At 47.3% G+C, this 64911-nt stretch overlaps 1 protein-coding gene across 1 annotated transcript; it reads left to right on the forward strand.

Moving 5' to 3' along the window:
• Nucleotides 1–2810: 2810 nt before the first annotated feature.
• Nucleotides 2811–53800, forward strand: LOC144154837 (uncharacterized). Its single transcript, XM_077685929.1, has 3 exons — nucleotides 2811–3245; nucleotides 4899–5303; nucleotides 53612–53800. Exons 1-3 carry the CDS (start codon nucleotides 2811–2813, stop codon nucleotides 53798–53800), a joined length of 1029 nt encoding a protein of 342 aa, XP_077542055.1.
• The last annotated feature ends 11111 nt before the right edge of the window (nucleotides 53801–64911 follow it).

Here is a 64911-nt window from a genome sequence, read left to right on the forward strand (position 1 = left end):
ACTCCGAGAAGCGGCCGCACCAGGGGGTCTTGCAGGCGCTAACCTGGTGATCGGTCTGGCCGCAGCGGGCACATACCCTTCGGACACCTTCGTATTCAAACTGGGCCTTGAACCATCGAATCTTCATGAAGTTAGGGATGGCCTTCGCCATCTCCACCTTCACGAGTCGCATGCCGGTCTTGATATGCTGAAGGCCCCTCCACGCCGGCTGGCTGACGTTGAGGACCTTCCCATACGGTCTCAGTGCTGCCGCAAGCTCCGCGTTACTCACAACGGGGTTCAGGCAGTACACTGTCATGTAGACGACCTGCGTGCCCATGCAGGCCACAGGACACGAAACTCCGTTCACGACAACGCCTCCTTTCTCGGCAAGCTTTCGAGCAGCAGCAGCCGTAGCCGCCACCGCGCAGAACTTGAAACCACCCTGATGCATCAGGGTGTCCAGGCCATAACGGCCTACGATTCCCTCTAGGGCATTCACCAGGTCATCCACGGGGACGTCCTTCGGGGCCGCGAAGTAGAAGACATGGGCCTTGGGCGGGGGCTGAACAGCCTCCCAAGACGCCATGATGACGTCTTCTTAGTGCTGATGTGATGGTCAGTAGGTTGAGGGCATCCAGGAGGAAGGGGCTACCCCAACGTAAAACCCAGGGCCGCACACACCAACCAACCCCCACTGCTGCTTCGCATCCTCCTCAGGGTTCCCCCCACATGAAGATGGTGAAATGGTATCTTGCCGGTGGGGCAATGAATCAAAACTACGCTTGTGGTTCCAACTACTCCTTTCGAAATCGCAGGCCGCAGGCTGCCAGTGATCATCGCCTACTTCCGCCTATTTTAAATGCAGGGGCTTCGTATCTAGACTGCTTAATCGCAATTTATTTATCTGGGTAATGTGTTTTACTACAGCTTGCCTATATCCGATAAAGCGAACCAGGAGGTGTGAGTTTTTACTTCGGTGCGACTTATTCTATTCTGTCTGGGCCCTCGCCGGCATTTCTCTGCCAATGCCACACTTTAGTAAGCGAGGCATACGGCAGTTTTCACTCGTTCTTTCCTGCTGGAACTCTGTTCCTTACCGAAATACCAAAGTCAGTTTGGAAGATGCGGAACAAGTAGGGTTAGGCGCCCTCGTGCACTACTCTGCTGCTGGAGCTGGAGTATTACTGCGGCGGTGTATTTATTGGCAGAATGAATGGGCCAAAATTAATAAGTGAGGCCATCTTTTAGCTTATAGGTACTTTAAGATACTTATACAAAGCACTTCAAGATCCTGTTTCCGGCTTTTACTTTTCCTCTACTTTGGTCTTTTGGTCTTTGGTCTCTACTTCTTCTCTACACAGTAATAAGAGTTTTCTCCACTTTCTTTCTTACTTACCATATTCTTTATCTATTTCAATGACCTACCACTTCCTCCCCTTTGCTTTCCGAGGTTTTCTTGACTGCCAACTCTTATTTCTGTGTTATTTTCAAGGAGCCCCTCATTTCCTATTCTGATTCGCTACATGCATAGCGAGGGCCTCTGCTCTGGCAGTCTTGGTGCCATAGGAAGCTTAAGAGGGTTCAACGCCGGTCGACCACTCTCGACATGTCGTAGACACTCGAGTCACGGCCCGGGGGTTACAAAGAAGGTCCCCTTCAACCCGAGTAGTCCGAATGGCGCTGCCTACCACCCCCAAGCACAGGAAACAAAAATTCCTAAACATAGATACCCCAGAAAGTGGACGGGAAAATCGCCCCACCTGTAGCGCGTGGTTATCGCACCAGACCGGCATTCTGGAGGTCGTGGGCTCGGATCCCACCTGGCGGGCATTTTTTCTCCACTTTCTTTCTTTCTTTCCAAATTCTTTATCTATTTCAATGACCTACCACTTCCTCCCTGTTGCTTTCCGAGGTTTTCTTGACTGCCAGCTCTTATTTCTGTGTTATATATATATATATATATATATCAAAGTTGCAGTCCTTATTGCCAGTGCTGTTTGGCGTTTTATTGGCAATAAGGACTGCAACTTTGATATGTGTCCTTACGGAATCCCTCGTCCCGTACGTATATATATATATATATATATATATATATATATATATATATATATATATATATAGCCGGCTCACTAAGAGGGTTCAACTTAAATTGAGAACGACTCAGCGTGCAATGGAGCGGTAAATGATAGGTGTAACATTAAGGGACAAAAAGAGAGCGGAGTGGGTCAGGGAACAAACACGTGTTAAGGACATATTAGTAGAGATTAAGAAAAAGAAATGGACGTGGGCAGGGCATGTAATGCGAAGGCGGGGATAAATTGGTCACAGTTTGCACAGGACCGAGGTAAAATGAGAATAATGGGAGAGGCCTTTGCCCTGCAGTGGGCGTAAATAGGCTGATGATGATGATGATGATATATATATATATATATATATATATATATATATATATATATATATATATATATATATATATATATATATATTGTGAGCATCCTTGGGCAATCTACCGGCACCGGTTGGCACAGTCGGTCTTGGTGGGGGATCATCGGACTGCCATCAGTGCTTCCTATTCATTTGTACATTATCATCATCATTAACGAACGTGCTCTAGCACTTCGTCCTCATCTCTCTGAATACTCATCATTATTGTGTGTGTAACCGGGCGTTCCCTGCTCGAGCCTCGGAATAAACGGTCGCCCCGAACATCGGCCTCTTCGGTGAACCTTGTCCTCTCAAGTGGTGGAGGGTGCGTTTCGGTCTCGCTTCGTACCTCTTCGGTCCCACTCCTGGAGCTGCGTTCCGGTCACCGGTTGCCTGGCCCAGCCATGCCCATGACGCGAGAATCGGCCAACACTGCCGCCAACCCGGCACCGCCGCAGTGTATCATTACGACCCGCCAGCGCGACCCGCCATCGTTCGCTGGCCTTCGTGGCGAAGATATTGAGGAGTGGCTCGATATCTACGAACGAGTCAGCGCCTTTAACAGGTGGGACGACCGCGCTAAGCTGCAGAACGTCTCGTGGTCCCTCGACAAAGCAGCCAAGACGTGGTTCTTCAACAACGAGCACCGAATCGCTGACTGGCCCGATTTCACCGGGCAGATACGCCAGAAATTTGGCTCATCCGCTGCTCGTTCTGACGCCGCGAAGAAACAGCTGGACGATCGCGTGCAACATGCCCAAGAGATGTATACGTCGTATATAGAGGACGTTCTTGCGCTGTGCCGTCGGGTCAACGGGGATATGCCAGAGGCAGATCGGGTGCGTCACATTATGAAGGGGATCGGCCAGTTTGCATTTTCAGCCCTTGCCGTGCAGAACCCAGCGACGGTAGCCGATGTGGTCGCGACGTGTCAACGATTGGACGAGCTGCAATCCATCCGCCTACACAATGACTCGCGGGCACCTGCCAATCTCGCCAATGATGAGCTACGCACGATGATTCATGCCATAATTCGTGAAGAGCTCGGTAACCAACAGTCACTATGCAGTGCCAGCAGTCGTCGCAGCGCTCCTGCACCTGGGCGTCGTGAAATAGTTCAAGAGGAGCTGGCGTCTATTTCCTGCCTTTCGGCGTACCCTCTACCGACAGCGGCAACCAACCCGTCGTATTGCGAAGTCGTAAGCCGAACGCCCTTGCCGTTGGCGCCAGTCGCTGCTCAGCCTCACCCTGGGTTTGTGGCAGCTGTTCCTGCCGTCTCCCGCCCGCAGACCTTCCAGCCGACGTGGCGACACCCCCGCCAGGACCTCCGCACTCGCCGGCCAACGTGCTACTATTGTGGAATCCCTGGGCACATCTATCGTTTCTGCAGGCGACGCCAGCAAGACGAAACACACGGCTACGATGTCAACGAACGGGATGACTTCCGTTTTGGTTCCGGTTACCGTCCACGGTCCTATACGCCTCCTATGCGACGCTCGTCGTCTCCACCTGGCCAACCAGCCTTTCATCACGATTCCCGAGAAGTGCGCCGCCGGTCTCCGTCACCGTATCACCGCACGTCGTCTCCTCTTCGCCCTGTCTCTCATGAGACTAACCAATTGGCGGGAAACTAGGCCCTGCAGTTTTTTTGGGGAAAACTGCACCAGTTTCGAAAATTGAAATTCCCCCAGGTCATCCAGCTAACATGTTATCGGTATGGGGTGAGGGGATTCGTGTACAAGCTTTGATTGATACGGGAGCAAGCATTTCGATTATCCATGCCGATTTGTGTACACGTTTACGAAAAGTGAGAACTCCCTACGTAGGGCCATCTTGCGCGGTGCTAATGAGACTGCACCTACACCTTCGGGATACTGTACAGTTAGGGTTATGATCGCCGGAGTTACCACATATTGTGTGCTGTGCTCTCTCCTTGTGCCCACAAGCTGATAGTGGGCTGGGACTTGCTCTCTTCGACGTCTGCTATCATTTCATGTCGTCAACCCGCCATCGAAATCTCGGATACAGAAGACTTCATTGTTTCCGCTTCAACGGAGTCAGTGACTTTGACAGCAGATTGTGTTATACCTGCTAGCTGCGAGCACATCTTGCCGATTTCCGCTGGAGCCATTACTGGGAGAGATGTCCTCGTGGTTCCCTCTGCTCGTTTGCTATCGCGCGGTATTACAGTCGCTGCGGGTCTTGTCCGATTTACGCAAGGTACTGCACTCATTACTGTTCAGAATACGACACCAGAACCAATTCTGCTGTTTAAGGGTTGCACGATTGGATCAGTTAATGACGAAATTGCCGCCGTTCTCCCTCCTGCCGTAACTGCACAGTGTCCACCACATTCGGTTTCTGCCTCCCCCACACCTCTTCTTGGTTCCGTCATCATCCTCGATCTCACTCCATCCCAAAAAAAGTGTCTTCTAGACGTGCTCTCTAAATACCAAGCTTCCTTCGACTCGTGCTCCCCTTCTCTTTCGCAGACTTCTACCACAGAGCACTGCATCGAAACTGATGGCCCCGACATAGTTCGCCGTCGTCCATACAGTGTCTCACCATCAGAAAGAAAAATAATTGACGACAATGTGGCCGACATGCTCAAGCGCAAAATCATACGCCCCTCGGCAAGCCCGTGGTCTTCACCTGTCGTCTTGGTGGAGAAGAAGGATGGCTCAGTGCGCTTCTGCGTTGATTACAGGGCGCTAAATAAGATCACTCTGAAGGATGTGTACCCGATGCCTCGCATTGACGATGCTCTGGACTGCCTTCAAGGCGCTGAGTATTTTTCCAGTGTGGACCTACGGTCCGGTTACTGGCAAATTCCGCTGCGTGAGTCGAACAAAGAGAAGACGGCATTCGCTACGCCTGGCGGCCTCTACGAGTTCAACGTGATGCCGTTCGGGCTGTGCAATGCTCCGGCCACGTTTGAACGGATAATGGATACAGTTCTCCGTGGCCTAAAATGAAAAACGTGCTTCTGCTACCTTGACGATATTGTCATCTTCTCGTCCACGTTCTCCGAGCACCTCAAGCGTCTGGAAGAAGTATTAGTGTGCCTTCCCGCGCTGGGCTTCAGCTTAATGCAAAGAAATGCTGCTTTGCGAGTAAGACTATTAGGTTATTGGGCCACGTGGTCAGCAAAGAGGGCATAGAACCTGATCCTGGCAAGATCGCCGCTGTAGTCGATTTCCCTCGTCCGTTCCACTTAAAAGATCTACGGAGCTTCCTCGGCTTGGCTTCTTACTTCCGTCGCTTCGTGCGTAACTTTGCGGCCATTGCTTCTCCTTTACACAAGCTTTTAAAGTCTGACACGCCCTACGACTGGTCGAGCGAATGTGAAGCAGCCGTTCAAGCACATAAAGGAGCCATGAAGACAAAATACAAGTTGGGTTTATTAGAAAGACTGCTTAGTCCCGATAACAATGATACCAATATCATCGCAATCTTCGAACGAATAACGGAGATATTAAAGAAAATGTGTGAAGCAGTCGCGACCCCCTAGCCAATTTCCCGCAACTTTTCTATGACGTGACGGAACCTTGTTTGTGCGATTGGCGGCCGCCTAACTGACCTGTCGCGACGACACATGACTGGACGTCTGTAATGGGGCCTCTAGTTTCATTTGACCGCATCACTTGAATGCTAACGTGCAGTTAACGCACTGAAAATTATGTTTTATTGTTGGCTCGTATGACGTCATTCTTGCTCATAACACGTCACTGTGGCGCAAAATTTGAAAGTTCTTAAATACTTCTTGTTTTTTGTTCGTTAAAAGAACATCTTTTGTGGCTGTAATGGAGCTGAGTGAGATACTGAATCCTAGTTCTTTCAAATTAAACGAAGTTCTATTTTCCCTTCATGGCTCCTTTAAGGACGCGCTCACATCTCGACCTGTTCTGCGCCACTTCGACGAAAAGAGCCCCACAATACTCCACACGGACGCCAACGGTCATGGCCTTGGCGCTGTCTTGCAGCGGGACGCCCAGAATCAGGAAAGAGTAGTTGCCTATGCCAGTCGTTCCCCGACAAGTGCTGAACAAAACTATACCATCACAGAGCAAGAGTGTCTGGGAGTAGTGTGGGCTGTTCAAAAATTCCGCCCATACCTTTATGGCCGCCACTTCACCATCGTAACTGACCACCACGCTCTGTGTTGGTTGTCTTCCCTCAAGAACTTGTCCGGACGCCTAGGCCGCTGGGTTCTCCGCCTTCAGCAGTATGATTTCGTCGTCACACATAACTCCGGCCGGAAACATCTCGATGCCGACGTCCTGTCTCGATGCCCTCTGACCACCATTCCGTCACCTGCTGTGGAGGTCCCGAAAACCGTACTCCAAGTAGCACCCGTTACGTCTCCTTGCCGGCCGCGTACAACCTCCCAACAGTCGTGCTCGCCGTCAACTCGCCAAGTTCCAGCTCCTGCATGGCACGCTTCACCGTCGCAACCACCACCCTACCGGCCACAAATGGGTCCCTGTCGTACCCCGTTCCCTTCGCACATCGATATTAGAAGCTTGCCCCGACGATGCCACGGCTGGGCACCTTGGATTTGCGAAGACTTATGACAGGGTCCGCAGCCGCTACTTCTGGCCTGGGATCTCAACAACTGTCGCAAAATACGTTTCCTCGTGTGCATCTTGCCAGCGTCGCTAACGTTCGACGGCTCCCCCTGCTGGGTTGCTTCAGCCCTTACCTTTTCCCTTCGCGCCTTTCCAGACGGTCGGAATCGACTTGTATGGACCTTTGCCCATCACGCAGTCCGGTCACCGGTGGATAGTGACGGCGGTCGATCACTTGACAAGATATGCTGAAACTGAACCTGTACGCTCCGGGACAGCCGCAGAAGTGGCCGAATTCATTCTACATCACATCATTTTGCGCCATGGTGCACCACGCATACTTCTTAGCGACCGCGGGCGAACCTTCCTGGCGACCATTGTGGAGGAGCTCCTGCGTGCCTCCAACATCGTGCACAAGACTACTTCTGGCTACCATCCCCAGACAAACGGCTTAGCCGAACGTTTCCACCGAACTCTTTCTGACATGATCTCTATGTATATAAGCCCCGACCATCCCAACTGGGACATTATCCTCCCCTTCGTCACCTTTGTTATAACACTACACGTCAGCGTACTACTGGCTACTCTCCGTTCTTTCTCGTCTTCGGCCGCTCACCTTCCTATACCTTAGAGTCAACTTTCTTCTCCGCCCCTGTTTCCTCTGACGCACCAACCCATGAGCAGTACATTTCACGGCTCGCATATTGCCGAGAACAAGCACGCTTGCACAAGGAAGCTAATCAGCAAGTCAGGAAGACAAGATACAACTCGACACATTCCTCCGTTCGTTTTCACTCTGGTGATGAAGTGCTCCTATGGACCCCCGAACGGAAGCCTGGCCTTTGTGAGAAGTTCCTTCAGCGTTTCCTCGGCCCTTACGTCGTCCTCGAAGAGACTTCTGCAGTTAATTACCGCATAGTACCGATAGGCCCTGTAACAGACCGTCGTCGCCGCGGCGTCGAAATAGTCCATGTATCTCGCCTCAAGCCCTTCAGACGCCGGGCTCCAGAATGACTCGCGGCCAGGCGGCCGACTGCGCAAGAAGGGGGGGGGGGTTAAGGGGGGGGGGGGTGTGAGCATCCTTGGGCAATCCACCGGCACCGGTTGGCACAGTCGGTCTTGGTGGGGGATCATCGGACTGCCATCAGTGCTTCCTGTTCATCTGTACATTATCATCATCATTAGCGAACGTGCTCTATCACTTCGTCCTCATTTCTGTGAATACTCATCATCATGGTGTGTGTAATCGGGCGTTCCCTGCTCGAGCCTCGGAATAAACGGTCGCCCCGAACATCGGCCTCTCCTGTGAACCTTGTCCTCTCAATATATATATGTGTGTGTGTGTTTTCTTTTCCAAATTTTGTTTAGGGCATTCGCGTAACCATTCTTTACCCCTAATTGCTGCTCATATTTGGAAATAGTTCGAAATGAGCGCAAGAAAAAAAATTACGCATTTGCCTAAAATCCGGTCATTAGTCGTTACCGTTGTTTCACAGACAAGTTACATCGCATTTTACTCTAGTTATCAAAATCTCTCTGTTTATTTAGGCTATTCGAAAGCCTATGACAAGGTGTGTCACAAACTGGTGGTCTACAAGCCGAGCCAACTAAAACTTGACGACGACGCCATCCTGAATTGGTTTATTGTGATCATGGAGTAATCATGGCACTTTAATCAGCCAGCTTTGTTATTAACAATATGTCGGAACTGCCGCAAGTTCAAGCTCGACTTGAACGAGCCCTTAACGTTATTGAATGACTTAAAAGGAATACTAGACAAGGACGCAGACGGGTAGGGACACCCATGTAACTTTCCTTTTATGCGAAATATACAAACGTATACGTGAGCACACCGTAGCACCCTCTCCCACAACTATTACACTCGCTCCGTCTGGGAAGTCTTCCGAAGGACGTCTTATGAGCGGGACAAGAAATTCGCAGCAGAGCTGAAAGAGGTAGACCTGGTAAGGCTGTCGCTGCTTCGGCAACTCCTTGGTGCGCGCCGGAAGCTGCCCCGAGAAAGGTGCATTTCAGAGAAAGTAGACATCCTTGGAGAATGGGAAGTGATGTTTCGTGTACCCAGCGGGAAAGTGGCCCCGGCGCGTTGCCATCGTTCCTGCGGTAGCGACGTGTTCCTGGTTGTGTAAACGACAGCCGAGTTGGCTTTCGAAAGCCCGCCAGGCTCTCCCATCCGTTTTCCAACCGAGGCGAAAAGCTTTCTTAGTAAGATTGTAATAGCATGGCTCAAAACCCCTCGAATATCTAAATGCAAAAATTACGGAAAAACATTAGAAAGAAGCCATTTTGCGCGCTCATGGCTTGTGTAAAGTAACACTGAAAGTAGGGCGAGTGGGCAAATCATCGTGGGAAGCAACACAGCACGCTAAAGACCACGTGCGGTGTCAAAGACACAGGTGCTTTTGCGCTTTTTAAAATGTGTCTTTTACCGGATACCGCTGTCTTGCAAAAGAGTGCACGTGGGGCAGACGGGGCGCTGCCTAAACATCAGGCTAGGAGAGCACCCAGAAACACACACAAAAAAAAATCACACGCATGCAGATTTTCCTGCACATTGTTCAAAGTGAGGATGCGAGCCCCTTTTGGGCGGTACCAAGGTGGTCTTCGAACCCCTCTGTAATACTCGTGGGCCATGAGGGTATGTGAATAAATAAATAAAATAAATAGTAACTCCTGGTGGCGGGCTTGCTGGATGAACATGGTTGGTTGGATTGCGTTGGTGTTATAGCCAGCGCAATTGAACTAACGATTTTCCAGCATAGAAATGGGATAGTTGGGTAGATAATTGAAGCCTCCTCCATTACCCTTCATAAAGATGACTGCGTAAGCCAGACCCCGATTATTCCCCATGAGAAGAAGATAAGATAGTCAACCCTATTCTTACGTGACTTGCCAGCCTTTTTGCACACGACTTTGCTTCTCATTTCTCTCCTCTTTTGCGCATTATTATACGCAGCGTCGCATCAATATTTTATTGCACATCTGCACATGTGCGCACTTGCGTGTATTCCTTACGTTTCCTAATATACTTGCGTATATTCCTTACGTTTCCTAATAAACCCTAGGTGTGAGTGAGCGCTGTGTTGTACGCGCCACTTTCTGCCGTCCCGTTCTTTTGCGCACTGTGTTGTTTTTTTAGAAAGTAGTGACAACCCTTTGTGGTGAGAGCACCTTACAATGTTTGAAACTTTCACAAATTCCGTAGCAACGGCTGTGTGTCTTGCAATGTGACATTCTAAATGACTGAATTACACTGTCAGCAATCAAAACGAAAATTTTCAAACTTTCATTGATTGATTGATTGATTGATTGATTGATTGATTGATTGATTGATTGATTGATTGATTGATTGATTGATTGATTGATTGGGGGGTAAACGTGTACGCTACACAGACGATAATTCACGCCGTAGCGGAGGGCGCCCGCTTAATTTTGACCACATCTTGACGTGCTCCAAAGCCTCGTACACGCGGGCGTTTTGAAAACTTTTGATGTCCTAAGGTGTATACATGGTAGATGGGAGGACGGCGGGCGGGAGCTGCTCGTACGCCACTGGACCCCACAGCCCTTGATTCATTTGGTTCGGCGCACCAGCACTATTGCACATGAGTACAATGCGTGCAAGGAGCATATTAAGTAAACGGAACAGACCGGAAGAAAAAAAACCGACTCCATTATTTGGGAGAAGAAGGAGGAAAAAACAAGAACAAGAAAACAAGTTGCACTGACAATACAAAACACGGCATAGCAGAAAAATGAGGAATACGCATGCCAAGAACGTCCTCTTCAACTTAGGAAACGAAACGTTACAAGAAATCAAAGAATATAACTACCCCATACAGCTGGTTAGTGCTGACTCAAACCCCGAAAGAGAAATCCGTCACAAAATAGGTATGAGCTGGAGAGCACTCGGCCAACATTTCCGAATAATGAAACGTACGCTACCTCTGTCACTTAAACAAAATTCTATAAGCAGTGCACACTGGCGGCGATGACATAGGGAGCTGAAACTTGGCGCCTTACTAAACAACTGGAAAGAAAACTTAGGTGGGCTCAGCGAGCCACGGAACGAATAATGTTAGGAATAACACTCAGGGATAGGAAACGAGGAACCTGGATTAGGAGCAAACTCGAGTGGAATATATCATAGTTCAAAATAAAGAAAAAGTAGTGGACTTGGGCTGGTCATGTAGTGAGGCAAACCGACAACAGGCTGACAATTAGCGTAACAGAGTGGATACCAAGAGATGGGTCTGGAAGAAGGGGAAGGCCAATAACCCGATGGAGGGATGAAATAAAGAAATTGTGGACTCGACCAGTGCAGGACAGAAGCAGTTGGACAGAGAGAGAAAGAGAGAGAGAGAGAGAGAGAGAGAGAGAGAGAGAGAGAGAGAGAGAGAGAGAGAGAGAGAGAGAGAGAGAGAGAGAGAAGCTCTTTAGTAAAGAAGGAAATGCAGAGAGGTTTGCCAACATGCGTACGTCGACATGCTACTCTGCAGGAAGGGGAATGGGGAAAAGAGAGATGAGTAGTAAGAAGAGAGGTAGTAGAGAAAAGGAGAAAAAAAGAGATAGCGTGATATTCGATCAGTCATTCATTCATAAGGTCAGTCTTCGCTACATGTGATGTAGCGAAGACTGTCCGCATAAGGGGGGGCTATATAGTCTCAGCGAAGCCAATATCGTGAAGAGAGCTAAATAAGACATCCAGGATTTTCCGCTAAGATGATGGAGAATGCCATGGTCCAAGTAGCAGGCTCAGCGTAATTGGTCCAGGGTGAAGACATGTCATGTTCTGCTGCAACCGGCTCCTTACGTCTGTGTAGGCGGAACACTGTAGGACGACATGGAGGCATCATTTTTTGTAAAGAAAATTTTCCTTTTGTTTTTCATTTCTAGGGCCCTGCGTGCAGCCTCATCTGCTCTCTGATTTCCTAGGAAACCACAGTGTCCAAGAAGCCACTGAAGAGTTCTGCGATGGCCAGCAGCGTAAGCGAGATGGTGAAGGTATTTTACTTCGCGCAGTATGTGGTCGTGGATGCTCAAGCAGCTAGAACGTCGCAGGCTTTCTAGGGCGGCCTTCGAGTCTGTGAATATGGTCCATTGTGTCGGTGGCTGACGAAGTATATAACCGGATGGCTTCTTTGATTCCATAACGTTCAGCTAGCGTGGACGAAGTCGCTCGCTGAAGCCCGCATGACAGTGATTTGTTAGCTGACGGAATAAAACTCCTGAAGAACTGCACTCAGATGTAGTCGATTCATCAGTAAAAATATGGGTGATTGCGGAGTACTGCAGTGTACCTGACTAGGCTGCTACTGCTGCTGATGATGGTGATATTTCTGAATAGTCGCTTGTTTTTATTATTGAGTCGACGCAGTTTCTGAGAGAACCACGGAGAGATATTACGTGTTTTGATGATCATGAGTGGTGTATGTTGATCAATTAGATTAGAAGAGTATTTATAAAAAGGTACATCCAGTTATCTTGAAGTTAACGTGACAAATGGCTCTCCAAAACTCTTCAGTCAAACCTGATCATTCAATGATATTTTCGTCAAAGTTGGCTCGGTTATTACACCTTATACGCTTTTCAGTGATTGGATTTTTTTAGCAAACCAGTTAAGTCTGCAGTAATTATGTCATAATCAGAAAGCCCATCGATATGGGCTATATCAGCAAACAGATCAGGACTTGGAGTTAAAAGTACATCAATAGTGTTCGCGCATGTGTTCGAACGACGTGTTGGTTTATCGATAAGCTGCAAAATCAAAAATCGAGTCAAGAATGAAGAAATTCCTGTGCCTGAGTATCTGTAGATAAAACAGGCGATGTAGAACATTGAATGTTTGAACAGTTGAAGTTGCGGATCATTATAAGAACCAAATTGTGAAAGTGTGCGTATATTCTAGCAACACCGCGAATAAATTTATTTTCGAACGTCGCATTCATGTCTAGGGACGATAAAACACCAACAATAAGATCATTACAACTAAGCCTCAATGAAATGAAAACACCTTGGGAAATGAGTTGACAAGGAAGGTTAGTGGAATGAATTCTTTACACATTGAAATGAGCATCTTTTCTGACTGACTGATATTCGTCAGAATTACAAGAATATTATTATCCGGGACACTAACGTTGAACCATGTTTTCGTAATGTCCGATGATGGAGAACATGCCTCGATTTGTGAAGATAGCTGAAACCTTTTACAGGGAACACTTCTGATATTAGATTGGTAGATATTAGTACATATTAGTGTAGATACAGGCTACGCAGAACATGGCCGCAGCAATCCTCCTTTTGAGCATTCCTTCAAACCTCTTCGTGACACACCCACACCGGCGGCAAGGCGCCGTCACGGCATCTCTCAAAACAACAGAGAGAGGGTGGTGTGGTGGCGCTTAAGCGTGTACACATGAAAACCTTCACGTGGGCTGGGGAGAGGAGGACGAGCGGAGAGTGACTTCGAAAGTGAAGTCAGTGCTTCAGCGCAACACGTGATAAGGTCCAGTGTAGCGAGAGAGTAGTCTGTAGAGAGTCCTACGGGAGTCCACAGCAAGACCAATGTACCAGGCTGGAACTGGGTGTCGGTATGGCGGTGTTCGTAAAGAGATTTCAGGTAGGCTTTGGAGATCGAACGATCTGACGAGCGAGATCCGTCAGGGTGACGGCGTCGCTGGTGTGCTCGCTAAATGAAGCGGTGGTAGTCCAGATCGGTGTATCCAAGCGTAAAGCAGGCTCTCTTCCAAATAGCATGCACAAAGGAAAGTAACCGGCAGCTTCATGGCGGGAAAAATTGAAGGCGGTGAAAATAAACGGCATGGCAGCATCCCAACCTCGGTATTTGGTGGAAACGTGCGTAGAAATCCTGTTGACCAAGGTGCGGCTTAATCGATCTCTAAGGCCAGTTCGTTTTTGGGTGGTATGGTGTAATCAATTTGCATTCACTGGAGCAGGAACGAAGAACGTCGGCAACAATATTAGACAAGAAATTCCGTCCCCGATCGACCGAGAGCTGGCGAGGTGGCCCATGACGTATAATGACATCATAAAGAAGGAAGTCGGCGACGTCAGTTGCGCAGCCTATGGGAGGGCCGGCATAGTGTCGCATCGTGTTGGTCAACCTGGGGCAACGAAAATGCGCTTTAAACCAGTCGTGAATGAAGGAAAAGGTCCCAGGAAATCCAGACTCGCGCGGAAAAATGGTTAATGGGGAAAAATTTCACCATCTTCCCGTGGGGGGAACCCTGAGGAGGACGCGAAGCAGCAAGGAAGTGAGTAGTGTGACTAGATTTGGTGTGTTAGAGTAAGGAGACGCGTGGGTAGGGTGAGGAGGAGAATGGAGGAGAGACGCGCATGCGCAGTGGGGTAGCACGTAGCGCGTGCGCACACCTGGTTTATACGGCTGTAAGGAGGAGAATGGAAGAGAGACGCGCATGCCCATTGGAGGTGTGGACGGCGCAACAAAGGAGGGAACAGGCTGGACCATAAGCATTCTACGGGAACATGGTGTAATTTTGTTGGAAGGGGGTGTTAGAGTGGAGAGCATTAAAGAGAGAGAGAGAGAGAGACGGTGTACGTGGTATGTCTTGATTTAGGCATTATCATGATCATGTTCAACGTAGGTGACGTCGAGCTGTGGTTGGCGTTCCGCTCTGATTATGACCGGCTTATGGTCTGTGAAATATAAAGACAAGGGCTGTTGTATTGGATGAACCCTAAAGTTGCTGAAGATGAGGTCGATGCACGTTCTCCGGATGGTTGTTTGCTGCTTGTAGTCACGGCCCGCCGATACTCGCCGACGCACGCCGCCGCCGACGACGATGAAACGTCGAAGGCGCGTGAAGCGTGCTCGTATCGTGCCGGCCCAGGAAGACACCGGCAACACTGTCGCTCCAGGACCCATTATAGGACCCACGAAGCCAAGGACGGTGCAGTTTTCTTGAAGGAGAAACAACTTTATTGGAGCGAACTTGTGCTCCCCTAACAACCCAAAAGAATACAGAGGCGGCGAAGCAGCGGTCAACAAAGTGACGTGCGTCGGCGAACTCGCAGAATCGAATAGCTCGGCCTCTGGTCTGCAGGCTTTTTATCTTTCGGCGCGCGTGGTTCTCGAACCCCCGATTCGCATCGAGAACATTGTAGATCCAAGAAGATTATTCCGGGCTGTTCACGTTAGATCGGAATGCTCTCCCTATCAGAACAGATAACACATGCGGCACAGAAAGAAAGAATGAAACACGCGCTTCCCTTGGCACAGAGATAACACAGGCCGGCGCAGCCGGTCGGAAAAAGCAAAACACAAATAAACAAACCCATTGCATGGTTTGCTGCAATATTGTAAGACACCACCGGGCGTTCAGCAAGCCCCGCATACGCAGTGCGGGTGTGGACGGCGCAACATCAACAACAAGGGAGGGACATAGCCCCGACCATTAGATGCTTCGCATCTAAAATAAAGCGGATGCAGCACAGCGGGCGATTGACTTGGAACTGTTTGTCGTTGGCACTGGTCACACGCTAGTGCGTACCGTTCAGTTGAGTTCAGTTCAGTAAATCTTTATTGAGGTTGGGGAAGGGAGTAAAGGGAGAAACTTGGGTGGAGTCCTCTTTCCAGGGCCCCAAAAGCTTGTGCCCCGGCCCAGGCCCTGTCGATCAGCTGGCGCTGGTCTTCCAAGGCCTGGCTGGCCAGAGTCGCCTCCCACGTTTCTAGTGAATGAAGTGTATTGTTTTCGGTTTGCCATATAACTGAGCAGTTTCATATGGCGTGGAAAAGGGTGTTTTTTTTTTCATTACATTGAAAACAGTTCTCACTAAATCTGTCTCCGAACATAAGTGCCAGCCTTGATTTATGTGGGAATGTGTTAGTTTGTATTCTTCTCGGTGTTTGTGCATCGTGGGTGTTTAGTGCCATGTGAGGAGCGGGTAGCGTTCTCCTTTCAAGTCTTTTTCTTTAAAGACGCTCTCCGTAGGATTCGTATGGTGGAAGGGCGTGGGATAGTCCTCGTCGCTGCTGTTCGCCTGTTCGTAAGACTTCTCGCAAGTGAGTCAGCGCTCTCGTTTCCTTCCAAGCCTTCGTGCACTGGACACCATGCAATGTTGTGTACACGGTTCAGCTCCCTTGGGATGATGTGTTTAGAGCCAATGGCTATTAATCCGGCAGTGATGTTTTTGATGGCTCTCTTGGAGTCCGTGATGATGTTGAAGCTCCTGTCATTTGCCTCTCCCCATCTGATAGCCATCAGAACAGCACTCATTTCGGCTTCATCAGTGTCTTGTTTTCAAAGGGTGGCGTGGTATATGGGGGAGCCTTTGAAGTAGACAACTGCTGCAATGGAAGAGCCGTGCGGTTAGTCTACACTTGCATCAGTGTAGACAATGTTTACATGATTTCCGAACTTTCTTCTTAGAAAATTTGTTCTTGCTAATCTCCTTTCCTTGTTGAAGGTTTTGTCCATGTGTTTGGGTATAGGTAGGGTTTTTATTCCCTTCCTTTGGTCTGGTGATTGTTCTGTCGTTCTATTCAAGAATTCTTTTTCTGCCGGAGAGCCAATGTTGGATAGGATTGCTCGGGCTGTGGGAGTTTTGAGTAGTCGTTCTTTTTGGTTAGCGAGCACTGCATCCCTTATTTCTTCGAATGTGTTGCACACTCCGAGATCGTACAGCTTTTGATTAGCTGTGTAGATGGGGAGGCCGAGTGCTGTTTTATAGGCTGTTCTAATTGTCGCATTGATCTTATTGAGGTGGTTACTCTTTAGAATGTGGAAGGGTAGGCTGTAAGCTACTCTGCTAATTATTAGGGCTTGGGTAATCCGCAGCGTGTCCTCTTCTCTCATTCCGTTTCGGGTTCTGGTGATTCTTCTTATAATCTTGGCTAACTGTTGGGTTGTTTCGTCCGCTCCGTTGTTGGGTTGGGTTACCATGCCCAAGATTCTTATCTGGCTTCTCTCAGGGATTGGCTTCGAGTCGATGCAGAGTAACGTTTGCTTTTCCTTCCCTGAGTGGAATATTCTGATAGCTCTGATTTTTCAGGGGCGCATTGCAACCCGTTGTTGGCTGCAAGTTCTGTGATTTCATTGATTGCGTTTTGCAGAGTTTGGATTTTTTTATTTCTGTGGCCTTTATTTGTCCATAGGGTGATATCGTCCGCGTAAATTGCAGCCCCGAGTTGGTCGTATTCTGTGATTCTTTTTGTTATTTCTATGATAGTGATGTTAAAGAGAAGCGGTGAGATGATAGATCCCTGTGGTGTGCCTTTGTTGGGCATGTCAAAGAGATCTGACTTTGTGTCTTCAATGCAAATGGTAGCCGTTCTGTCGGACAGGAATGCTTTCACGTAGCGGAATGTTCCATCCGCGCATTCTAGCCTCTCTAGAGCTGTGAATATGGCGCCGTGTTTTACGTTATCGAAAGCTCCTTTGAGGTCTAGTGCCAGGATAAATTGTTCCCCTTCTTCCTTCTTTTTGAAGATATCGTGCTGGAGTTGGTACCGCTCAATGGAGTAATACATCATCATCATCATCATCCTATCTACGCCTACTGCAGGGCAAACGCCTCTCCCATTGTTCTCATATTATCCCGGTCCTGTGCAAACTCAATGTGCGCATCGCACCAACGTGGCCAAACAGTGGATGATGCTGAAGTTTCCTGATTTGTGCCTTGATCAGGTGCTTGTGTGCGCAGCATTTCCTCCGCCTCAGGAAACGATCGCGGCATCGCCGAACGCACGACGGCACGCGCTACTCTGGCGTTATCTCGCAGCGCGTCGCCACCGCCGAGAATATCTCTCTCGGCTACGGCACACCGCCCTCGCCCTCACACTTTCGCCATACTTTCTTCCTCCGCTTTCTTGCTCGCTCAACCTCACGTGTCGTTAGGAAGTAGTCGCCGTCAGGAACAGGTAGTGAAGTAGAAAGTTGGACATTAGTAGCAGGTCGCGGGGAGAGTCGAATTGACACCTCGACAACTGTCGCACAGTAAAAAACATACACACCAACTTCTTCCAAAGTCCCTCTGGTCGATGGCAGTTTTGCAGGATATTAACGCTTCCTACACAGCAAAATAGACGTGCCGGTCTTTACTGTCGCCGCCTTGGGAGCGAAAACGGGACGTACAACACCCTGTCGCAACTCTCAGTCAGGCGCCGTGGTGAAGGGAGCTGGAAGGATGGGCGAGCATGGCCATAATTCAATTTCGGCAGCGCAGACATGCTTGCTCAACAGGGATCAATACTCTGCTCTTGATGGGCGGCCACATAATCAGGAAATGACGGCCGACGTTCCCCGTGGGCGCCGTTAGCATTGACAAGGCGGGTGCAACGACCTTGCTGACATGCCATAGGCGAAACTTTTGACCCCGCCGTTACTCGTACAGCATTCCAGCATTACGTCAAAAAATCCGATGGTAAAAGACAGTGTTGTGATCGGTGGTGTGCTTGCCGCCTTTTATTTCTCTAACATGGTGTATCGCTAAGTTGAGGACGATCAATGATGGTGATAATTTTGTGGTTCTAAATACTAGACTTCATTTTTTCGTGTCTGAAATAAATAGTTTTTCAGAACGATAGCCTCCGGCTATTCTAAACTAAAGTTTGAATCAACACCATTTATTTCAGGTAGCAGGTCGTTATCCACTTCGAGCATCGTACAAACTACAATAACCAACCGTATTCTTTGGTAGGGGAGAGTATTCGTACCGTCTGCGTAGCACGCTAACTCCACGCGTTATGATCGGTGTCGCGAATGAAAGAAAAGGGGAATGGAATGATACTCCTTACAGGAACATAAAAAACTTATTGCACAGTTTACTGCTCCAGCCTGCACAACGGTGCAAGCCTGACGTCACAGCAGAGCTGTGTTCTCACTACGCTAATCTCGGTGAGCGCCATGTAATTCACTGAGAACAATCTACTATCTGTTTATACATGGCGCTGGGCAGCAGAAGACCAACTCAAATGCAAAAAGTATACAAGTGATTTATTTGTACAGTGCCCAGTTCGGTATTCCCATACTTCATCGCCCGACGCTGCAAAGTGTCGCCGAGTGCTTCCTCGTGTTGAAGACCTGCACTACTTCTTGTCCTTCTGGACGATGGCGTTCTCGCCTGGCAGCGCGCCGCGCTTTCTGATAAGCCGCCTCTTCTTCGGGCGTCCGTACCTTCCTTGGGCGCCCCATACCCTCTGTGCCCTGCTCAGAGTCGGAGAGCGCACTGCCGCCACCGTTGCGGCGGTTCCAAGTTTTATGAGCGCAGGTGGTCTCCCCTAGAATCGCGGAGCGAGTAACGTCATGAGCAGACGACAGAAGTTTTCTTCGCGGCGCTGTTTGGTTGATTGCTTGCGATTATATGCTCTTCATTGAAATGCTCAAGTTTCTACTTTACACTATTGTGTAACGGGCGCATTAGCCCTCCTTACGCCCGATTCCTGGCCAATCCCCCACGTACTACGTGCCGCCGAGCACTCTCACGAGACGCACGGTCAGGTGCGCTCGGCCGCTTGTGGGTATTTTTCTGTTCATTGATGGCGTAATGAAGAGATTAAACAGCTGTTGAAACTCTTGTGATAGAACAAGTTGCAGGGAGCAACGAATTACCGTAAGAGTTTAGGCAAGTTCGTGCATGGTCAGCGCTTGTGTTAGTAGCCACTCTCTTTCGTCCTTCGTTTAATTGTTCGTGCTGTAAGCATTAATTCAAAGGAGAAACGAAAGAAGGTAAATGGGGAATCAGGCCACGATTAGCTTTGGCAGAGGAGTCGTACGTCTTAATAAATGACTCAGTGGTATCCAGTCTCGCGCCTTGAACCACTCCATACAGGTTTGGTTTTGTTCTGTTTTAAATTCATGATAGTTGCTTAGTCGTAAAAAACCATGGGAGCGGGCGGTTTAGTTAGACACTTCTTTCGGACAATGAAAGGGGGGGACAACCCCTTTTTATGAACCAGTCTTTCTTCAAAGCCCACGACAGAATCGAAACCCTGGTATAATTAACAGAATGTGGTGAAAGAAACCTGATACAGGGCAGAAATATCAGACATCCGACTTCCGAAAAATCAAAAAAGACAATTTATACCGACATGTTGGTATTTATATGCGTTTTGACGGCGCAAGCATTGTTCGCAATTCTCTGGCATAACGAGAAAAAATTAGTGCCCTTCCATTCTGTGAAGAAAGATGGCCTGCGAAGGTGGGCGCTGTCCAGCCAGTGCACGACACAAAACAAGTTTGTTTGTAATTTGCGATTGAGCACGCTTCTTTCACTTTTTTGCACGTTCTAGGCAACTCTTGATGGAAAATAACCTAATCATGAACAGTAAAGATGCCCCATCAAATGACCGTCTACTGGAGTGCTTGTGGGTGCTTCAAGAGCTCTCGTGCCTTCTGAGTGACGTTGTGAGATGAAGAAAAAAATCGCAAACGTCGGCATATGTGAGCATATTGCAGAACGTACAGGTGCGCGCAAAGGTAAACGGAGCACGGGAGCGGTGGCCGAATTGTTGTTGTGTTTTCGCTTATTTAAGAGACTCAAGGCTTAGTATGCATTAAGTGAGTCAGATCTATATTTAGGAAACTAGGTTGTCCTCTCGTATATCATCCAGCAAAGAAAAGTACGCAGGACCATGGAGCCACTGGTGGCAGTGCGTATCTTGCCTCAAATTTAGGCCTGAGGCTATCAGTCATTTCCTCTGAATGTCTTTGTTTCCAGGGCCTGTCTATAATATGTGGTGAAGGACTGCCGAAGCCATTTCATCGGAGAAGGTTGGACATTTCACGTGCCCTCAGTAGTCCCCTTTCCACAAAGCCGTGCGGGAAGGAGTAAGAGCCACCCCCAACCGTATCCTTCGCACGACAATATCGTCCATCCTGGTAAGGTTGAGGGGGCAAGAAGCAAACACGGAGGTGTAATAGCATGCGTTCGGCGTCGAAGGTCCTCCTTTGCAGCCATTCGTGTGGCCCATGGGTCCCCTGCGAGCTGGGCGGGGGATTACAGCCAGGCCAGTTGTGTGACAGGAAGTCAGCCCTTTCATTACTAAAAATACTGGTATGACCAGGAACCCATGACATAATCACCTTTGATGGCATTTTGCTGTGGAGCTGGTTGATTCGTTGGCAGGTGATGTGAGTGCGCAACCTGTTTCGAATAAAGGATCACCTGCGGAGAGTCATTACGAAGATTGATGGTTGTCTGGGCTTGACTGGAGGCGGCTGTACAGAGCGGCTGCACTATCACGCATAGTGGACAAGCGGAACGCCAGTCGAGCAACATTGCGCGCGGCCATGATGAAGTAAACAGAGCGATTGTGCCGGCTGCTCGGCTCAGCGCGATCACGCATCGCCTAAGCTCGGACATCACGGACTCGCAGTACTGGGGTACTGGATGATATGGCGCTTGCGTCACGGGATTGATCTTTCTATCACCGGGTGGGACACCTACCTCTCTGGTATACCGCGTTTGAGCGACCAGCGCACCCGTGCCGTTTTCAGAGGCGGACGCACCAATGAGTCGGCGTGGCTCCTGCAGAACTCGTAACCGCATGTGGTAATAAAATTAAAACAGCAAGCAAAAGCTCAGAAACTTATCCGATCAGACTGACCGCTGAGGTGACTACGAGTGGCTCTAAGAGACCACCGCGGAGCCGCGCTATGATTGAGCCGCGTTTCTTTTATCATGGCCGACGTTTGCGAATGACGTCAGTGCTGTCATCATGAAAGCTCGCGTATGTACTATGTTGCCAACTTTTCTGAAAAGGGTCTATTCCAGCAGGATTGGGTTACATTTGGCAGAGGCGTCGGGGATACGGCCTTCTATGCGGGGATGGGTAGGGCTGGTCCCCGCTGTCACTCCATGTGTTCCTGTGCATGAAGCGTCAGTGTATGAAATTAATTGATCGTCTGGTCCTGGGTTATTTAGGATGTGAGAGAGCTGTACTTTACCCTTCTTGGTCCGCCATTGCACATGGCTTGTCTCGTTGGAAGTTATAATCGTGTAATCCTAGCGTGGAATGTCATCCTGACTTTACGGAGGAGCCAAGGTGCTTGGATTGAAGTAGTCGTACAGTGCCTATCTGTTCTGCAGATTGCATGGCGGCGCCGCCTAGAAATGCCGACCAGACGCAACCAGCGGCCTTCTGGGGATGCGTGCTCACTGCCCCGCCACCCTGTCTGATAACACTTAATCGTCGCTTCGATGGCGTGTTTGACTGGGCTTGCCAGTTTTCAAGTGGCAGTGCTTGGCTGTAGCATGACGCTGATTGTATTGACGGTCCCCGCAATGAGCGGCGACCGAATCCACTGATTTGGAATTCGAAGAAGCTACGTGCTTGAAAACGTGCCGTTTTACACGCAAAGCAGCGCAGCCATCGGTGTCGTGCCCTTGACCGGCATTGTATTATCTGCATGTTAGGATTCCCAGGGTGTGCCTTTGCAATAGAGTACAAATAAATCGATAACAAAATGTAGCTTCCATATATAGGCACCAGAAGCTGAAGATAACTCTCTTGTATTTGCCCTTTTTTTTCGAAGAATCCTAGCTTCTTTAGAAATCATTCTTTTATTCGGGGTTGCTGCGTTTTCTCTTAAGTAATGACTGTGATTGATTACCTCGGGAGTGTTTCGAAGAAAGGTAGATAAAAAATGTGTGTGTCTGCAAAAAGTCCGCAGGATAGGCAGGCAATACTGTGCGACGCGCGACGAGGACACCGATGTATGTGCTCAATAGCGTGCGACAAGGCAAAGTTTCAAGGAGGTAGCGTCTTCGAACTCCAAAGCAGCGGATTCGGTCGCCGCTGATTGCGCAGAGCGGCAATGTAACCAGTGTCCTTCTACAGCCAAACGCTGCCCTTTGAGAGCTCGCACTCTCAGTCAGACACGGCAGCAGAGCGACGATTAAGCGTTATCAGACATGGTGGCCAGGGCAGTGCACACGCATCCCAAGAACGCCGCTCGTTGCTTCCCGTCGCCATTTCTAGGTAGCGCCGCCATGCAATTGGGCCGCCGCGTCTGCGTTCTGTTTATATCTGAGCGGTCCTGTACAAGGAATTTGTTTTTGAACCAAAAGCTACAGTACGCTACCTCGGGCAGCCTTCGTGGAAGTGACCAGTTTTGACCTTGAGAGCTAGAGGTCAAACCACACCCCCTTCCGCAGACGCCTGGATTGGAGCAGTGCCCGATGGCGGAGAGAGAAAGGCGAGGAGGGAACAGAGAAGCGCGCAGGGCCCGTGCCGCAACCTGGCGGAGGAAGGCGAGGACGCCGTCTCCGCAGCGATAACGGCGATAATGCGCGCGACAAAGGAAGCCGATAACCACAAGCAATTTCTAAACAAACTGGCAGAAATAATTTTAATTTGGCAGCCAACTTCCTGAAATCGGAAGGGTGGCGGTTCGTAGTGTCGAAACTTGACACTACAATATGTGTCCCTGTCACGTGACCTGCAAACCTAGCAGCTACTGTAACTGCTGAAACGTTTATTTACGTACTGAAAACCTTTTAACACAAGTATTTGTACAAGGTTAAATTGAATATGTATTTCTAAACATTATTCTGAAATTTTTAAAGAAACGCCGCCTGCCGTCGCTGGGTGCTTCTCACCATGCCTCTCAGTGTGGCTAACTGAGCCTCCATGCCCGGAATCAACGGCAGCGTTCAGTAAACAGACCCAGCGAAGGAGCTTTGACGATTCTGCCTGAGTCAGGGGCGTTTGTTCTGCCAAAATATTTGATTTCAGTTTCCAAATGCGCCAACGGCAGCTTAAAAAAAAAAAAAAGAAACGTCGCGCCCGGGGAAAATCGAACTTCCCGCCTCCACAACGTGAAGCCAGATTCTACCTATCGTCTATCCTAACAGATGGCGCATTCGTGCAAAATAGACCGTTGCATTAAAAAAAACACATAAAGGCACAGGAAAGCCTGCGATTCAAACTTTTTTAGCTGGGAACAAGTTTTTAAATATCGTTTTTTATTTCGCATACAGACAAAAGTATGCTGCCGAGCTACTCCATTTCATGGTTGCCAGCATTAGTTTTGGGAGGGACACATACGACTCGTAGATCAAAAAATTCGATTTAAAAAGTTCTAGGGCGTTATCAGCAAAACCGTTTCTCGTCAAGGTGCTTTAAGTAATGCCCTTTCATTTGGGATAGAGAATATATACTCGACAAAAATCGGTTGTCTGTCCCTTTAAACAACGCCGCGAGGCGACGAAGAGGAAACACGCTACTGTTGCGTCCAGCTTCGCTACTTTCAAGTCTTACGCGTTAGTGTGAGCTTCCTTCCTTTTTTGCGAGAGATCACCCTAAGCCACGAGAGAAAGACCGCAAATGAGATAAGACGACGGTGCTGAGGCCCCATATCCTTCCCTGGAGATCTGGCAGTCTCTCGGGATTGAGCCCTGTGCATCGGAAGTGCTACGTGCGTGCGAGTTTACCTTAAGTTACTGGGCAAGTCCACAACCGGTGTTTAGCGCCAGCTTCTAGCTCCGGAAGCCTACCAAATGAACTGGTGTCCGCAACCGGCGGATAACAGCAGCCGGAACAGGCATGGGTAACTGCTGGTGATAAGCCCGACCCGAAATCGGTGCCTCCGCAGCCGGACCTCCTGCCAGCGAGCGAGAAGGAGATAATAAACGTTTATTGATATTAAGAGACGTCCGTGTGCTTCCGCTTTCAGGGGGTGTCCTGACTCCTTAGTCCGAGATGTCTTGAGTGCGGGCGGCTTTGAGGGCCCTTTGGGCCAGCCGAAGCTGGTCGTCTAGGCTGGTGCTCGCCAAAGCGCTCTCCCAAAGCTCAGCAGTAGAAGTATGCAGGTTTGGGGAATCAGAGGTGATTGGTCACACCCGCTGACCATATGGCTTAGCGTTCCGTGTTCTCCGCAAAACCACGAAGAGGGGAGTAGTGATAGTTAAAATGTGGACCCGTATAGGATGGGGGAATGTGTCTGGAGAGCGCGTAAATGACGTTTCTGCTCTCGGGTTAGAGATTTGTGGGAAGAGCAAGTGTCTGACGCGAAAGGCGGTAGTGCTGTTGACCTGCGTAACAGGTCAAGTGCTCCATTCGCTTGGGCTGGGCAATGATGCTCTCGGCGCCCGCGTGGTGGGACAATTGTCGAGCTACGGCGTCAGCCGCCTCGTTTCCTGGGATGCCTTGATGTGCCGGAGCCGGTAGAGGCCTGATTAGCCTCTTTGGGTGCTGCTGCTGAATGATGCGTATCGTTGTGGTTGGCAGGCGTCCCCTCGCGAAATTTCGGCACACCTGCTGCGAGTGAGTGACAATGACCGCTTTCAAGCAATTTTCATTTGCCCCAATTGACCCCATGGACATCCAGATGGTAATGTCATCCTCATATAGTCCACGCCGGAGCCCCGAGAAGTGGCTGAGGAGAGGCGGCAATCCAATAAGGGCAGTGCTCAAGTGCTGTTTATGTACTAAAATTACGTACTAAATAGAGCACGGGGGAAAATACCGCTCCCTGTGGCGTGCCGCGACCTCCCACGAGGAATGGCTTTGTGGAGGTATCTCCCATTTTTTATGATAGCTTTCCGGCAGGAAAGGAAGCCTCTCACGTTCTGTATGTCACCCGCAGCAGCCAAGTGCGTTAAGGTTCTGCAGGATCTTTTTGTGCCGCGCATTGTCAAAAGGACTCTTGAGTTCAAGTGCCGCGATAGCCGCTGACGCATTGCGGGTTGCCGGTATCATGACTTCTTCATTAAGCTCAAGGAGGATATCTCGGACTGAGAGGTGAGGATGTTGCTGGGAACAGGGCCGAGTTTTTATTGTAGGGTTGCAAATGGTTAAGAATTACGCGCTCGAGTAACTTGCCGACGCGCGGTGTGGGGCATATCGGCCTCAAATTACCACTAGATGGTTGTCTCCCCGATTTCGGTATAAAGCGAACCTCATCAGTTTTCCCTTCCTCTGGTAGTATACTTTCCGGCCACACGCTGTTGAGGTATGCTGTCAGTTCAATGATTGAATTGTCACCGATACTGATAAGGGCCTCGTTGGTAACCTTGTCCATATAAGGGGTTGTGTTGCGCCTCAGAGTGTGAATGGCCGCGGTAACCTCGTGAATGTAAATGTCTTGATCTAGGAACTGGCAGGGTTCGCCGGTGTAAGGTGGAAGCGCTTCGTAGGGTTGATCTGGAAATACCTGGCCTTTAAGGCAGAAAGGAGATGCTAGCCACACCAGGGAATGCGTGAATTATTCGAGTCATGTTCTTGTGAGACTCTGTCTTTGAGGCCACCGGATTAACGAGGGAGTCCACTGGGCACCACGCGATGGAGGTTCTCCTTTTCCACTTGCAGTTCTTGAAGGGTGTACACCGGTGGTAGTGGTAGGGACCATGTAATTAGCTTAATTAAACATGCAAGGACCTGAGTTTAGTTCTAGCAGAGAAACATCGGGCTGTACGTTTAAGATAGCAGGCTGGAATGACACAACAATTACAAATTCATTGTGAGCTACGTAAATAAAAAAATGATGAACGTCGGTGCAGTATTACAGTGGTCTTAGCGGCTAAGATTCAAATAATTTTTAAAAGGGTGACAGTTTAGATAAGAGAAGACGTACAGCCGTTTTTTGTAACCATACTCCCTCCCTACACGGCCATGTACTGACAGAAGACAGGACTTTTACAGCCTTCAGATCTTTGCTGTGTACTAACCGATTATTACAACCTAATGAAACTCGGTACAGCGTCGTTTTAGCGGCCAAACCAGTTAGTTTTTTTTTTCAAGACACCTACGCTAGATAAAGGGCTACGAAGGATTTTACAAGAGCTCCAAGTACGAAATCTTTTTATTATGCACTGCTTTGTCGTCTCACGCAGGTTAGCTCAGCACGGAGCCGCATACAGCTGCGGCGGGAAAACACAGAATATAATAGTTTTCTAACTTCTACGCACACCACATGCAGCCTTCCGCTTTGTGACGAGTTCACGTAATCAGCCGCCATAGAATGCAGACGTCTTGTGTCAAGCATAAAACATCGGTGTAATTACGAAGCAAATGTTCAGTGCTTGTTGAATAGCACCTGTTGTTGTTGTTTTTGAAAACATTTATTAAGAAAAGAGGGGAAGGGAGTTGGGTTAAAAAGTGGAGCACTGGGTGGCCATCCTATTCCGGTAGGCCGTGGGCTGTGGCTGCGGTCTTCTCCCGGAGAATCAGGGGGACAGTTTTTACCAGGAAGTGCTACCGAAGGAAAACTGTGACACTATGCTAAAACAAGTATTCCGGTTTGGCATTTCGGCTTCCCCGGAATCTATAACGCACATTAACTCGTAGATTCTGACTTAGCTTCAACCAGCGGGGCAGCTTCAACCAGCGGGGCGCTGGTGGAATCTAGCACCACACCGACCGAGACATGGCTACAGTGCTACATATAGATAACAGAGAAAAAAAATAATGTTCCTTCCTCCCTAATAGGAATGGGTAAAACACAAAAGTGAAATGTGCAGCAAAATCTGCAGCTGAGCATGATTTTCGAGTTGGCGGCTGTCTTGTGGGTGTGCTTGGCGAGAGACGTCGTGCTGACGGGTCCCTTCGGCAAGGGTGTACTCGCGTCACCTCGGTGACGGATATGACGTCGTGAAATCTTATTGTATCCCGGAATAAAACCCTTTCGTGTTACAATACAAAACCCGAAAACGAACAACCCTAACTATAACATACTCCTTAGTACTAAAGGTTGCTTCCCCGAAATAAGACCCTGTGTGCATGGGTGCACCCTTTACAGGCCGATTGTTTGCGAATCTTGTTTGCGAGATTGACCGAATTCGAGCTGAGCCATCGCAAAGAAACAAGACCTGTTGATTGTAGGGGGGCCTCCGATTCCATGTGATAGCATCACTTGAATACTAACGTGCAGTTATATCAACCATTGATGTTTTTGTTGTCAGCCCAAATTAACTGTCGCTGCGTCGCAAAAGTTCAAACTGTTTCAATATTTCGTGCAAATTTCGTGCCTAGCATAATGCTCAGTGAGTTACCTAAGGGTAGTATTTTCTAAACTGTAAAAGAGGGGCAACGCGGGCCAGTCGGTACATATTAGTTAGTACATAATACCTAATGCTTAGTAAAGAATACGTAAAGCTTAGTATATAATACATAATGCTTAGTACATAGCACATAGCACTGCCTGTGTCTACTCTCCCTTTTGTCCTGTCTTTAGCTCTGTTTTTCTCTTACGTAATTTCTAGTTAAGGAAAGCTTTATTTGGTCTTTTGTCTTTGTCTTCATGGCCCTTTTGCGAAAGCTATAGTACCAAGGGCTTCCTTCACGTCCCGGATATAAATCGTCCGTACGGATTGCCCGCGGTCTCACGGCCAGATCCTTGCATTCAAGGCTTGGCTGAACGGGTTCCAACTGCCTCGAGGTGTTGGAGCGAGCTTCGTAGGCGGCCAAGCTGTGGACTCGAAAGAGAATCCGCAGGGAGGCTTACTCGCGTATCGGGCACCCTCGAGGCTGTTTCTGAAGCAGTCTTTCTGGCTAGTTGGTGGGGCGAACGAAGATTTGTCTTAGCTCTTCACCCTTCGTCGTGTAATCCGAACCTTGTCAGCGGTTAATCCCTGGAGTGGCTGCTTTCACCGCCTCCGGAAAAACGTCGCTAATGAGGCCCAGCTACAAAAGACTAAAGATCTGGCGAGTTCTATGCTAAGAAGCGGCAGTTCCTGAAGGTGACGGGAGAATTCGAGCCTGGCAAAACAGAAAAGGCTAGTCTTCTCTATTGGTTATACACAAAAGCGCCTTGTGTTAACCAAACTTATTTCAAGAAATAAAAGACAGCTGATCCGACGAGCTTGCACATCATTGAAGGGGAAACCAGCGCGAAACGACGGCACCCAAGAAGAAGGTTACGTACAGGCGCAGCGCTGAACTAACAACTAAAATTTCACCTGAAGGCAATGCCCTTTTAGGGCATAAAAAGGCCTCGAGAAGCAAGTGCATTTCTCGCAGCCTTAGAGACCCGTCTACCTTTCAATAGCCGCTGTTGCATTCCTGTGTGTTTGTAGGAAATTTCCGCTGTTCGTGTATTGTTAGGTGTTATCTTAGGCTGCGAAACAATGCTTGCGTGTGTCATGCTCCCCTGCTTGGAAACTGGTTTGAACTTTTGGCAGGCATCTTAACGTGCGGTTGTGCACATTGCAATGTTCTGTGACCGATGTCTTTGTTTCGTTTGCTTTCGCTGCATGGGTGCCCTAAAAAAGGCACTGCATTCAGCTAAGAGTTCTATTTTGAGTTCGGCGCTGACTCTGTTTGTTCTTCTTCTTATATGTCGTCGTCTTGCCCTGGTTCTCCCATTACAGATTTTTATTTCGGTTAGCTGGTGCACGTACTGCCCACGTAAGTTTTTTACTTATTTATTTATGTATTTATTTTTAATTTATTTATTTATTTATTTATTGTTAGTTATATATTTACAATACTGACATTGTCAGATGCGACTATAGCAGGTGGGCACAATGTTCCATAGAAAGAACGCGTCATGAATCCCGATGAATACATAAAAACTCACTGATGTCACCTTTGCACATTGAACAACAGCCATTTCTACTAAACACTGTATACACCAAGCATAAGTAAATCTGATTTTCTTGATAAAATAATAAATCTGGCAATGTAAACTCTAACGAAACAATGACACAAGGTAGCCTCCATGAATTTACCTTTCATAAGCTTCTTAGGTATTTACGGCAGAAGCACGCTGCCTTTCGATTGAGAGTAGCGCACCCAACTCAGTTGGATGCGCTACTCTTTATGTTGAATTGCGTTGTACTAACAAAAGCATCGATTATAATGACTATATGGCGAAAGTCTTGTATGAGAATGATACCTCCCACTGTCATAACAAGGAAAAGATTTTGAGTTTAGTGAAACTGACTTGTAACCGATATTCGGAAGTTCAAGCTTTTAAAAGGTTTTCATTGAGGTTTGGAAAGTTAAGTTAACCTGACTTGACTTTACGACGTCGAAAGTTAAGCAGAACTGCCTTTTAAAAGACGTCCCAGAAGGCTAGGCATTAGCACAATTTTAGATTCTTTGTAGTAAGCCTGAGAAGATATTGGGCTGAGAGAGTCACGAATACTCTATCTCTAGAAATATTGGGCCAAAACCCCGTGTGCCTAAAGGGCGGGGTTTCTTCAATTAATTCCCGTGCAGGCGTCCCAATTTTCGGAAGGACGCATTCATTCTGCATGAAAGGAATCGACTCTGCAGAATAAAATTCTCATTTGTGTCCATTTCATGATTGTTTCAAAGTGTCCATTCGGAGTGAACCCTGATTGGCTGAAAGCAGGCGGCGCAGGTGTGACGCGCCACAAACAAGGCGGGGCTTGGTTTCTGTGCATAGCATTGGTCAGAGGCTTCACTACCACACTTTTTGTGACAGGGGTCATGAGGACAATTAACCGGATGGCGAAACGAAACTCCCTCGATACACAGTGACGTAGCTTACGGATGCGCCATCTAACGCCGGCACTGACGACAGTTGTACTGGCCCCCCAGCTTACCGGCTCACTGCCGGACTCGACTCTCTTTCCCCGCTAGCGCGAGCAGGGAATCGAGTCCGACCATGACCGGCTGTGTCCACCGCTGCTGCCGGCCAAAGGGTGTCGCGACTCGCGGCGTTCCACCACAGAATAGGGAGGATTTTAGAGAAGCAAAGGTCTAGCCAGACAATGGTCTAGCTTAGCCTGTACTGCCAGAAAAAGCGTAGTGGCGGCGTCATGAACTACCGAGGACGCCCGCTTGATGGCGCTGTAAACACAGCTTTATAAACATGGCGGATGCTTTTTGCACAGGCCGCTTGAGCTCCTTAATAACATGGCTGTGCTCGCACGGCGGCCGCCGGCTCGCTGCTCCACGGCCGGACTCGACTCTCCTCCTCCCGCGCGCGAAAGGAGCGTCGAGTCCGGCCGTGGCTGCTCCTGCTGGTTCCTGGCTGGCACGCTGGCCGCGTGTTTACTTGCGCCGCGCTAGTGAAGTGATGTTACGCCAGGTGACCAGATGGCCTCGACTGGCACAGACCACAGTGAGCAGCAAGTGAGAACAAATCGTTTATTGACATCCGCAAGTTTACAGAGGCCAGGACATCATTTCATTTCGATCGCTGCAATTGTACGTCGCTTTCGTGACAACATTTTTTTTTGCCATAACAACTCGTTCACTTGCGCTAAGATTTTGAACGAAGGGCACAAATGAGGTATTGACGGCGATAACGGTTTCGTTTGCACCGTCTTTCTAGCGGAGTGCATAACACTCGCCTTCTGTTGGTAGAATCAAATATTCTGGCCTCGACAGCTGTCTTCCGATGCGGAATTTCCTACATTAGTCACTCCACAAGCACTCAATTCCCGTGTTTTGCCAGTCCTCTCAACAACTGATGGACGCCAAAGCACATAACAGCAATAACAGTCACGAAATCCGAGTCCGCGCACATAGAAACGGTGGGCCGTTGCAGCGGTTTCAATTTGAATTGGCGGCGTTGTGGTTGCGAATTCAGAAACGAGGTGGTGCACCAGTCAGCTGTTCATAAAACGTTGCCTGTATTTTTGCTCAACGAATGTTTAATGCGGAACTTGTTAATAATATGTAATATGTAATACCCCCCAGTGGGGTCCTTAAGGAAATAAAAATGAATGAATGAATATTTTTAAACAACGCATTGTAAGCGAACTGTGTTGGCTCTTTGAGTCACGGAATGAATGTTTTGTATTCTATACCAAAAGTAACGTTTCGGTTGCGCCGTCTGGTGGACTTGATGGTCGAAAACTGCGCTGCAGGTCGGTCACGTGGGGCGTCGATTTTTACGCCGCCTATAGGGAAACCAGGGAACGTCCAAGCTTGAGAGGCCTGGTTCCACTGCGGCGTAGGGTGCCGCGATGTCCCTCCTCGCCCGCCCGAGGAGGAACATTCAGGCACCCTATTGCAGCGTTGGGAGAGGAAAAGGCGGAGCGGAAAGATCCCATCCAGCGCGCCTCCTGCTTCCTCATCGCTGCAGCACGAGGGGAAAAGGGGAGAGCAGCGCGGCATTTACTCAATCTGGCGCCTCACGCGCGGTCTCCCTTTTCCGACCGGGTTCTGGAAAGTGTTATCTTGAAGGCAGCCTGCTGTACGCTCTGGCGCGAGAGCAGAGATTTCGCTGTTCGCTCAGTGGACCCAAATGAAAAGGCCAGTGAGTTGTGTCTGACCGAGGGACCGATGAGTGACCGGAAAAAGGGCAGGGAAGGGGAAAGCGTCGATACCTGCAATGAAGTGGTGGGGAGAGAGAAATGCGGCAATTGGGACGGCGAGGACTCGGCAGATCCCGGTGATTGCTGGCTCACTGGCGCAATTTCATGCACCTTTGGGAATTGGAGCAATCTGCCGACAGGCTCCACAAGAACGGCATGTTGGGGGAAAACGTGGAATTACAAATAAGTCATCCAAAACCTGATATATCTGTGCCTCTATTTTCGCACGAAACTCAAGTAGCATTGTTTGCAGAAAAGCAGTTCTTAACGACAGCTCCAAATTGTGGGCAAAGAACATTATTTTTCTTGTACACGAATATCAAACTTCACTCGCAGTTGCGCGTAACGTTAAGCCGATGTTATGTTTTGTAAGTTTTGATTCAATTATCGCGCTCCTAAATGTAACGGCCCTGGGGAGACACCCCTCCCCTCACTTTTGCTTTCTCCTCTTCTCCCCGGCGCGACTGGGTGCGCACATGCGCGATAACCATCCCCATGGCGATAACAGTCCCCTCCGCCACGGCTGCTGTAAGGCAAGGCGAACAGACCCGTCTCACGTTGTGGGAGATTTCTCGTGTGTTTGTTTTCTCGGCCATTGTAGTAGCGTAATGTGGAACCCTTACCAGGCATACCTCATTGATAAGTTAGAACACATAGAAAATGTGGCCCTCCGCTTCATTTACTCATTGTACGATAGCATAACTGCACTCCGCAACCAAGCTTGCCTACGAACATCAAAATGCCGCAGAAACGTGACTTCGTTAAAGTTCCTTTATCTCCTTTATCACGGTGCCATAAATATACACAACCATATATACATCCGGCCTCCTTTTTATCATCGCACTGTCTAGAGCGCCGTCCGACGGCACTCCAGCTGATCGCTGCAGGCAAGGCTAGAGTGCCGTCCGACGAGGTTAGAATACTTAAGACTAGGCTATCGCAGGCCGAAGCGTCTGTCGTTGTAGACTAGATGATACGTCTTAGCTTCTTGATCCCTGGGACGGTGTTTCGAGACCGGCTTTTGCCTGTTTTTTTTTCATCTTTCAATTGAACTATAATTTTTATGGCTTAGGTTTTTTTTTTGCGTTTTAAGTGATTTCTGTGTATGCGTTAGGTCATGTTATGTTATGTTTAGGTCAGGTTGCCTAGCTTTATGTTATCTAGAGCGATGTAGTGCCAGACGCGGCAATTTTGTTACAAAACGGCGGTGTACGACGATATAGTGGAGTGTTTATAATGCCGTCGGACAGCCCTCTAAACACGGCCTTTTATCATTCACGTAGGACCAGCCATAGCTGTAATATAACGCATTTTGTTCCTCATAGTAGCACTTTCACATTTTCCTATTTTTCACTAACCATAGACATATGGAATAAATTACTTAGTGGAGTTGATGAAGTGCGTTCTGTGGGCAAGTTTGTTGCTAAATTTCAAGTATTGTATAACTCTGATAATCAGTGAAAGTGTGTTAACCTGATAAATAAAAATATACATCGCCATTATTAGCCCTTGTATGTTAAACACCTTTGAAGAGATGTGTTAAAGTGTGGTATTTTTTGCACTGAACCACTCCTGTGTGATCCTTTGGATAGGCTTACAGTACGAATAAATAATACTAAAGAGGAGACTCCAGGAACACCACGGCGAATCACAACAAGAAGTGTTTTTGTATCATTGTGGCGAAAGGGGAGTAACTAGTTCGTGTGCTATGAAGCTGAACTGAAGAACATAGACCTGCGTCGGGCTCACGCTGCGATTGACGACAACTCTATTACAGTGCATCAGTGCTCCTAGTCGCACGTCTCGTAGCTCCACCGTTTGGTGAGGTCTGGTGGGATCTAGCATGACGACAGGACTGTCTATTATCTTGGGGATGCGGTAGAGTGCGGACGTTTCGGCGAGCTAATGCGGACCTGGAGAACGCGCCACAAAAGGAGGCTTCCGGGCCAGCTCGAAAACTGCACCTGCCCTCGCACGTGCACCGCCCCTCTGCTGCGGTATTCCATCGGTGAGTCGAACCATCTCGAGCTCTAGCGTTGTTTAATGCCTCGCTCGCAATGTTACTGTTATTGCCTACGATTAGCCTGTATGGAGTATATTTGATTTGCACGTTGCGATAAATGCTACCATTGATGTTCTACCCTGTCACCTCCTGCCTTTGTCTGTCTCCGCACGCAACGGACCCGTCCGCAGCCGGTGCTCGAAAGGCCTATTTGCTGAGCGTGGATGGCTGCGGGGTGGGGAATACGTTGTGCGTGAAATGTAGAACCCTATAACCTACGGTAGCGACAACAGCAAAAGTGGCAGGATTAAAAAATTGTATATAACCTCCTTCATAACCGTAGCCCGATTTATGCATCGAAATACATCTCCCTAGCATAATCCAGAATACTAAGGCACTAACATGCATACACCATCACCGAATACGGTCTTAACAACGATTGCTTCAAGCATTACTTTTGTCCCTGTTAATAAGAGAATGGAATAGTTCAGATTCCTGCATTACTAGTATAAAATCAATGTCAGAATTCACCTATAAATTAAGTATATGTTTAATAAATAATATTTCAGTTTTTTAACACGAAAGTTTGTTATGCCGGGATACACCAAGATCTGACTGACGTCATATCCCTCACGAAAGTGACATCGCCAGAAAAACGCGGCCGCGCCAGGATTCGAGCCGGGTGCGCCGTCGCTGCAACGGGAGGTGCCAGGCGCTTTACTCACTTCGCTACGACCTGAAGCGCAGACAGCCGTATGAACGCGCCATATCTCTTTCCCTTTACCGCTTCTCTTTCGATGGTGCTGCCGTTTGAGAGAGGTGAAGCGAAGTAGTACATCACGATGCTAATGATCGCCGACAGTTGGCGCCAGCTGAGCTCGTCGCAACGCAACCGTCTACCGTACATTCCACGGAACAGGGACGCGGTGGTCACGCATTGGTGAAAGTGACGCACCAGCAGGTTGTCGCTCGCAAAGCACACCCACAAGACTGCCCCGTAAGTGATGCTCTTTTGGTGCAGCGGACCGTGAGTTAATCGAACGATTTGCTGGCAACTCGTTCAGTTTCGTTCGCATGGTTTGCGAGCACGCGTGGTTTCATTCCGGTTGACGCAGTGCTCCGGCGCGTGCAATTAGGTGTCTAATGTTGACAAGTCTGGCCGTGCCATACCGACGAAATATAAAGAGCGATGTGCAAGTTCATATCGATACAGAATAAACATTAAACTGATCCTGTGATTTCTCTTCTTTTTGTTCAGCGTATTGTTTTCAAGGCGGGTTTTTCTTGGAATGTATAAATGTGGACGTGGACGTGGGTGTGCGTAAGTGTATTTTGTTTCCTCGAGCAGCAGTTAAGGTTGCCGTTACCGGTGTGTGTGTACCTTGGGGTGCATTAATGCCGCGGGTGCTCGTGTGTTTGTGTGGTACTATCGTGGTTATTTTCTGTTTTATGAGTTCTGCGTTATATCCCGCCGGTAGGAATGTAACAACTGTTCACTGTTAAGCGTAATTAACGTTATTTTTTGTTTTACAAGAGGTGTTGATATAATGGCCGCCTGTAAGAATGTAAATGCTCAACTGAGTGTTTACAAACCAATGCTTTTCTGCTTTGGTCCCGTATGAGACTGGCAGTGTAAAAACTAACTAATCAACTAACTCACTAATTCACTATGTAACTAACAAACTAACTAAAAAACAACAAACAAACTAACTAGCCAGCCGACTAACTAGCTAACAAACAAACAAAAAAACTAACTAACTAACCAGCCAACTAACTAGCTAACTAACTAAATAAAGAAAATTTATAAATATAAAAATAAATAAATAGATAACTAAATAAATAAATAAAATAAATAAATAAATAAAACTACCGCGGCTTCTGAGAAAGTGGAAGCGTACCCATGGGCGATGTGGACGCTGGGTTGAACCCGTTTAATGTGGTTAAGGAAGCAAGCGAATGAGGAGAGGGTTCCTCTTGTTTCAACTTTCTTTCGGTACTTTCACATCCATTCAAATGTGCAGCTTATTATGTTTGTTTCTACATGTTATGACATTTTCAATCACCAGCCAAGTTTAAGCCTCTTTAGGCCCTTCTCCTTTTTAAATCAATTTCTCTGTGTTTCGAGGTGAAACGAGGGAGTACCTTCAAAACCTTTCGACACAGCATTTTGATAAGACGAACAAGGGGGCGGAGACCGTAAAGCTCGTTAGGTGACAACCACCCTAAAACGAGCCCCTAAGGCAAGCGGTAAAGCAACTATGTAAAACATTAGGAAGTTAAAAGATCGCAGAAATTAGATTTCTTTCCCGTGTCGAGAGAAAAGTCATAAAAACCGCTGGTATTGTTTTGGTTCGTACTTGTGTAAGTGAAATATTTTGCAAGCCTCAGCGTCCTCACTCCCAGCCCTTTTGTGGTTTGGGAGCCGAGGGGAACTAACTCGGTCCTCCACTGCGTGATTAGCGTGAGGAGCGCCTGGGGCCCCGCGGGTGTTCGGGCCCAGGGTGCCCGCAGCGCAACCGCGACACCAGCGGCGGCCTAATGTCGTTACCGCGTGCGGACAGGCGTTTCCAGCACACACAAGCGCCCGCATTCCTCCCCAACCACCTTTGCAAACCATTCCTTCCCCTCCCACATTGCGGAGCCCAGGCGATGTTTAACCTCGCGCCTTTGTGCTGGCTTTTCCTGAGGAACTTTGCGCCACTGTCATCAGCGGTCGCCTGCAGGGCACTCGTAGATTTCGACCGAAATGCGCCGACAGTTGGCGTCGTTAAAAGGGCCATGAAAGCAAAATAAAAATTTGTTCAATTGGAAAGCAGTGGACTTTTGTAGCTCACTCAGCTCCAGTTCACCTCATAGCTGTAACTTTTGCGCACAAAAAACGAGGACTAAACGGACAGCTGCGCTCGTCTTTGTGTCTCCGTTTAGTTTTCGTTTTTTTGTGCGCAAACTTTACAGCTATGAACTGTCACCAACTAGCCCGCTTTTCAGTGTTATTCGAGTACAGCCTGGAAATGCGTTTTTCAGGAGGAAAAGCGGAAGCAATGTTGAACTAGAACTTAAACAGATCTTCTTTTAAAAATAGCGAAAATGAGCACTCTGCGTAACATCCTGCATTTCCTCACAAATGCATAAATGGCGGATGTAACGAATTTATACGTTACAATAGCGTAAATGGACGTCATTGGTGCAATGGAATTTTGAAAAACCAAACAATCCACAAAACAATCAGCAGAAATTCAGAGAATTATCTACTACTGCGTAGCATTCTTATGCCGCCTGTATAAAGTGTGAGTTTTTTCAGGCAAATTTTTTTTTTCTAAATGCTGTCCGACTAATTATCTCCAATTACGCTCTTATAACGATTATAGGCGAAACTTTCGCGAAATATTCAATATTGTGGAAATACCATGCGTTATACGGTTTGCAGTTTTCTGTAATTATTAAATATCTTGCTTGTTTTTATTATTCGCAAAATTTCGCTTGACTAATTATCTCCATTTCCGTTATTACAACAATTACACTTGAAACTTCTCAGAAATTTTCATTATTGTGGAAATGCAGGGCGTTACACGGTTCGCAATTTTCCGTAAATACATTTTTCTTATTTTTTTAGTTTTTCAAAATTTCGTTCGACTAATTATGTCCATTTACGCTATTATAACGATTACAGGTGGAACTTTTGCGAGATCTGCAATATTGTGGTAATGCCATGCGGTATACGTTTCGGCATTTCCCGTAATATTTTCATATTTTTCTTATTTTATTTTTTGAAAACTTCGCCCCACCAATTATCTCCACTTACGCTATTATAACGATAACATTTAGAGCTTTCGCAAAATTTCTATTATTGTCGAAATGCAGGACGCTACACCGTTCGCCATTTTCCTTTATTTAATTTATATTTTTTCTTGTTTTGTTTTTCAAAATTTCGTTCGACCAATTATCTCCATTTACGTGATTCTGATTGATTGTAGGGTTTAACGCGCCGACGCAACGCAGGGGATGAGGCGCGCCGTAGTGGAGGGCTCCGGATTAATTTTTACCACCTGGGGATCTTTAACGTGCGCCGAAATCTCGTACACACGGGCGTTTTTGCTTTTCGCCTCCATCAGAAAAGCGGCCGCCGCGGCCGGGAATCGAACCCGCGACCTTGTGCTCATTTACGTGATTCTGACGATTACATTTGGAACTTTCGCGAAATCTGCATTTTTGTGGAATTGATTGATTAATTGTAGGGTTTAAAGCGCCGACGCAACGCAGGCGATGAGGCGTGCCGTAGTGGACAGCTCCGGATTAATTTTGACCACCTGGCGGTCTTTAACGTGCACCGAAATCTCTGCACATGGGCGTTTTTGCTATTCGCCCCTATCAGAAAAACGGCTGCCGCGGCCGGGAATAGTACCCGCGACCGCATTTTTATGAAACTGCATGGTGTTAGACGCTCCTGGCTGTGGAGGCACTAGGCACAGAATACTACGCTATAATGTAGAAAAGATGAATGCTTTTCTTACCCTATGCGTGTCGGGTATTCTTGATACCCGCAGTAGGTCCTTCCGCCGAGGAGAATATATTTTACCATTATGAAGCTTACAATACTTTCGCCTAAAAAAAATACAGAAATTTTGACCATTATGAAGCTTACAATAATTTCGCATAAAAATTTTACAGATATTATGAGAATCGCAAACCAACGCTTTCTTTCCACTTACCATGACACAACGAACCTCTTTAAAGCCGGCTTCACAAGCATACACACAAGCATTTCTTGGGTTATAATCCATCAGGAGCAAAAGAAGCAGAGTATAATCATGTGGAAGTAGGATCGCACTTTCACATGATAATACACTGCTGTCACACTGCCATGCACCAAGTTCCTTTAATGTCAAAGTAACCACACTTCACCAATACATTGCCAGCGTGTCGCTACAATAGAGGTTTTTTTTCTTGCTAGTTTTTATCGATTTTGACGGTACCCACTGTCTTTAAGGAACCCTGCAACACTTTTTTCATCTTTTTTGAAATGTTAAGTACTTGCAGAACGTAGTCACCCAACACACGCAGTACTTAGATTAGTTGGTCGCAAAGTACCTTAGCCAAAAATTACTGCTCTATGGCCATCAGATAACTTCGAGACTCATAAAAAATTTTCCTCTCTTTCCCGGTCTTGAAGTTCTTCCACCGCTCCAATTACGTCACTGAGGCCATGCAGCGGCAGTTGGCCGGTTTTCCTTCAGTTGCAGCAATGAACGCTTTTCGATAGCAACTTAAAAAAAAAGCCACAACAACAAAGCAGAAACGGAAGGCGTATCTGGTGCGACGAACAAATCGCGCAGTGCCGCTCCGTGCTGGCGATAACTATAGCTTTCGCAGTGGTTCCAGGCGCGAAGGAAAGACCGAAAGCGCTTATCGAAAGAGTTGCAGGGTTTCTTTCATCTGCCATCAAGACTACATGTGTTAGCTCAGACAATTATGCACAGAGAAGGGGTCCCGCATTTCCGTCTTGTCCACCGAATTTGCTGGGAACTTGTCCAAGAAGGTAAAACACAGGAGTACGCAGTAAGGAATGACCAGAAGGTGAAGGCAGGCATCAGCTGCGTCAGCGCGCAGCCCAGAGCAAGCTCGTGCTCTTGGTGCAAGGACCATCTGTCCTGAACATCTGGAGAACTTGGGAGCAAAAAGTTGGTTTGGCCGCCAAAGGCTGTTCGTAAGGCTTAGCGCTTATTTGTTTTCCGGCCCCGTTTTGTGGTTCCGAAGTGTTCTTCATCGTGGCTTTTTCCCACTGCCCTGCGGTAAAAAGGAGACGTGACTGGGGAATCAATAAAAAACTTCTAGCAGCTCACGTGCAGGTGCAGTGCTCTAGTACCCATAGTCCGTGTGAGTTCACGCAAGGATCGATTGCGCGTCTCCAAGAAAATATCTGCCGTAAGGAGTTATTGGTACCCGCTGGGCTCAAGCACTGCAAGCGCCAGATGCAGAAAAATGTTCCGAAACCGAGCAATTGTTTTCATGTTAAGGTCCTGAGTTCACAAAACGCATGATTTTTAATCGCTAGCAAGGTTCATCTCTGGTCAGGTCTTAATTATGATGCTGTACCTGTATTTAGATCGTTGCCAAAGAACAAAATTTGGAGGAATTGCTGACGGGGGCAGCAAGCTGACGAAGTCGTCTCACCGCGGGTACTTTGTGCCGTAGTTGTTTCCTAGCTACCCCAGGCAGAGTAGTTTTATATTTAGCTAAGTAATTGTGATACTTGAAGGAGCTGTGATGATAGGATTAGGCTTATCCATCAGAGAAATTGCTCCATTAAACCGCAAGCTTTCCAATGTTCGTAAGCAGTTTTCTCGTATAGTCTGTGTAGTAAGAATACGAATCAACCATGAAGCTCAAGGACACGTTTCCGCAATTACCTTATGACGCTGTAGAAGCAGATTTGCAGCGCACAAAACCGGTCACCCAAAAAGAGGTACGCGGACACAGCGCAGACTAACAACTCAAGTATATTTATTTGAAAGGGTGAACATCAATATCATAAAAATCTTCAAAAAACCAGAGAGTTATTTACTAATGCGTAGCATCCTTATGCCTCTTGTCTTGAGTGGGTTTTTTCCAGCCAATTTTTTTGGTTTTCCGAAATCCTGTCGTACCGATTATCTCCATTTACGCTATTATAACGATTAGAAGGGAAACTTTCGAGAAATCTGCATTATTGTGTAAATGCAGGGCGTTACACGGTTCGCCATTTTCCGTAATTGTTTTATACTTTTCTTATGTTTTTACTTTTTCAAAAACTTTGTTCGACCGATTAGCTCCATTTCCGCTATTGAAACGATTACAGGTGAAACTTTCTCGAAATCTGCATTATTGCGAAAATGTCATACGTTGAACGTTTTCCATTTTTCCGTAATTTCTTAATATTTTTCTTATTTTCTGGTTTTTCAGAATTTCGTGCCGCCAGTTATCTCCATTTATGCCATTATATAGATTACAGGCGAAACTTTCACGACGTCTGCTTTTTTGTGGAAATGCAGGGCGTTACATGGTCCTGGCTGTGGGGGTATTCGGCAAAGAATGATACACATTAAAAACAAAGATACCAAGTACACTGGAAGCATGTAACCTTCTCGTTTCATTCAATGTCCTCCAGATATTTCCGTTCCTTACCGGGTAACGCTAAACAGTGCACGCGAATGGTATTCTTTTAAAGCCAATAAATTTCCAACGGCGCCATTATTTCTCGTGTGGTTCTGTAATGGTCATCTCGCTGTTATAATGTAATCGTCATCTCGTAGTTATCATGGCGCGGTTTGAAACTGCACTGTTTGCGATGATAAGCAATGTGTGCTCCTGCAACGAGCTTCCCGACATTGTTGCGTTCTCAAGCTTGTCGTCTTCGCATCTTGCTCAATGTCAAACGTAGTTTTTCTTCAAGACATGGGCATTGAGTAAGTAAATTACCCCTTGCAGGCTACAAATTGATGTGGTGCTTTTGGCACAATTTAAACCATCTTTGTATCTAGAATACCCTTTTTTAATTACAATCGAACCAGTTTTTCAGGTACCGAGAAAAGATCTACGGCTAAACGATTACCACGGTAACTTTTTTTGAATTTCTGACCAACTGTATGAATGTACGTTTTTTTCTTTTTAAAGGGAAGCTTTTTTGCTTCACTTAAGGCGACCATTTGTGCGAACGCAATGCACGAGGGCCAAGGGAAACCTTTCGTCGTCATGTACCCTACCATTGGGAGGGTACATGATTCTGATAGGTTTATATAAAGGCACATCTAGCACCTCAAAAAAAAAAAAAAGAAAGAAACCGCTTCCCGTGGTGGGAATCGAACCTGGGTTCCTCGCGTTACGAAGTCGACTTCCATCTGATGGCGCCATTCCTGCTTTTATTTATTTACTTCTTTTTTGTGTTCACTTACAGTCGGAGCACCTTAGATTTTTGGCTTTGACTTTCACTTAAAAAGGCCCTAATAGGCTTCCGAAGGTCGCCATTTCAATCGCGCAATCGCTAGAGTAGCCCTTCACGACAACGTGTACCGAATATTATACGTCTGCATAAAGCAGAAGCCACAGAACCACGCAAAAAAGACCCTTTCTTTCTTTCCTTGTTCGCCTACGGATCCTCGTCGCAACGTTGCCGCGCTCTGAAGTGCGGCAGAATGCTCTGACGCAGCCTCTATGACGCACGAAGCACTGAACAGTACGGCGCCGCCGTTGGTGCCATTGGTGGGTCCCTTAAATGCTGTAGCCAATCAGCGTTCCCGGCTCTGGGGGAAGCACGGGTAAGGTTCCGGCGAGCGGCGCTCCGGCACCGGCGGCACGGCGTATCCTTGTAGGAGCGAATGTTGATCGTCGCTATCGGTCACACGAGCTTAGCAGAATTTTTAGATATAGCGCGTTCTTTACAACGTATGAATAACACTAAAAAACACGGAGCGTCTCTCTGCAGGCGGAAACGCCGCTACACGCGCGACCACGTCAGGCATGTGCCTGCACAGTCGAAAAAGAGTCCATTTTGCGATGTGTGTGTGTGTGTGTCCGCAGGGGTGGGGGGGGGGGGGGGGGGGGGGGGGCGTGGCGCGATTCGGATTGAGAAAAATGAAAAGAAGTGGACTGGGGTTTTTATTTGAGTCGACCTGGAAGCTCACTTGCGTCCAACCCAGTCCGGAAGGGGGCGGGGGGTAGGTAAGTATAAGTAGAAGGGGAGAGTAGGATAAGGCAGGGATTAGTATAGAGAGGTAAAGAGAGGATAGAGAAGTTCCGCAACCGCGAAAGAAGAAGGGTTGCCACTGCGACGGGCACCACAGCGCACGAACCACAACACTAACACATATCTTGGCGTCATGCTGCGTCCGGGAAGGGAATCTCGACGGAAACGGTGAAGCGTACAGGTGGAGCTGGGCTGTGAAGAGCTGTCCACAGCAGTCCGAAGTCAGAAGAGCTTGCTGGATGAAAGTTCAAGCAGAGGAGTGGTGGGGACTGGCGAGCGGGAGCCTGCGCTCAACGGCCCGACGCAGCAGAGCGCCCGCCGCCCGAAAACAAACACCCAAGGCCCGCGACTGTGGCCGGCAAAGATCGCGAACCGCCCCAGCCGCGCCAGAAAGAGAGCAGAACACGTCCGCACCCCACGATGGCCCGAACCGAACTCGCACTCTGCGGTGCATGCACGATACGGCGTACACAGCAGCAGCTAAAAACTGTCACCGCCCACCAGAGCGGTACTATTGCTGAAAATGAGTTTTTAAATGCGTGAAAGGGGGTGATAGTGGAGTGAAAGATTGCACTAGTGATCGTCGTCTGCGTGGCCCCAGCAAGCGGTGCATGAATAACTGCGGCGATGCTAAGCGTTTTCGCCGACTCGGTGGAACCATTTCGCCGTGACAGAGCCGCACGCCGCAACGCTAGCGGGCCGCTAGTCGTCGGCGGCAATCTTCAATTACTGTCGTGAGCGAGCATGTTGTGTTTGGAATCCACCTTACGGGCCTTCAAGCGCCCGTTTCCGATATTATAAAACTTATGTTCCGATGCGGGCACGGCCGACGCGAGGACCACGGCGACACGGAAGTTCAATGCGGGCCGACCACCAACCGGCCCCGCTCAGCGGTAGCGGCTGTAGCTGGCTGTAGTAGCCGGAGCTTGACCGTGTCTGCCAAAAAAAGCGTGACGTAACTCCGAACGGACCCAATGCCGTCACGCTTCTCGAAACAGCCCTATTTCTCTAAGTGCTATTACGCCTGGTCGGTGACGTCAAAGCTTCCACAGTGCTTTGGAGGCGGATGAGAAGATAAGCGCTCCATGCCTTATGGCTGGTCCTTTTTAATGAAGGATAACTCGGCTATTACTTAACGCTTGTAAACCATTTTTGCGGGATGACGTTCCTTGGATAGTACTCCAGCGATTGCGCACGTGAAATCGCAACCTTTGTAACCCAGTTTAGGGTCCCCAAGTTGCATGGAAGAAATGTTTGTCTTAAGAAAGGGAATTGATATATTTGTTTTTCTTGGACAGCCGTACGAATGCTTTCGTCTTTCTACTGCAGCTTGAGATGTGCATGCTTGCAGCCAGTGGAGAGAAAATATGCGAAGGGTAACCGGCCGTGAGCAGGCGAGTGCACTTCCGATGGTATGAAACTTGGGAACGATGTGTGCAGGATTTTTGTACGGCACTCTTGAAGGAAGACCGAATTATGTCCATTTGCACGAGCATTGAGTGCGGGAAAAAATAGGGAAGGAGGGGTGTCAGGTTTCGGGGCTAATCGCCCCAATCAGTACGAGAGTCGCAAAAATAAATCCTTAGATCAAGAAATCGCATGTTTCGGCAGTACGGAACGGAATCAAGAGGTGCAAGGTATTCACGAAATACATTCAGAACTTGTGTCACGTACGATGAACATTGTCACTGCCACAAAGTGAAATCACGAAGTAACCATCAACATACATAACAATTTTCGTAATGTAAGTTCCTTGCAAGAGCGTGTTCGAAATGCCTTTGTAAAAATCAGAAAAATATCAATTAAAACAGCGGCTCGGACGGAACCAAGACATGAACTTTTCGACTATGATCTGCAACCCTTTACGGTTTATAAAAAACAGCTAAAAAGAAGCGTTGCATTTAGTCTTGCCAACATTGATAACTGCTTTTAGTATTGTTTGACAAGGAACTGCTGCAGCGTGGCGCGAGGTTCGAAGGTCTTCAATATATATTGTAGTTTTTAGGGACGTAGCTTCTTCTGGGATGAAGCAGAAGGTAGTGATTTGCACAAAGCTTGTTCTTTTAAACAAAAGAAACTGCATATTTTATTCACGGTATTTGTCTACAAGATGCTACAAAAGTGTGCGTTCATTCACGTTAATGCCACTGTCTTAACACATGAATTCCGTGCGAATGGAGACATTTCTGGAACTGGTTGCTCGCTGTCGCCGGTAATCCAGTCCGTTTGGGGAAATGTTCTTCGCTGTTAGCTTGTTGGCGCAATTACGCCTGCAGCAGTCGTTTATTCGTTAACACTGTTCACTTTTTGCATGTATCTTGTTACAATCTGCGTTTAGACCCGCAGAACTTGTGGAAAAAAATACCAATGGAATAATACAAGCGAAGGCACGTGCACAAAAAGATTAAGCTACTTATCTAAGGTGTGGGTTTGGACTAGTTGGCTATACATCATTTGAACAAACAGCGCGAAGATGCGGACGAAAGAACGGAAAAAAGGCAGTACAAGCACTGACGATACAACTGCGCGTACTTTATTGCGTTCTGCAATATATACGAAAACACAGTGACGTCACAACTTTGCGATCAATAAAAGATAGCAATCAGCAAGATACCAAAGATCAATCAATGTCGGAGATATTAGCATCAAATTGTTACCCTCAGTGCTGTTTACATAGTTCATTTTTACCTGTTTTCTGATCCTTCCCTTTTCCTTTTTTTTGACTGATCGCAAAGTTGTGACGTCACTGTATATATTGCAGAAGGCAATACAGTACGCTTAGTTACTAGTCAGCGCTTGTACTTTCTTTTTTCCGTTCTTTCACCAGGGTCCTCGCGCTGTATGCCACTTAGAAAAGCAGAACCGTTCGTTTCCCTTTGTTGACACCCGAATATAGCACCATTTAACATTCATTGAACACACGTAAATTTTCTTGATGTTTGCTTGGTACCAAGGGGAAATACGTCCGACCATTGAAGCAGCTCTCGGCGGGAATGGCAAACGTCGGCCGGAGAAGCATTTCCTAATTTCTGACTGCTTGTTTGCAATCCTACCCGAGCCACTCTATAGACCTTGAGACGTAGACAGGGAAGTTGTAGGAAGAGTGAAAAGTGAGTTGCTCCACATTGCCACTGGCGCAGTCAGGGAAAACCCTCCATTATTTTTGAAAGAAGCATTCCAATCACGCGAGAGGTCGCTGATCTCCAAATGGATTTACTTTTCCCCAAACACCGCCTTGTCCAACCGCACTACTCTGTACAAATGCGGCAGTGAGTTTCGGCGAGAGAGGAGTGCTGGGTGATCATAAATCTGTCGCCTGTACAATGCGGGTGCTAGGATATATATTTCTCTCACTCGGAACGAAGCCATTCAACATTTCCATTGTTCGAGGTTCAAACAGCGCCATCTGTGCCAACATTTACGGCTATTGCTTTTATTTATTTCTGCTTTTACGCACTTCGATAGATGACTGAAGTAAGAATTATTGCAGCTTTTGTACTGTAATACAATGGCGGGCACTTATCAGGGAAAAAGTGACTTTTCTCGATTTCACCGCAGGAGTGGCTTGGTAACGTTCGGGCAGACCACTTTGGAAATAAATGTGCCGAGGGCATCAAAAGGCTGACGAAAGACAGCGGGTATTGAAGTACTATACGAAATATTGCTGCTTTGTCCGCCGTACGCTAATTCCCAAGTTCTGGCGTACACACAAAGAAAAAGATTCCCTACGCCTTCGCAAACAATACGTCGGATTCCTGTGTCTATCAGAAAGGAACCGAAGTGCGCAAGGAAAACAACGCCAGCACAGCTGTTACCTTGTTGCTCAGCATCCACGGTTTTTTTCTGAAATTAGTATTACTTTTCAAGTAATTCCTTGGTGCGGCTTTTTTTGTTCTTGTGTGTTTTTTGTTTGCTCTTGAACTTTTGCTGTCCTGTGTACCCTTTCTCGTTTCTCCAGGGTCTTCCTCATTCTCAAAAATTAAACTTTGCGGGGGCCACTGGCGTAACTGTTTTTATATTGCAGCATTAGCCCAATCTGTACTGAAGTGTATTGAAAAATATTACCGCACCTTCTGTTATAATTACCCTCCAAGTTTTTCACTGGTGTTCACAGTTGCGATCCGTATTCCTGGCGTGATTCTGTGACTCCTATCTCAAAATGGTATGCATAAAATGATTGTTCCCACACAACAGCACCTTACACGACGACATTTAGTTCCTTCCAGAATGCAGGCAACATTATTTTTTACGCTTCGTACGTACAAGGCCTCGAAATGCCGGTTTAGTGTTTTGTATCAGTTAGAACCCTCAGATTTCAATAAAAGTCCAGAAACGCACTTCGTATGTGATTATAAATTATTGGAATAAAAAGCGAACGGCAAAATCAGCCTGAACTGGGTTCTAAAGCAAACTCCAACAAACCAGAAAAAAAAAATGGTCTAATCTCTTGCGTATTTTTTCTTCACTATTCTTTTTGATACGCCGAAATACAATACAATGTTTATTTTATCCTTCCGAAATCTTGAGAGGCTGTTCAGAAAACTAATTAGTCCCCTGGAAGGTCATCCGTGCTTAAGTAGGCTGCCTAATGTTTTAATCAGCACGCGGCACTGCTTCGTTTCTTCTCGCCGCCGTCGACAAGGGAGCGAAAATCGGAAATAAAAAACAACAAAGCCATGCCGTATTAAGTTGCAGATTCATAAGTAGGCTTCAGGATACGCTGTTACCCGATCCCCTCCGTCTAGAGATGACTCGTAACCGGATTCACTAGGGCGATGAAGCTTCTATGTTAGAACACCAGTAATTTAAAAGACTGGAGCGGGTAGTGCACTTCCATACACTACTTAGACATGGGACGCTTTTTAAACAGCGGAGTGGTTTAAGCTTGAGCTTGGTTTGGTGGCGTTAGCAAAAAATCTGTGGTTTATTTCTCTCTCATAGGAATCGGTAAAACACGAAAGTGACATGTGCAGCGAAATCTGCACCTGAGCATGATGGGTGGGTAGGCGGATGTCTGGTGGGTGTGCTTGGCGAGCGACGTCCTCCTGCCGGGTTGCTTCTGCAAAGGTGTACTGGCATCATTTTCTTGACGGATATGACGTCAGTGAAATCTTAGTGTATACCGGCATAAAACACTGTCGTGTTAAAATATAAAACCCTAACACGAGCAACCCTAAGTATAACGTACTCTTTAGTACTAAAGGTTGCTTCCCCGCTAGCAGACCCTGTGTGCAGGGGTGCACCCTTTACAGGCCGCTTGCTCCATTAACTGGTGTTACTTCCGTGACGGATACGGCATCCGTAGAGTCTTTGTGGACCCGGGAATAAAACACTTTCGTGTTAAAAAGATACCAAGAAGAAATTTACAGCAGTTCTATTTAGCCTCAAAGCGGCCGGAAGTGCAGAGCAGTGATTAATCCGCCAGAAGGGCTGTGGTGCCTTACCCGTTCATAGCTACTGCTCCTCACTCCCTTCCCCTCCCTATCTCACCCCTCTCTTGATAAATTGAACGAGGGGTTTTTCCAATGCCATTCAAATTTCCCGCCTTCACAGTGCTAGCGCGCTCTCGGCCAGGAACAGCACGAGGAGTAGTTGTGTTCTTTGTCTGCTTGCTTTCATCTCGCGCGTGCCGAAACCTTACTGCGAAGTTTGGAACGCTTCGTTTTTGGCGGCCACCTTTTGCGCACACTATCGTAAAAAAAACCAGATTCTTATCTCAATGGGCGCGGGGGCTGACGGTTATTAAGTGCAGAATAGTTTAGGGGCCCGCCTTTTTGTCTTTGCTCGTTCGTTGTCACTCCGTCTACCCACCGCCGCAACCAGGCGGCGTAGCGACTTAACGGATCTAAACAGAGCCCCGCGGCGTAGCGGAGCCGAACAGAGGCTTCGAAACACACGCCGTTTATATAGTCATGACCGTGCGATACTAACTGTTTGTCCGCTCACATTTAGTCCCCAGAGGAAGTAATGATTGTGACAAAGGCCGCTAGTGCCCCAGAGGAGGAACTGTTAGTCCTTTTTGCTAAAGAGTGATGAAACCTTCTACCGGTTTGTCTTGGTTTGTCATTGCTGTCAGTATTGCAGGTACCCACGCGCACGTGCCCCGTCGTTTCCTTCACAGCGAGGAAATATTCTGCATAAAAGTAAACAAACCATTAGAGGCTTCACTTAACGCAGTCCTCCACATTAACGAAAAAGGAAAGATCGAAGGCCCGGCCGAAGAAGGTTTTGCGTAGTATCCCGCCCTGACAAAGCACGCAAGAAATCTAGTTTTGCGTGATATTCTTTAAATGCAGAATGGAATGTGCCTTGAATAAGCCACCAAGGTACATTTAAGTAAACATCTTTGCAAGGCCAGAAATCGTTATCGGCTGAGGGTTAATTTTATTTTGACGTTGGCCTAGTAACATTTCTCTTTCGTTCAGTATTCCTCGGAACTTATTACGAACCTGCGATGCGCGGCGACTCCGGCTACGCTCGGCTGCTCCTTATTACATTCCAGGCCGTTCGTGTGTGGGAACCCAATGAGGGCTGACAAGTGCTGAGCATGCTGGTATACTTGGTCCGGCTATAGCCGTTTTGCTCGCGGCAACGGGCATGCAGCCTATTTATTTTATTCCCCGTCTTTCCCCTGCAGGTTGGCCGATTCGGGCAAAAAGTAACAGAAAACGTTTCAACAAATTGACGGCAACTAATGTACAAGGTGTCTGTGTGTTGGAGCCCAGAGTATTGACGATGGTTTAAAAAACGAACGAACCACTGTACTTCAGAGACATGTTTTTACGTGAAGCTTGATCTAAGTGAAAGCGAAAACGAATCGTTTTTTGCGAAACTCGAAACGCAAAACCATTCAGATCTGAACGCAGAAATATTAACCGACAACAATTAAACTCGTTCCTTTCGCTGAGCTTTACCCGAACGCAAGGCGGGGCGAACCAAGCGCTGCCTACCCATGCCGCAGTCTACAAAGTATATACACGTACGATAATATAAATCAGTTCGATCAAAGAAAAATTTGGTCTATATGAGTTCGCATAGAAATCTGAACCCTGCTTTCAGAGAGGTTAGTCCGTTTGTCAGAAGTGCCTTGTCCGTTACTAGATGAGAAGCCTGAGGCTTCGAGGTCTCCGGAAGAGTCGCCTTGAGAACCATAAGTCTGCATGTTTCTGTGGCGGAGAAAGATAGCAAAATGCGTTGGGCGTGACGTCATGTCACGTGACAGGTGAAAGTGGAAGCACGTAAAGAGAGCTGCAGGTTATCCTAATTAAACCAGGGGGTGTCAACGGAGAGCACTGGAGCCGTTTCGGACTGACGGCGGTCAAATGTTGTGAAGCCGCGGACGTGGTGCTGCAAACACCTAATCACGCTCGGGAATTTCACACTCCCTATTGGCCAACCGTGCACGCAGTTTTTTTCCTGCTACCAGTCCCTTCCCGCATACCTGTGTTCTCTTCCTCCATATTCGTTTCTGTGCAATATGTTTGGTCCTTTTGCCCATCATGTTGCATTCATGTGCAGGGCAGTCAATGCCATCGCGGGAGGGACCACAGCAGAAGCTAGTGTGCCCCTATTTCTTTTCCGTTCCACGTTACTGGTTAGAAATTAGCTCGAGTTTTTAACGTAATTCGGACTATCCTTACACGAAATTTCTGAGGCCTGTTGCTTATGCGGTTTCGGTTCAGTACGTATGGTGCTTCAGAACAGCGCGCCAAGTGCGTCAGGCGGAGGCATGCGTGTGAACTTCATTAGAACGGCGCATGGCCACTCCAAGCACTGGCACAAATACGTTCGTGGCAAGGGAGCCAGCTCTGGCCAACCCCAACCCAGGGATTTAGAGGGAGATGATTCTTCGAGCCCGGAGAGGAGCAGAACAGTCTGCGGCCCTATAAGGACGGAACCGCCCCTGCGACAATGGAAAGGCCCACGTTTTTCAGTAAACATTTCTCTCTCTCTCTCTCTCTCTCTCTCTCTCTCTCTCTCTCTCTCTCTCTCTCTCTCTCTCTCTCTCTCTCTCTCTCTCTCCGTTGGGAATGCTTTCCTCTTGCTTTGCACCCCACCCTCTCCACATGCACGCCATAGAACTGGCGCAAGTACACCTTGCCGTTGTTCTGCTCGGAAGCCTGGCTTGACTGCCTGCATCGAGCACCGCGACTTGTAACGCAAACGATATTCCTTTTCGGTAACAACTGTGGGTCTATTAATACCACTGCGACAAAACGTAAGTGGTATGCGGTCGAACATTTGTGGAACATGCAAAGTAGTGAAGAAGCTGCAACGCCCCTGATGCTAAGCTTTGTCTCGAAATAAATTGATGAAATCATATGTGTTTTATGAGAAGTTTTGCACTTTTGCTCATTGTAATGAGTCACAAATTGTGCCTATCGCTTGTACAAAAGGATCGATTGATTGATTGCAGGGTTTAATGCGCTGACGCAACGCAGGCGATGAGGCGCGCCGTAGTGGAGGGTTCCGGATTAATTTTGACCACCTGGGGATCTTTAACGGGCGCCCAAATCTCGTACACACGGGCAGTTTTGCTTTTCGCCTCCATCACAAAAGCGGCCGGCGCCGCCTGGGAATTGAACCCGCGACCTTGTACAAAAGGATCCTCACAGACAAACAAACTTCTTCAGCGAAAATACTTCCCAACTGATTACAACGCCAAATACTGTGCGGCGATGTTCCCAAACGCGCGCGAAAGATGAAAAGTAATCTGAACAAACAGATCGAAATGTTTTTGTTAAAGTGTAATCTAAAGAAAAAGAAAGTCGGTGCAACACAGTTGATTGACCCGATGGCCCTCAAAGGAAAAAAAACCAACTCCTGCACGCCTAACCTCGTACGCAAACAGTCTTGCGCACCTCTTTTCTTTTCCTTGTTTCGATTGGAAGTTCAGACTCTCTTTTATCCGTGGGAACGAAGCACACTTTTGCAATCGTTCCCTTATCCTTCGCCTGAAATTGGCCAGTGTGACTTGAGAAGCGCCCGGGGCGGCATGCTCTTAAAGGCACAAAAATACCCTCAAGTTTTGTACTCTTCTCCGGAGCTTTTGAAGTTCACTTGCGGAACAACTTGGATCTCATCAAAGGGGTGATGGTAACGCCCCACGGCATTCCATTGCACGGCACGTAGGAAAGCATGAAAAGTTCGGCAAACAGTCTCCGCTGAGTAAAGTTGCCGTCTGTTTGGAGTATCCGCGCTTAGCACAAACAGGAAACAACTGCCTGTGTCACCCGGATTTTGAGTGTTATATTCTGACAATCATATCGAGAATTTCGTGCTGTAATGATTTTATCTTCGTTGAAATCCTATCACCGAATAGTCTTAGTACCGCCTAAGGTTATAATCATTTTGTCGAGTGGGGGTTTGAAGCCCAGTCGCACAAGCTGTATTGCTCATGCTGGGTATATATAAGAGCAAAATCGTGTTAAGATTCAACACTGTAATAGCTATTAGTGACCTGCGTGTAACAAAACCAGGTTTATCATAGAAAGAAGGTGCACCAGGCATATATCTCGAATTTTTTGTGTAGTGACATTGTTCCATGAAAATAAAAAATAACATCATAACTAAGCTTTTAATGTTCGGACTTGCAGCTGTTGTTCTGGTCGATGGACACACTATACAACCGGTTCAGACCCTGAAGATCAAGGACTGTACCAACGCCACCAAACAAGCTTTCTGTCTCCGTTTAGTACTTCCGTTATTAATCTACTCAGTATGGCGCTCTATAATGGCACAAAGAAGCTCATCGAAGCGCACCTTTTCAGTCAACGACTTCGACTAGCCCAATCAAGGCAAGCCGGTAGGTCCTTCAACATATCCAATGATCATACCCTGACCAGATTCACCTGGGCGCCATTCCCGACACTTGGTTCGCGACCATCTTTTGCGCCCAATTGCCTGAAATGTATGCCCCCGGACCTCCAAACTGCAATTAAAAAAGCCCAACGTAAAGCCCATAAAAGCTTTACAGCAGCCAGTCCGACGTAATCACGCACGTGTGGCCAGTTACTCAGGTTATCCAACTATGATGGCAGTGTAAACGTCTAAGAATGCCCTCATCACGAGCGGAGAACCCTTTTCCCGGAAGCGTAAAAATTAATTGTTGCGCTCCTCCTTACCCTAGTAAACTCCAAGATTATACTGGTTAATTCGCAAACTGCCTGCCGCAGGCTCCTGTCGGCACTGGCCCCACCACACTGCGACTTCTAAAGCTACATCCGCCGGCACATCGGGTGGACTTTGTGTGGACTCCCACCCACTCTCCATTCACTGGCAATAGTTGCGCTTACCAACAGGCTCGAGACCTCTCGCACCGAGCGGGTGAGACTGGGAGGGCTTCGTACCTCTTCTCACATAGCAAGAAATCTCCCTGTACTATCCAGAAAACCCAAGACACAAACCTCCATTCGTCCTCACACATTTGTGACTAAAATCCGAGAAGTCACACTCAGGCAGATCCAAGGAGGCATTTTTTCCCACTCAGTTCGTATGCATCTTCCTCGCACAATAATAAGCTAAATGTAAACTCTGCCAGAAACATTAAAGCACATGATGTTCGACTGTTCAGAAAACCCATACCTTCGGCCCTTGAACACGTTCCCTTCGTCCCGAGCAGCGGGAGATACTTCTGTGCAGCTGACGCCTTGAGTAGCGACTCCACATGGTCTGACTGCCCAGAGCCGGAGACCCTGGAGCACCTGCTCTGCTCCTGCCGCCAACACTATGCCCCACGAGCAGAGCTTCGGGCTGCCCAGCCACACCCTGATGGACATGCTTTTCCCTGCGGACCCCCACTCCAACCGGCGGGAAGCTTTCCAACTTCTCCTGGCCTTCATCGAGGAGACCAACCTCGTACAACGGCTGTAGCCCAATGCCTGCCGGCCAGCCTTACGCACTCTTTCTCTCTTTCTTTCTCTCCCTCTTTCTCTGTCTCCATTTGCCTCTCACCTATCTCCTTTCATTCCCTCTCTCCTCTTCACCCGGACCATGGGTTGTATACTGCTGACCTCCCAAATGAGTTCAAAATATACCCAGTGCATTTCTTTATCCACTTTTTATATAAATGAAGCAGTCACTCAGGAATCACTCTCCTATTTTCGCTTGATAATGGTTTCTGCCTCCCTCTCTCTCTCACTGACGGATTTCAATGGCCGCTTTTGGTTTATTCTACGAATAATGGGCGAAGAAACTGTCATTTTTCGTTAAGAAAAGCATAATCGCGCTAGTACCCAGTACTTCCAATACTCCCTTGAAAGCATTGCTGGAAAGTTGTCGTTGTGCTAATTTCATTTCATTTTTAGTTCCTCAAGTAGCCCACTGGGGGGTATTACATAAGAGGTGGATTCAGAATAAAAGAAAACATTTCAACACAATTATTTCAGCAACACGGGTGATTTGTAACATTTACTATGGAGGATGATGGGCTGGTGGTTGAAACAATGGAGCAGGCAAGGTCGTTCCAATCCTTGGCTGCGCGGGAAAAAAAAAGAGGCGGAAAAAGTGGCAGTTCTGTAATCGTAAATAGCCCGTGTCAATTCCGACACGAAGCAGCCGCAAAATGAGACAATGCTGAAAATTTGTAATCCTGCTATCAAACTGATGTTTCTTCTAGTCATCGCTTCAGTATGCGATGCACTTTACAGTATCGCTATGATCAAGATTGGTGCAGCTTGCACCACTGGTGCAAGGCGGGAGCATCAGCGGAGCTGGGGGTCCACTTAGCTTCTTCCGGCTTTGATAAGCTTTGCTAGGTTTTTCTAAGAGCAATGGAACGAAACATGGCAGGTCCAGCATTTAGGGACAAGTGGAGAGCGGAGTTGGTGTTAACGACATATTAGTATAAATTAAGAAGAAATGGGCAGGGAATGTAATGCGAAGGCAACATAACCGTTGGTCATTAAGGGCAACAGAGTGGATCCCTAGAGAACGCAAGCGTTGCAGGAGGCGGAAGAAAGTTAGATGCGCAGATGAGATCAAGAAGTTCGCGGGGATAAACTGGTTACAGGTAGCACAGAACCGGGGTAATTGGAGAATATTGGGAGAGGCCTTTGCCCTGCAGTGGGCGTAGACAGGCTGGTGGTGATGATGAGGATGATGGTGATGATTATGATGATGGTATCTTTTTCTAGGCGTTGGTAAGTTTTTGTTAGTTTTTGCGGTGTTCTTACTAAGTTATTCTGAGTGTTGAGAGGTGAGGACACGTTTAGGCGGATATTACAAGGACGTTTCGGTCGGTTCCCCACAGTGAGATCGGATCCCAGGGGAAAAGAAGCAAGGTCGACCTGCAGCTCCACTGTGTCTCGGCCTTGCGCCAGTTTACCTGGCTTCATGCCGCGCGTTCCAAGAGTAGAGCTGAGTCCGGCTGCGAGTCCGGCTCTCTACGCTGCTGGAAGATGGGCCCGACTTGAGTCGAGCCCTGGTGCGAGGTTAGGCCTCGAGGCTAGCGCCTTCCCTCAGCTTTTAGATGACGTTCGCTGCTTTCGCGCCCTCCCTCGTCGCCAGTAGGAACCACGTGCGTCTTTTTTCCAGTTTTTTTTTCTGACGCCACCAAACCACGGCTCATGCTTAAAAAAGCGCCGCAGTAGAAAACGCATCTTTTACCAACCAGTTTTATCTGATGTCGCCTCATTTTATTTTTAATTCCCGCGTAACATCAAACTAAATAACTGAAATCGCAAATCTTTAATTGGAAAACATTTAGATAAGCGTCGTTTAACGCACCATTTTGCGTTCCCTAAGTTCTAAAGCGCTGGACCCAGATGGTTGACGCTCACGAAGTTCCTTTGGCTCCCTTTGTCCTCTTTAGGCAGACGCTTTCCTCAACGTTTCGTTTTTAACTGTCAAAACGCACTTATGTAAAAATTTTATGTAAGTCCAAACTTTTCAAAAATGCGGCAGATAGAAGACGGCATAGATCGAACCAGCACAAATACATAGCTGCACCGGCATTAGGCGCGTGCGCTAACTTCCAAGCCCCGAGATCTCATTACCAGACCATAGAAAGAGAGATGGGGAGGAAAAGGGGAGATGGCGGGGGAGAATAGCCTTGTGCCGTTAAAGCAGGACTCGGGTTGCTCGTTAGCGCAGTGATTCTTTTTTCTCGTGCTGCATTCACTGCTGGCGAATTCTCGTACTCTGAGCCCATTTGGAATGCATAGGTACTCATCCGAGGCATAGACACTGTCATCGAAAATATCGAGGGAAAAGGTTTGGATGATGGTAATACGTGAGCCGATTCTCTTTTCGCGCGAGTAGAAGCGGAGATGTTGTTTTTACACGTGGCGCTGCCAAGATGTCTATCGACGGCAGTGTAGGAGGGGACTCTTGGCAGCATTGGTGAATTAATCGCTGCATAAAAAGCGAGCGAGGTAAATGGTACCGCACATGTCTAGCCAGCTGAGTCAGAGTCACAATTACGCTTCCTACTTTGAGACCCATTTCAATAAGGAAAGTATCGAATTCTAGTTTTGACACTGTATAGCTTCAACAGTTCAGAAGAAGCGCGAAAATCAAATAAACGGCTTCATGGAAACGTAAATTAGCGCTAACAATTTTGCTCAACGTGCGATATCACGAGGTTTCACACCCGTATCTTCGAACCAACGAAGGTTTTCAGGAAGTTACTGCTGTTTTTGTTCCGCCATTTCTCTTAAAATTGTGCTTCAAAATACATGGCTAAATTTGTAAAACAGGTTGCACCGGAACGCCAAAGCTAGGAGCATCAGGCTGAAGGATGAACGGCTTGATTTTGTAACTACAGGAATGTCAGCTCAATAGCGCACAGCTGTGTGTGGAAGACTGCGCATCCAGTCGTAGCTGGGTTACCCTGAAATTCGCTATTTGAGCGCCACGAGGATAAATTGCTTGAGTCATGACTCAATTCAGTTGTGAGCTTGAATTCTCGTATCATCTGCGTATATAAAGGTGTTACTATAAGTATAGATTTTGGCGCATATTCCTAATTTGTATTAGAAATAATATCTGACCCTATGTAGAACTGCGCAAAACCTTTATTTGCACTTCGAAGTTGTTAAGGTGAATCATTGATTTTTACGATCTGGGATTGATTTATTAGGAGGCTGTGTATTAGGGATAAGGCGCGGCCGTGATTTTTGTTATCAGTTCTTTCCAAAGTTAATCATTATTGGGGGGACTTAAATGTTTTAGCATAAATGGTAAAGGCTACTCAAAAAGTATTGCCTGCTTAATTTTGGCTTTTTTTAGTACCAATAAGAGATATTAGAAATAGCTCAGTAGAATAAACTGGACGTAAGACATACTCAAGCGGTGTTTGTCTTAAATTTATTGAGATACAAGCCGTAAGCACAGCATGGACCTCAGCCGCGATTCTTGTCTCTTGGAGTCCGGCGGAAATAGTTGTTATCCCAAAACCTGGCAAAAATCGGTCAGCAGACCTTATTTCTCTCCACCGGTCGACGGCTCTTAACTGGATGGTTTCTAAGCTGATGAGCGCATGCTAGCCACATGACTTACCTGGTGGCTTGCTCCATATTCCTCGTATCATCCTGGCCAAATTAGATTCCGACCACAACTCGGGGTTGAAAACGGAGTACAGCACTTTTCTTGTATGGTTCTGATGGGAGGATGCTCTCGCCGTATTGGAATTGTCCTCACAATGAATATAATGGGCTTACGGAAATGCGAGCTGCGAAACGACTGCTTAGATCCTCGAGTAGATTAAACTCCCTGCAGTTGCGCCTTCCCATACGTGAGCGCCTGTCTTAGGCCCCCGACCTTCTCTGTCGCTTTACCGGGAAGCTACCAGACTCTTCACTTCCTTCCCATCGTGGTGTCCCACAGGGCGCTGTGTTTGCACCGGTATTGTTCAATATCGCCTTTCTTCCGCCAGCTTGGCGGTTGGGAGCGATACCGGGCATGTATTGCTTCATGCATGCGGACGACATTACCGTGTGCTATGCACCCTGACATCTCTTCTCTACACTCCACCCCCTAACCCCCAAGAAAAGAAAGTGGTTGTTCCCTCTTTCATAAGAGCCGGCAAAACACAAAAGGGAAAGGTGCCTTCACAGGAGCAGTTGAATTTTTATTGTACATCGATATGAAATTGCACATCGCTATTTGTATTTCGTCGGTATGGCACCATTATACGCATCAACGTTAGACTATGGATTGCAGCGCCGGGCATTGCGTAAATCCGAATGAAACCACAGGCTCTCGCAAACCGTCCGTGCAAACGAAACAAAAGGAGTTGTTGTCAGCGAATCGTTTTGGTGAACACACGATCCACTGCAGCGAAAGCAGCAGTGGACCATATTCAGTGGACCAGCAGCGCGATATTCGCAATTCGGCGTCGACCTCACACCGTGGTCGTTGCCCTGCGCGTACCCCGTACACGTAGGTGCTGACATCAAGGCGCCAACTGTCGGCGCTCATTAGCGTCATGGTTCACTACTTGTCTTCGGCTCTCCTAGACGGCAGCACCATCTGAAGGGATGGATATAAGGCGCGTTTGTTGCCCTGTTTAAGGGAATGTTCGCAGCGCAGTCCGCTGGGCGCTTAGTACCTCCCGTTGGGATGAAAGAGTTCGTGGTTCTAATCCCGGCACAGCCGCGTGAAAAGACGTTTTTGTTGCGATGTCATTTCCGTGACGGATATGACGTCAGTCAGATCTTGGTGGACCCCGCGATGAAACACATTCGTGTTGAAAGACGCTACATACGGCGAGAAGCGAGCGATTCCCGGTGCGCCCCAATAGGGCTTGAACTATAGGAAGAAAACAACGTCGTATATGACTGTGGGTAACAATTTAGAACTGGCCTGTCTGGTTGGTCATTATTCAACAAGTAGTCTCAGCTGTTCTTGTTCTGAGAGTCGGTGTACCCCGCCTGGGTCCGCGGGTTCTATTGGTGAGTAGAGCAAAAAAGCGTGCTGCAGGGACAATGCACCTGATACGTTAAAATGCGATAGAGGGTGGCGGGTCGGGCTCTAGCATTGCTCGCCTTCTTGTTCTGTCAGTGTTGCAACACCAACTCGTGTGCCCGGCTCAATTCCAGCACAAACCGCCCAAACGAAAACCTTCATCTTCGAGGACGGACAGCCTATGTTCGTGCAAAAAGCATGCATGTTTACGTCTAACTTCGGAACGCTGCTATCGTCTACGAGATGAAAATACTTGCCATGTTTAACGCAAGCTCAATAAAAAATGAGCGTCAGCTGAAGCGGGAGCTGCCGTCTTATACCGAACTTTCCGGACAAAAAAAAGATGGCCCTCCTTTTGCAATAAAAACATGCTGAATGGAGAGACAGCGTTTTAATAACAGTGGGGTCTGCAAGACTAAGCTTCGCATCCGGTAAAGTAGCTTTAAACTTTAAAACCAGAAAGAATAAAGCAACTCTCCAATGTTAAGCCGAGGCTGTCGGCACGGCAGGAAGCTATCTACTTTTTGTTGTCTGCTAAGAGTGTCGTCCGCTAGCTTCCAGACTGGAGCGAGCTCGGCGCCAGACCGTTTACGTCCAGAAGGTTCTGGCCGACCACGGGGAGACCGAGATCGCTTGACCAGAGATATTCAAGACAATCTGGTGCCGCCGGAAGTGACGTATTGAGATGCCCGAGAAAAAAAATAAATGACTGGCTCTCGCCTCTGTCTTCCCGCGGGTAACTCCGGGCATCCAGAATTGTAACATTCAACAAGCGCATTACCTTTCAGGGCGAGAGACTTGGGTCTCCGTGTTTATAACTTATGCGTTGTGAGGCGCAGAAAATGGGTGAACAGAGAAAGTTGAAGTTGCGCTAGCGAGAGATGGCGAACGAAAGAATTGCGGGAGTCGGTAAGTTTGAGCCGGGAATCACTACGCCACTAAATGTGAAAGAAGAAGAATAAAGTAAATTTAGAAGTAACGTTCTTCTTACAGATTTCTAAAATGCCCCCGATACGCACTTGAGAAGGGCGAGCGGCGAAACGAAATATCGCAGCCCTGGGCAAGAAAATGTTTGGATTCTTAGCCTTCCTTATGCCTTCATATCATCATCATCATTATCATCACAATCATCATCCTACCTACGCCCATTGCAGGACAAAGGCCTTTCCCATTAATATCCAATTACCCCGGTCCTGTGCTAACTGCGACCAATTTATCCCCGCCAACTTGGCTGTGGCAGCGGTGGCGAAAGAGTTAGAGCACCCGACTCTCGTGCAGAAGGACCATGGTTTGAATCCCGGTGCCCGACAATTCCCACCGGATTAAAAAAAAATCCGCGTATTGATGGAATTGCAGAATGGGGCTTGGGGTGCGGCCGGACCCCGGCGACTATTGCCGGTAACGCACTCCCGCACCGGAGCAGGATTGGCCAGCCTGGTGTAGTAACGGCTCCAACCTACCATGAATACGCCAATGAGCCTTCCTGTATCACGTCGTAATTTTTTTTTAAGTTGCACTTCATAAGCGACCCCAAACCATCCACCGCAAGCGGCGGCGGCGGCGTCGGCGGCGTCCGCAGTGCTCCTCTATATTTAAAGAAGAAACAGCATCCGGCGCCAGGTTTCGATCCGAGGACTTTGCGGGCCGCAGCCCGACGCTCTACCGAATAAGCCACGGACGCGACGCTGATATTGTCAGTAACGCGCCTTATATCTTTAACGCATTCAAACTACGTCGTCAGCGGCGTGCGTTGGCGACTCAGCGGCGTTATAGCGGCTTGATAACTGCGTGGTGTACACGTGATACTACAAACCCGATGGAAGAGATGGAAGAGAAGGCGGCGAGGCGGTGGCTGCGGGGGCCGAGCGCAAGCGCCGCAAGCGGGCCGACAACCGTGCATTCGCACTTTCACATTCTCCCCCTCGGGGAAATGAGGGGGAATTTTTTTTTGTGGATCTGTAGTGGACGCTGAACTCCATGGCAGGTAGGCTTGAAGTTGAGTAACCGTATAGTAGCAGCAAATATGAATTTCGCGATGCAGAAACGAAACCGAAACTGTTGCTAACTGTTTGAATGGTCCTGTAGTAAGTGGAACTACAACAAAACTTAGAACAACATGCACAAAGGCAATAAGACTGCCTAAAATTGTGAAGTAATTTTGCAAACAGGCACTGCAGTGCCTGTTTGCAAAGTTACTTCACGAAATATCAAGCATGCTTGAAATTTTCAGCCGATTTCAGGGATTATTACTGTCTGACTGCAAACCTGACAATTAAAAATTATCTTTTGAATCTCCATTCATGCTCTGATAACACAAACCAAACGCTGATGCAGATTTAGTACGAGCAGCATGCCTTGTGGGGTAGCAGTGACACGCGATGACCACGCCCCTCTTCTGCACCCACGTGATGCGTGTCGAAAATTGCACTTTTGTTGCAAAATGAAAACAAAACTGTTTTTGAAATGGCATTTTCTGATATAAGTCCAAATAGCTTTACTTGTTCCAGGAACGCTATGAAAAGGGGCTTTCAAGATATCATTTAAATTGAATGATTTTGAATAGCCACGGTAAAGTGAAAAGCACATTATCAGCATATAGAGAGCACTTCTTATTGCTCAGCATTGCTCAGCATGCGGAGACGTGCTTAGTTTTATAAAATGGCGCAGTTTAAGGACAGAGTATTAGCAGTATGATTTTCAGTCTTTTTTGGTACCCTCCAACCATTTTCGACCATTGTCAACATTTCCTATACGCGAGTCATTTCTTACCATAGTGTCAGCAGTACGACTTAAAGGATTTTTTTGCCCAAGCTGATTTGTCCTACCAAAAATACCGCGTGAAAGAAATTCCGGGAATGGCGCCAGCGTAATTGATGAGGGTGGCATATCGCATGAATGTCCCAGATGTTTCCGAGTGCCCTCTGAGGTTGAAAGCCCGAGAGGTCATTGCCGACCAATGCAAAAAGGAGTGGAAACGACATCTGGGAGGGAAAAAAAGCAAGAGAACGTATATAACTGAACCAGGGCTACGTCTACAGCTTGCGGGGGCTGCACGCAAGCTGAAGTTGAAGTTGATTTTTATTCGCACCAAGTAAATACATGATGCTGGAGGTCCGCAGAAAAGCCGACTAGATGTCAGCTTGTCGAAGCCGCAGACCCCCCCCCCCCCCCCCCCCCCCTTTCCCCTACTGGCCGCTTGAACAGCATTTGGAAACGTTGTCCGAAAATCAAACAATATTGTTCGTTACAGTAATCCGGTTTGTAGGAAATCATTAAAATGCAGTGACCCAGGAACATCATTAAAATACAGCATAATTGTCATTAAATACAATAGAAAATCACTAAAATACAGTGACTCGGGGAAAACAACCACAGAAAGTGTGGGCTCGATGATTGCGATAAAAAGAGCGTTAAACACAACGGAAAGACATATTTGCCGCTTTCCTCAGTGGCAACCTAAGAACATAAAATGCAAGGAACCTCTACAAGGAGAAAAAAAAACAATCAAGCACACATCAAAATACACCACCAAACAATATTCTCAGGAGGAGATGAAGAAATTGCGCAGATTCCTAAAGGTAATACCTTCTAATGCTGTGTTTCTAGAAAGAAATGTGTTGAGCATTCTTGGTAGTCGGTTTTCGAGAATTTGTTATCCGTAAAATGTCCTGTATGTCAAAACGCTCCAATGTTCTGTGTGTCGCGTGTTGTACACAATATCATTTGGTTTTAGTTTTGCAAGGTGTTTAAGGAAAGATCGGCCCATTTTTACTTCTTGTTTATAAACTCTTCACAGACGGTAGTCGAATATTGTGGTTACCGGCAATACATTGTATTTTTCGAATAAAGGTTGTGTGTGGTGATGGAAAGAAATGTTTTCGAGCATTCTAATGGCCTTTTTCTGTAGCCGGTGAATTTTTTGCAAGTTTTCCTGGGTAGTTGTTCCCCAGACCAAATTGCAATAGTTTAATCTTGAAGAAACAATGTGTTATATATGAGCAATATAATTTTAGGCGGTAGAATATGTTTATGGTGGTATAGAAGGCCAAATATTTGAGACAATTTTTTTGCGAATAATGTTACGTGCTCATCCCAGGATAAATGTTCATGAAATATGACTCCGAGTGTTTTTACTGACGGTACTATCTCCACTTTGACAGAGTTTAAAGAAATAATATTGTGAATTATTACCGGCTTATTTCTGGCACGGAACAATATTGCTTTCGTGTTTGGACCGCTAATCTTTAAACTATTTTGCTCTGTCCATGATTCTAGTTTCCGCAAAGTTGAGTTTGCATTTACAATAATTTTATGCGCTGTTTTATCATGAAAGAATAAACTCGTGCCATCGGCATAGATGATAAACTTAGCGCATGATGACACGCCAATAATATCGTTTACGTAGATATTAAAAAGAAAGGGTCCCAGTAGGCTGCCCTGCGGTACCCCACTTTTTACTCCACAAGGTTCTGACGAAAAGCCATCCAAGGCTACGATTTGATAGGATCTTTGAGGTAAGATTTAATGAAAGAGGCTGGCACACCACGTATAGCGTAGCGCTCTAGCTTCCGTACTAGCAAATTGTGGTTGATATGGTCGAATGCTTTTGTTAAATCAATAAATAGACCGAGTACCATGTTTCCTCGGTCTAATTGAGACAAGATATATTCTTTTTGATCTATAAGCGCAAGGTCCGTTCCAAGGCCCTGACGAAAGCCATATTGACAATCCACTATGATGGTATGTTTTTGGTCGAATCTAGTCAAGCGTTTTAGAAAAAGTTTTTCAAGTGATTTTGAGAGTACTGGAAGTATGGAAACTGGTCGGTAATTTCCCATATCATTTTTGTCTCCTTTTTTATGAAGCACTGTCACCCGAGCGGTCTGCAGTTTTGAAGGAAAAACACCTTGGCTAATAGACAAATTAAATATGTGAGCAAGGTATGGTGTCAAAAAAGAGATAACGTATTTTAAGTGCTTTACTTGTATGTCATCAATATCAAGCGCGCTGCTATTGTTGAGCCCTGACACTGCGTCACTTACTTCACGGTAGCTTATAGGATCAAGAAATATGGAGCTATCTATGTACCGAAAGTTTTCAAGGTCGTTTTGTACATTCCCACTTTGTACAACGTCAATAACATAGCGGTTGAAAGCATCGGCAAGCGGCTTTCCTGAAAGCCGCTTGCTGTTTTGATTAATGGTGTGAGTAGTGTCTTGGGACCCGCCGCGGTGGCTCAGTGGCTAAGGCGTTGCGCTACTGAGCACGAGGTCGCGGGTTCGATTCCCGGCCGCGGCGGCTGCTTTTCTGATGGAGGCGAAAAGCAAAAACTCCCGTGTGTACGAGATTTCGGCGCACGTTAAACATCCCCAGGTGGTCAAAATTAATCCGGAGCCTCCACTACGGCGCGCCTCATCGCCTGCGTTGCGTCGGCGCGTTAAACCCTACAATCAATCAATCAAATCAATCGAGTAGTGTCTTGGGGAATATTCCGTTTTAATAGAGAATTTAATTTTTTCTCCATTGTTGCCGTATTTCCAAGCGCTGGAGTGAACATGTTAATGTAATAGTCACGTTGAGCTTTTTTTAAACCCTTATCTAAATGGTTCCGAAAAAATTTGAATTGCTTTAACAAAACTGGATTTCTTGTTTTATAAATTCGTTGTACAATACATTTTTCTTTCGTATTCTCGCGCCAAGCTCAGAATTAATCTAGGGCTTTGGAATCTTTCGTTTCTGTTTCGCGAGCACAAAAGGAAAACATGCGGTTAAATAGGTTTGAGGATTTTCATGAATTCGTCGTACGCCCTGTTTGCATCACTTTTTCTAAGTACACTCTCCCAAACTGCACTCCAAATTTTTTCGCTGAATAGAGGAAGATTTTTTTCATTTATGCATTGAAATGGATGTGTTCGTTGATGTTTTTGAGTGGCATATTTTTTAACGAGTATACAAATATCGGCAAGTGATCACTGATTTTCGCTGCAATTACCCCACTTCTTAATTTGTCGGAACTTATGTTCGTTATGAAAAGATCGATCAATGACGATGAAGTTGGCGTTATTCTAGTAGGAAGG

The sequence above is a fragment of the Haemaphysalis longicornis genome, unplaced genomic scaffold (assembly GCF_048455015.1).
Source record: "Haemaphysalis longicornis isolate Haplotype H1 unplaced genomic scaffold, Haemaphysalis longicornis Haplotype H1 scaffold_99, whole genome shotgun sequence".
NCBI lineage: Eukaryota > Metazoa > Arthropoda > Arachnida > Ixodida > Ixodidae > Haemaphysalis > Haemaphysalis longicornis.

What these genes read in the sequence shown, in the direction of transcription:
- LOC144154837 (XM_077685929.1), top strand. Translation starts at nt 2,811, where the DNA reads ATGCCCATGACGCGAGAATCGGCCAACACTGCCGCCAACCCGGCACCG. An exon ending in ATATGCCAGAGGCAGATCGG is followed by an intron (nt 3,246 to 4,898) that starts GTGCGTCACATT and finishes TCTCTTTCGCAG; the next exon opens with ACTTCTACCACAGAGCACTG. An exon ending in GCGGCCTCTACGAGTTCAAC is followed by an intron (nt 5,304 to 53,611) that starts GTGATGCCGTTC and finishes CTGACTGCCCAG; the next exon opens with AGCCGGAGACCCTGGAGCAC.